Source organism: Nicotiana tabacum, chromosome 6 (genome assembly GCF_000715075.1).
Source record: "Nicotiana tabacum cultivar K326 chromosome 6, ASM71507v2, whole genome shotgun sequence".
NCBI classification, from domain to species: Eukaryota; Viridiplantae; Streptophyta; class Magnoliopsida; order Solanales; family Solanaceae; genus Nicotiana; species Nicotiana tabacum.
Window position 1 is genome coordinate 215905256 of NC_134085.1, and position 72089 is coordinate 215977344.

At 35.0% G+C, this 72089-nt stretch overlaps 6 protein-coding genes across 6 annotated transcripts; 4 read left to right on the plus strand and 2 right to left on the minus strand.

Annotated features, from left to right (window-relative positions):
• The first annotated feature begins 8862 nt into the window (after nucleotides 1–8862).
• On the plus strand, nucleotides 8863–13682 carry LOC107790302 (ATP synthase subunit gamma, mitochondrial-like). The gene is made up of 9 exons (XM_016612218.2): nucleotides 8863–9116; nucleotides 9889–9932; nucleotides 10050–10202; nucleotides 11023–11136; nucleotides 11217–11344; nucleotides 12097–12219; nucleotides 12307–12426; nucleotides 12585–12706; nucleotides 13158–13682. Exons 1-9 carry the CDS (start codon nucleotides 9016–9018, stop codon nucleotides 13225–13227), a joined length of 975 nt encoding a protein of 324 aa, XP_016467704.2. The 5' UTR covers nucleotides 8863–9015; the 3' UTR covers nucleotides 13228–13682.
• A 6243-nt stretch (nucleotides 13683–19925) lies between these two features.
• Nucleotides 19926–24627, plus strand: LOC107790303 (uncharacterized). Its single transcript, XM_016612220.2, has 3 exons — nucleotides 19926–21696; nucleotides 22142–22566; nucleotides 23803–24627. Exons 1-3 carry the CDS (start codon nucleotides 20859–20861, stop codon nucleotides 24484–24486), a joined length of 1947 nt encoding a protein of 648 aa, XP_016467706.1. The 5' UTR covers nucleotides 19926–20858; the 3' UTR covers nucleotides 24487–24627.
• Nucleotides 24628–29919: 5292 nt separating this feature from the next.
• LOC107790304 (presenilin-like protein At2g29900) lies at nucleotides 29920–31335 on the plus strand. The gene has a single exon (XM_016612221.2). It carries the CDS (start codon nucleotides 29988–29990, stop codon nucleotides 31293–31295), a length of 1308 nt encoding a protein of 435 aa, XP_016467707.1. The 5' UTR covers nucleotides 29920–29987; the 3' UTR covers nucleotides 31296–31335.
• A 13230-nt stretch (nucleotides 31336–44565) lies between these two features.
• On the minus strand, nucleotides 44566–47687 carry LOC107790305 (exocyst complex component EXO70E2-like). Its single transcript, XM_075256695.1, has one exon. The coding sequence runs from the start codon at nucleotides 46680–46682 to the stop codon at nucleotides 44760–44762; it is 1923 nt and encodes a 640-aa protein (XP_075112796.1). The 5' UTR covers nucleotides 46683–47687; the 3' UTR covers nucleotides 44566–44759.
• A 12952-nt stretch (nucleotides 47688–60639) lies between these two features.
• Nucleotides 60640–64121, plus strand: LOC107790306 (replication protein A 70 kDa DNA-binding subunit B-like). The gene is made up of 12 exons (XM_016612223.2): nucleotides 60640–60881; nucleotides 61241–61387; nucleotides 61472–61669; nucleotides 61757–61934; nucleotides 62040–62310; nucleotides 62405–62507; nucleotides 62593–62717; nucleotides 62806–62884; nucleotides 62964–63108; nucleotides 63272–63432; nucleotides 63519–63639; nucleotides 63751–64121. Exons 1-12 carry the CDS (start codon nucleotides 60754–60756, stop codon nucleotides 63946–63948), a joined length of 1854 nt encoding a protein of 617 aa, XP_016467709.1. The 5' UTR covers nucleotides 60640–60753; the 3' UTR covers nucleotides 63949–64121.
• Nucleotides 64122–64343: 222 nt separating this feature from the next.
• Nucleotides 64344–65871, minus strand: LOC107790307 (putative aspartic proteinase GIP2). Its single transcript, XM_016612224.2, has one exon. It carries the CDS (start codon nucleotides 65783–65785, stop codon nucleotides 64484–64486), a length of 1302 nt encoding a protein of 433 aa, XP_016467710.1. The 5' UTR covers nucleotides 65786–65871; the 3' UTR covers nucleotides 64344–64483.
• Between the last annotated feature and the right edge of the window lie 6218 nt (nucleotides 65872–72089).

Consider the following 72089-nt stretch of genomic DNA (forward strand, 5'->3'; position numbering starts at 1 on the left):
AAAGTTCAGAAGAAGATAAGTGGAGGATTGCCATGAATGATGAAATACAGTCCCTTCATCAGAATCATACATGGAGATTGGCCAATCTCCCGAAGGGAAAGAAAGCAATTGGGTGCAAATGAGTATTTGCAAAGAAAGAAGGATTTCCTAACCAATTAGATGTTCGCTACAAAGCAAGATTGGTGGCCAAAGGATATGCTCAAAAGGAGGGAATTGATTACAATGAAGTGTTTTCTCCAGTTGTAAAACATTCCTCCATTAGAATTATGTTGGCTTTGGTAGCACAATTGGATTTGGAACTAGTTCAAATGGATGTAAAAACTGCGTTTTTACATGGAAACTTGGAGGAGGAAATCTACATGACTCAGCCAGAAGGATTCAAAGTTGCTGGAAAAGAAAATATGGTGTGCAAACTTGAAAAATCGTTGTACGGATTGAAACAATCTTCTAGACAATGGTACAAGCGATTTGACGAGTTTATGTTGCGGCAAGGGTACAAGAGAAGCAAATACGATCATTGTGTGTATTTGCACAAGCTTAAAGATGGTTCCTTTGTATATCTTCTCCTATATGTTGATGATATGTTGATAGCTTCCAAGAATTTGGAAGAAATTGATAAGTTGAAGATTCAACTGAAGAAGGAGTTCGAGATGAAGGATTTGGGTGAGGCAAAGAAAATTCTTGGCATGGAGATAATTAGAGATAGACGTTCAAAGAAACTCTGTTTATCTCAAAAGGAATATTTGAAGAGAGTACTTCAACGTTTTGGCATAGATGACAAGACTAAGCCAGTTAGTACTCCACTTGCTTCCCATTTTAAGCTAAGTACTACTATGTCGCCAATGGATGAAGCTGAACGAGAGTATATGTCAAAGGTACCATACACAAATGTTGTTGGTAGCTTGATGTATGCAATGGTTTGCACAAGGCCTGACATTTCACAAGCTGTTGGAGTTATTAGCAGATATATGCACAATCCAGGGAAGGAGCATTGGCAAGCTGTGAAGTGGATTCTACGGTATATTCATAATACTGTAGATGTCGGGTTAGTTTTTGAGCAGGAAGACAATCAGTCTGTAGTTGGATATTGTGACTCAGATTTTGCGGGTGATATGGACAAACGAAGATCAACTACTGGTTATGTGTTTACTTTTGCAAAGGCACCAGTTAGTTGGAAGTCTACTTTGCAGTCAACAGTTGCTTTGTCTACAACAGAGGCAGAGTACATGGCTATTACAGATGCTGTGAAAGAGGCAATTTGGCTTCAAGGATTGCTAAAGGAGCTTGGTGTTGAACAAAAAGGTATCACAATTTTTTGTGATAGTCAAAGTGCTATTCAATTAGCGAAGAACCAAGTTTATCATGCAAGGACGAAGCACATTGATGTTCGGTATCATTTCGTACGAGAAGTCATAGAAAAAGGTGGAGTCACGGTGAAGAAAATTCATACTACAGAGAATCCTGCTGATATGCTGACAAAGGTGGTGACTGCGGTCAAGTTTCAACATTGTTTGGATTTGATCAACATTGTTGAACACTGAAGATTGAAGATGAAGACACAACCAAAATTTGTTATTGAGAGAGAATTGAAAATGTGGAATTTTGCCAAGGTGGAGATTTGTTGAAGTTTGGCAAAATGCCAAAGTCCCACATTGGTTGGGAGTTAAGTTTGGAGGGGATTTTTCCCCTATAAAAGAAGGCCTAATGTTTAGGATTGAGATACACCTCTCATTTGCCTTCTCATCTGTTTAAGGCATTTGTATCTTCTCTCTTTAGTATTATTTCACTTGTATTTTTGGTGTGAAATAAAATATTGGTTGTGTCCGAGGAGTAGGCAAAATTAGCTGAACCTCGTAAATTCTGGTGTTCCCTTTATTGTTGCTTTATTGTCTTATTTATTATTTGGTGGCTGTCATAATTTTTGGTATAGTAGTTGTGACTTATTCACACTATATACATTTGGCTTCCGCAACAAATGTCATCATTGCCATGACAACTACCATATGAGTTGAAGTCCTAGCTATCAACCCCCTGCCCATGAATAAGGTACTTAGCAGAAAACTATTTTTGTGAGTGCTTGCATAAATTAAAATGGAAGGAATAATACTATCACAAAAGTTCAGCTAGTAGTAGGCATCCTTCACCTTATGGGACCCTGGATGCCTCTATCTGAATCCAAAGATATAGATTCTCCACTGGCTTACCAGATATAAACATATCAAAGAGATATTTGAGAGAAGTTCCATTGGAACGACTATTAAGATTTCCTTCTAAATCAATTAAAATATAATATCAATTTCACATATCTCATACTTTTGTTTGCCCAATTTAGATATTCTATGACAAAAGTCTAATTAGTAATTAATATCACAATAAAGAAAGAGGATGTCACATCTCCATGGAATTATTGTTAAACCAAATAGAGTAAACAATTTTAGCCTTAGTTCATACCCCGAAGAACTACTCCATGGATTTTCCATGCAGCACTCCTGCATTGTTGTTTGACTCAAAAGATTTTTAACTCTTTTTAAACAAATCAATCACAGATGAAGAAGTAAATCGTAGTCGAAAATAATAAACTCTAGGATCACTATAGCGAAGAAGTAACAAAGAAATATTGGGAGAGAGAGATTGACAGAGAAATCGTAAAAGTAGAGAGAGAGAGTAATTTCATATATCTTCCCTAAAAAAAAAACCCTGGTACAAAGCTTAAACCCCTCTTATATATTGAGGTTTATCTAAATTAAGGGGACGATAAATTAAGATATATCTGCCCTAACGGATCTAATGTTGATGCAGCGGCGTCTTTCCTTCTTCCCCTGGGTCGTACCCTTGTGTCGACTTGTGGGCTTTTGGCCGCATAATACTTGCCATAGGCCGTGTCTACGTCAAATTTGGACCCATATAGTTAGTCCATCCGCTCGTCGAGGTCGCAATGAGATGTGTCCTTGGTGCGGACCTGATGCCTTCATTAGGAGGAATTTGACTCGTCGAGATAATACGACGTGATCAGCGAAAGGTGGTGGTCATGTTTGGCAGGAAGTCTAAAAGTACACGCCACGCTGGGCGATGTCAGCTTTCGCATGCGTTATCATTACGCGTATTTTCTAGGTAAGAAACTGACGGTTTGGCGCTTGATTTCCCGCACTGATTTGAAACCTGCTGCCTAGATTCTGGCGCTACCCCACCCTATAAATAGGTGAAGGGTTCAATTTCTTTAAAAAACTTTTGGCCATCCTTGAGAGTTCTCCAGTCTCCTTCTTCTATTTCCATATTTCCTGGTTTTCATTCCTGACCAATAAAATCCTTTGCCAATAAAATACAGTGGACAAACCAAATCAAGCATAATGCATACTTGTATTCTTGTATCTTTTTGGATTTAGATTTGATCAACTCAAGCACCATTTTACCAGTCACAGACCTTTTTCCTTTGGCAATAAGTTTCCACAACTCTTCACCATCAAGAAGATACTTTTGAAGCTTCGAATTCGTGTAAGAATGTCCACAGTTGAGTCTAGTCATTATGGCGAACTCACGAAGGCCGAAGCAAACTGGTAATCTTTTATAATCAAACCATAACTCCTGGGTCTTCTCAGACAATACTCTACGGAGTAGAAGGCCATGCACTATAGATGCTTGAAATAGTGGCCTCTCAGGCAAATCCAGAAAATGTCTGAAAGGACTACTCTTAAACTTGTTTTCGAGGCCTTCATCCTGCAACAACTTTCGGAACTCACCCATACCTGCTAATCTTAATGAGGATCTCACAGTGATCTTCTTGTTGAATGTCTCATTATCATCTAAAAATGTCTTGTACTTTAAGGGTGGAAGTTCGGATTGAAGCTTTACAATTTCAACCTCGCAATTGCCAGACTCATCCTCAGGCATCTCATCCTGTACCTTGCAATGTCGAACAGTCATGTTTAATGAAACATCCTAGGAAATATTTCAAACATCTAGACATAAACTTCAAACATCCAGAGAGATGTTTCAAACGTATTAAGTTTACCTCAATAGATTGAGAAGGTGCATTATCATTCTTTCTCTTTTTTCTTCTTTATGCCGCTGCCTCTTCTTCTTCTTCTTCTTCTCTTGAAGCTTCCTCTTCAGTATTTTGCTATTGATGCTTCATCATCAATATCTGTCTCCTCTTCTATTTCATCAATTGTTGTCTCCTCTTTTGATTCTTCTTCTTCAATATTTGTTTTTTCTTCTCTTACTTTCCTTTCTTCCTCTTCTTCTTCCTTTTCTATTTCCTGTTCTTTTTCCTTCTCAATTTCCTCTTCATTTTCGTTCTCTTTTTCTTCTTCTCCAGCATTCCCTCCTTCTACTACTTGAAGAAGTTTGGCTTCCATTTCAGCTACAATTGATTTTTGTAGCTCATCCTCTTGAGATGTCTTAATTCTTTTGCTAGATCTTTTGGAAGGAGATTTATCTCTTCCTCTTCCACCTGTCTTTGACACACGTCCCTCCCTACGTCACTTTGCCATTTTATCTGTGAAAAAAAAAAAGTAACGACCACCAATAAGATTAATAAATAATTTGTTCCTATACATAAATAAAAATAAAACTATAAATATTTAAGTATTCTTTGGTGAAACATCTCAGTGAGATGTTTGAAGCCTCATATAAGATGTTTCAAACATCTCATTAGGATCTTTTAAGATGTTTGAAACATCTTAATGAGATGTTTGAAACATCTCTAAAGGTGTTGCATTGAATGGTCATACAAGATTGAGCTTAAAAGGCAAAATCAATCTTATGCCATCTACAAATGCTAAGCAAGATAGTAATTTAAGTTTCTAGCTAGTTAGATAGAATTTGAAAACAAGCTAGCAATGTTCATATTATTGTTCACCAAACTTCTTTATTTATACATCTCTTTCAATAATTTTTTTAATCGCTAAAATAATCAACCACCTCATTGTGATTGTCAGGTATCTTTTGGTGAAATATCTCATGGATTGTTAAACATCCTTACAAATGTTTCAAACATCTTAATAAGATGTTTCAAACACTCAGCTCAAAATATCATTAACCAAACCCAGATAAACATTGCAATAAGTTCACAACACACAGGAACAATAATGACAACACGAATATTTAACAATATCTTAAGATGTTCAAACACTCAACTGGCATGTTTGAAACATCTGGACAAAAAAGCGTTCCACAAATCCAAAATAGAGCAATATAACTGTTTCAACATCACAATAACTAATTTTATGGGCACGTGGAACACCACATCAATGGATACAATTAAAAAAATATAAAAATACCAAATTTTCGCTAAAAAATATCAACTACACAACAACTCTAGAATTTATGCACAAAAACTACACAACAACAACAAGAAGATACAAAAACACCCAAAAAATCAATTTAGGGTTGAAATAACAAGTTTAGGGTTTATCAAGATGGTAGAAAAAAGAAAGAAAAAAAACTTAACTTGATAATGGAATCTCTACTTCAAAGCAAATCTAAATGGAATGAAGCCGATTTTTGAAGCCCTATAGTACTCTTGAATTTGGAGATTGAATTTGAGAGAAAAATTGAAGAAGTTTGGGGGAAATCGCATGAGTAGTAATGTTTGGTTTGGAAAAAGGAAGAGAGAGAAAAATTTGAAAAGTGAGATTAAAAAATGGGTTTTGTTATTTTGTAATATTTTAAATTTTACCCCAAACTTTTTTTATTTCTAATTTGACCCAAATCAACCCTAATCTTTATTAACTACTCAGCCTTTTTGTTAATGATAAAAGGTGTCCCAAATACTTCCACAATACTTCAAACGTCTTTTAGAACACATTTTCCCAAGTTTAATTCAACGCTCAACCATTGAACAGAAATAGTAATTATTGTTTATTTCTTTTCAGACAACCACCATAAAAGAAACTAAAATATCTCGAAGTTATTTATACCATTCATATAATTAATTATAAGAAGTCATCTTCTCACATTCATTTAGAATAAAAGACGATTCAAGTGAATCTTAGTAGCTAATTAATCTTGACTTCTTGATAGTCAGGTCGTTTTCATTAAGTTGTTAGAATATGGTGCTTAAAGAATAAATCAATAATTATCATTTAACTCATAGATTTAAAGGTAAGGTACATCAATTGACTACAACTCACTAATTTTAGTGGTTAGCCTGCTTCACCATGCTTTCAGTTGGATCATGAGAGTTCTCATTGGTGTTGGTAAAAGCTTGCCATTTTTCACCATGCTACGACTCTATAACAACACATCTTTTCCCTACATTATTCCCTTGCTCCTCAGTACCATACTGCTCTTTAAAATTGTTTAAAAAATGCCTCGAAATTACCAATATTTGGTGTAAGAGTCAACATCCTATTAACTCAATTGTTGTCATTTTCTTCCTTCCTCTCTAGCGAAATTAGCTTTGTAATAATATGGGGATCATGATCACATTTCTTTTATCCAAATTTTTTGTTAACACAAAGCTAGATAGCAATATTGCAATAGAATATACATAGAAGCAAATGGAATATATTATTTCAAAAAGCAATTCCTTAAAACGACGACATATGATATATATATATATATATATATATATATATATATATATATATATATATATATATATATATATATATATATATATATATCGTTGCCCAATATTGTATAGCAATAATAAACAATGTACCTTTTGGTTGTTGAATGATGCGTAAGTTATAGAACTCCTGTGTGAAAAAAAAAGGAAACAAAAAGTTGATTAAAGTTGCTTCAGGCATATTATCAAATACCTTAGGTACATCAGTATGTGCAGCATTGTAGTAGAGTATGCTCCTATCTAGAGAATTTTCATAAGAGGCATTTCAACAAATAAACAAATGCATGTCCAGAATTTTCAAAGAAACATGAAGAAAGACAAAAAAGAACAAATATATATCATGCATCAAAAATAACATAATGGTACACTTATAATTGAAAAGAAAAAGAACAAAAAGGCACAAATCTTATTAGTAATCTCTAAGAAAAAGAAATCAAAGTTTATAATGTTCATTGAGTTGTGTTGTACAACACCTTGAAAAATCCAGCTAACAATCATTGCAGTCAACCTGAATCTTGAAGAATCGAAGAGAGCAAAAGGGTAGAAATTGGGCTGAAGAAACACAGAGCAAATAGTGGGGCGAGAGAGAATCAGATTCAGTATAATCCATGTTTAGATGGTAACTTCAGTACGTGTGCTTTACGGAGAGGAAAAAGCAGTACATAGGGGCGTATGCAGGGTTTTTTTGCAAGCGATGTCGATGCTAAAGAGACTAAGAGAGACACAAATAACTGATTCTATAGGATATATATATATTTCGCTTTAGCTCACACAACCAAGCCTTAGCCTATTGGTTTAGCTAATTCTTTTCATGTATGGAGAGATCAGGAGTTCGACCCCGTAGGACGTCCATTTTTAGAAACAAAAGAGCTCTAAAATTCATTAAAAATTTAGAACCTATTGGGATCGAACCCTTGATCTCAAACATGATAGTCAGTCTTAACTGTTAGGCTACGAGTCAAGATTAACCTTTAGGCTACGGATAAAGAATTTTCAGGCGGTGTCATTTCTGTTTATATGCAGTAATTTGCGTATTAATTATACAAATGTGTTTAAAATTTTCCGACGAAGCGGTGTCGGATGACACCACTTAATATAAAGTGCATCCGCCCCTGACAGTACACGTGTTACAGAGTAGTGCAGTACATGTGTTTCTATGAGAAGGTAAAGGGATCAATTTACCCCTGTATAAAGTCATAATCTCAAAATTACCGTGTTCTTCCCAAGTTTACAGTATAATTTAAGTTGCTTTTCGTATAGCTCTTTGGTGCAGCGTTCGTCCACCCCAACTCTCGCTTATATATATTAGTAAATACTTGTTTTGCAAATCAATAATTTTTTCAATTAAAGTTCATGTCAAAAACAAACTTTAGTTTCTACAAATTTTTGTTTGGCTTCAACTTCAAAATTCAAATAACTTTTTTTTATCTTTTATTCAATTGAAGTTCGTGTCAATAAGTGCAACTTTGGATCCTACAAACTTTTTATTTGGCTTCAACTTCAAATAATTATTTCTTAAACTTCAATTCAAATGTAAAATAAAATTGACATATTACATTTGCAGTTTAATTTTTTTTTTGTGTGTGTATAAAAAAACTTAACGTATTTTAACTTGTTTATTTGGATTTAGGCATAGTTGAGTAATTGATGAAGTTTTTATCACATTAAGTAAACTTGTGATATTTGATTTATATATTTTTTTATTTTGTTCTTAAAACATACAATTCGTAGTTGGATAATATTCATGCTTCAAAAAGGTTTCGTTGCCAATTGTATTGATGAAGGCACTTGCAACGTCAACTCGACCGTATCTCCTTGTGCAAATTGCTTTAATAATATTTGCAGAGTATGTAAAAGGTCTTCAATGTTAGTTCTGATTTCTTATAGGAAATAATTATGTAATATTAAAATATGTATACGGAAAATGATACTATTCCTATTGATCGATAGTGAACACCCGCTGCTTAGAACAGAAAAGAAAGGTGTTGCATTATTGGAGAAAAAAAGTGTATTGATTTTTGAATTGGGTCCATTGTTTTAACACTTCAACTTTTATGTTTCCAGGGTCTTATAGTTATTAACGTTTGAAATTATATATTACATGTTAACTTTGATATGCCAAACAATTTTTCTTTTCTAATTACGTGATAACTCAAATATCGCCTCAGGAAGCAAAAGGGTTGATTAAGCTGAACCGGGCTTTGACCCATTTGGCCATAAAACCGTTAGCGTAACAGCGGAACATGTTACGACATCGTATCAAAGCAGCCTTAAAACATTGGTTTGGTGGAAAATGTGCACTCACCCAGCGGAGTCGGACCCATCACTATTGCTCAGCTGACATTTCAAGCGAAGACTGTAAACCCTAGAGCGTAAATTGTCGATCCCCGTGAGGATAAGCAGGAGAGGAGGAAGATTCCGATCAGATCGAATCGAATTAAAAAATGGCGATGGCTGCATTGAGGCGTGAGGGAAGGCGTTTCGCCACACCTCTCATTTCTCCCAACCCGACCAATGCTCTTCGTTCTTCTCTCATTCCTTTCCAGTTAGTTTTCTTCCTTCACTACTGTTTTTTTAAATCATTTTTATAAATATCTGTAGACGGTAGTGGGTCACATTTTTATTTTCTTATGCATATCTGTTATTGTACACTAGAGCACTTTTATTAACAATCCTGAAAAGTTAATGGTTCATGCTGGCAAATCTTGTATGAAGTTCACTGGATTTAGAATTGTAGGTGAGATGATCATTTATTTATTGTAATTGGATATCCCTTATTTTTTTAGATTTAAGAATATAGTAGTTATTTGGTCAGAAGGAAAGAGGTTACCTTTAACTTTGACTTTATAGAGAGTTGTAATTGACATGGTCTGAGATTGAATAGTTGATTTTGGAACTTGAAAAAGGTACAGAATGTTGAGAGATTTTTGGAACGGAAGTTGCAAAGAAAACAATTGTAGAAACTGATTAAGTTCTCATTCTCAAAAATAAAAATGAAAATTGGAGAAATGGATGAAGTTCAAATAATATCTAGTAATTGTAACTTTCTTTTCTTTTTGGCTGGATTATGCGAGGTTGCTGCAGTGACATGAATTATGTTTAAGTGTGCCTTTTTATATCAACAAGAGAGTGATGATCTCCCTTTCTGCTTCTATAACAAGCTCATGCGCAGCACCTTAGCTTAAAATGATATAAGTATTATTATCCACATTTTTTCTTTCAATCAAAATTATTCTCTTCTGTTTCAGGAAAAAAAAAACAAATTATCCTGTTTTGTTTCATAGCATTTCACTTTTATGACCTATATTTATTTGCAGGGAACCAGTCTCGTCAGGAGTTCGATGTATTTCAACTCAAGTTGGTAAGTTTTGGCCGTAATCCTTTGATGCACGCTAATTTCCTTTGCCTTTCCTATGTTCTCGTTAACTTCTCTACCAACTTTCTTGTTGGCTACATTAAGTTGCATTCCCTTGTGCAGTCAGAAACCGGATGAAGAGTGTTAAAAATATCCAGAAGATTACAAAGGCTATGAAGATGGTTGCTGCTTCAAAGCTGAGAGCTATTCAAACTAAAACTGAAAATTCACGTGGCCTATGGCAGCCATTTACTGCTCTTCTTGGTGACACTCCTAGTAAGTTCGTGATTAGATTGTCTGGATCTAACTACATTCTTGAATCAGTTAGCGGAGAAAGTGGTGAAAGGGTAGGGATGAATCACCTTATGGACTGTTCATGCATCCTTTCATCTGCTGCCTATTTCTAACTAGCTTATCTAGTCTGTTTTTGATTCTCGGATTAGTCTTTACTAATTCTAATGTGTACCTGCACCCAAGGGTGTGGCCCGGTGATCAATAAAGTGGGTGGAGAACCATGAGGTATCAGGTTCAAATCCCAGTAGAGGAAAAAAACACTAGGTGATTCAGTCCCATATGCCTAACCCTTGGTAGGCAGAGTTACCCGGTCCTTGTTGTGGTGGAAGGCAGCACATACCCAGTGAAATAGTCAGGGTGTGAGCAAGCTGGCCGGAACACCACTGTCATAATAAAATAAAAAGAAAAAAACCATTGAGGTGGAATTAGTCATAATTTGGTGCATTTTCAAGCGCAAGCTCAGTACCCTGGAGATTGTCTGGCAGATTTCACTGGACCAATGAGAATGTTTATCCCCAGATTATTTTGTGCTGAGATACTTCATGAATGTGGGAAAACGGATAATAGGAAATTGCCCCCCTCTCTCTGCCTGTTGATTTGCGGTCCAATATCAATGTTTTATGCATTTTGATGCAACAACTAAATCAACATTTTGTGAAAGGGTATTGGCGCAGCCTGAATGCGTTTTGTTGATGAGACTTTCCGAGATACTGCACCAATGTTTATAAATTTGATGCCATCAACTTTAAGCAGTCAACAAGAAATCTTCGGCTGATAACACATCTAACATTTGTTGCTTCAGGTGTTGATGTCAAGAAGAATGTTATAGTTACCATTTCCTCAGACAAAGGTCTTTGTGGTGGAATCAATTCTACATCTGTCAAGATAAGCAGGGCTATTCATAAGTTGAATTCTGGTAGAATGCAAAATTATTTTATATTGACTAAATTTGTTCTTCCGGAATTAGTTTAATATTTCTTTGTTTGCAACTACTAGGCCCTGAAAAGGAAAATAAGTATGTTGTCTTGGGGGAAAAGGCTAAGGCTCAGCTGTTGCGAGATTCGAAGAAGGACATCGAGTTGATCATGACTGAGTTGCAGAAAAATCCCCTTAACTACACACAGGTTATGATGTGTTACACCTTCCCTATTTACAACCTTGTGTGAAGCATGCCCACTTTTTGTTTTCTTACTTTTTGCCAACTATTTGTTGAAGTTGGTGCTGCTGTAGCTTACCCTGTGGTACATGGATTGTTCATTTAGCTTAGCGTACCCTTGTCGAACTGGTGTGACATGGGTGATGGTACTTTGTGTAGATTATTCAAAAACAGGCAAATTAGAAAGAGACTGTACCTGGCCGAATTATAATTTAAAATAGGACTGCATTTACCTTTATGGGATGCCTTCACAAACACTGCATGTACCTGCATCAGATACTTGCACACAACTTAATTAAATCCAGACCATTAGTCAAGTCCATGCAGTATAGGGCTCGTATTTTTTTTTGACCTGTACATGAATCTGTGATATAATCTTTTATGTTGCATTTTCTTTCCGAAAAAGTAGACAATTGAAAGCTATGTCTCACTCGCCTTTATTTTCATTTTTCAGAATGTCAACTTTGGCTGATTTAAATTCTTGTTGAGTTTTACATGTGTAAAGCAGACAAACTTACCTTTTTCTCAAAAAACATGTGTAAAGCAAACAATTTGATTGCAATGTTGCAACTTCAAATCTTTGTGAATTAAATGAAAATCTTATAGTGCCTGATAAGTATTGGAAGCAATACGTATGCACTGAAATAATATACCGACAGCTGTTTGGTATTGACTTCTGTACACTTTTCCTTCTACTGACATATGTAATTTCTCTTGCAGGTTTCTGTGATTGCAGATGACATCTTGAAGAATGTAGAATTTGATGCACTGAGGATTGTTTATAACAAGTTCCAGTCAGTTGTCGCATTCTTGCCAACAATGTCCACTGTACTATCTCCAGAGGTGCCTAAAATGGAAGATCTTGTTGTTCACTATGTTTCTTTTTATTTTATCTGTTTCTTGGAACAAGTCTTTTGTGGTTTAATGTAGGTTGTGGAGAGGGAGGCCGAAGCTGGTGGAAAGCTTGGAGAGTTGGATTCATATGAAGTTGAAGGTGCTGAGACAAAGGCTGAAGTTCTTCAGAACCTAGCTGAATTTCAGTTTTCATGCGTAAGTTTTCCGTTTTGGTGTTAGAGCCGTCTTATAAGCTTGCTATTTGCTCTCCACGGCTTCTAAATAGATGTGGTAATAAAATGATTCTTTCAAGGTGATGAATATGATACTGGTGTGTACTTAAAATTGGATAAATTGCAAAATGTCTTTTCCAGGTTATGTTCAATGCAGTTCTAGAGAACGCTTGTAGTGAGCAAGGAGCAAGAATGTCTGCCATGGATAGCTCCAGCAGAAATGCTGGTGACGTGCTTGATCGTCTCACTCTTACTTACAACAGGTCTTACTCTCCACCGTCTCTTTCACACATGCATTTGCACCGTCAAACTCTCAGACATGCTTACACTAGTCAAACAGAAAGACACAGTTTATCTCTCTCAAACTTGGCCTACACATTCCTTCAGACGCTCTATAGGAAGAAAAAAAAGTTAAATAAATAAAGCCCCTCAAAAGTACCCTAAGCTCTTAGCGCACATGATTATCTACACGTATGCAGTTATGAACCTACAAATAAATTGATATTTCCTTAATTGATGTCCAACATACTGCAGATTTGCTAACTAACTGGCTTTATATACACCACTAATAGTGACCAGTGGCTGCTGATACGTCATGATCTAACAGATGGCATTTGTATACTTTTGAGTATAACATATAATTTAGAAGGTTGATCGATTCTTTTTTGTCTGTCATTTTTTACTGGCCTTTTTCTATTTTTTTCTGTGAAACAGAACCCGTCAAGCATCTATCACCACAGAACTGATAGAGATCATATCAGGAGCATCAGCACTGGAGGGTTAATTGGACCAGCTACTGCTTGTCTGATGGAGTCAATAAAAAATCTATAGCCTTTTTTAGCACCACGGGGTGGATGATTATCAGTTTTGATTTATGAATAATCTCCCGGTTAACTTTTATTTCTGGGAAAAATCGGTTGCACTGTTGCAAAATAGTCAGAAATGTCATTTGATCTGTTTCCTTTTATTCTTTATTCCGGGTAGCCGAGCCTGAATTGCCATAACTTGGTCAAGAAAATTTTCTTGAAAAGCTCTTTGCCTTCATGCATGTTTTTGGCTTGTAAGTTGACACCTGACCCTTTCATCAAGTTTCTACTTTGTGAGCTATTCTGGTCTAGTGTAAGGACTTTGTGACTTTTTAAATGTAATCTGGTTCTATCAGCCTCAAAATGGGCTATGGAACATTTACAGCCATACAGTTAGATGATATAATAATATTGCTTCAAATGTTATGATGTACTTATAGTTTATGTTGTGCTCTTGCGAAGGTACCCAATTTCTTCAGAATGAAAGTGCATGATGATTGTAATTTCTAAGAAGCGTAAGTTCATGTCAGTAATTCAATATACCTATTTAGGATGGAGTACTCTCTTGTCAAACACTGCCCTTGGAACTTGTTCAATATATTTCATTTTATTTATGGAAACAAATTTTAAAAACTCGAGACAGGTTTTTATGTTCAAAATAGAACTTGTTGGAATTGCAATTTGCTCGTAGCTTATGTGACTATTAGACAAAGGAACAGCATTAAACTAGGCAAACTTCTCTGTTAGTACGTTTAAAGAGGATTCTTGTCAAATATTTAAGCCGGCCACACTAGCTTGCTCCCATAAAAAACTGTTTTATCTACTGAAAACTAATGGTACTATTTTATAATTTGTGAGTTACTATGTTTTAGCTTTGATAACAGTAAATAATATCTCTGTTGAAAGTGTACCAACTCTGCATTCCTTTAATCTATAGGCATAGAAAAACTAATCCACATATTTCTCGACAGCAAATGTCAAACTCAATCAATAGATTTGGAGCTCAACCATTGATATTTTATCTCTCAAGGAAATCATTCGGTCAATTCTTGCTTGTTCTTTTTCCTCTGGTACAATAACTCTTGGTATTGTTTTGATGCAAGATGGAATCATCTTCAGTGGCTATTGTCGTTAGCAAAAAGAAGTGAATGGTAACAGAGGCGGATCCATGATTTATTGTTTATGGGTTCCTGCAACGACTTTGAGTAGATTTTCAATAGTAACTGGGTTCACATTTAAATATTTGTATATATTTAATGAATTTTTAGAACACATTTACACTGTTTAGACAAAAGCTACTGGGTTCACGGGAACCCGTAGATGACATGCTAGATCCGCCCCTGAATGGTAATGGTCTCTTCTTGTCCTGATATTATGTTCGTTATAACCCACGAGAGGAATGCCTAAATCCCCACAACGTGACAACATGTTCGGAACTCCACCTTTACAGGGGCTTTCTTCTTCGTCAATACTATATTCCTTCACCGACGAGGGTTGTGGTGGAGTGGTAGGTAGGTATTCCTTCATCTTTAATCAGAGGTTTCAGATTCGAGTCCTTGGGTATGTAGTTGCCTTTGTTAGGGAGCGCTTTACCCCCAATGTGGGTACCGGACACCGGATAGAAACAAAAAAAAAGTATATTCCTTTGCAAATCTAATCTTTCTTTTTTACATTCACAAAGCTAATCCAAGTTATTATAATTAGATGTGATTCTCTTTTATTCTTACGGCAAGCTAGTTTTTTTCCTTTGCTAAAACTTTGAATGTTATTCCGTATGAATGAATTAATATTTACAACGTTATTATAGTGTTCCAATTGATTACATCACTAAATTAATTAGCGTTTTGCTGTGCTGAAGTGAATAATAGATGTATGCATTTCAATATTTCATACCAAAACCTGGATGACTATTAAATCTTCAAATTGATGTAGTTTAGTACTGAAATAATAGAATTGTTATATTTTCTTTTATTTTAATAAAAGAAATCTATTCCACAATCTTCATTTTCATGAAAGCAGTACTAGGTCCTACTATTATTTATAGGAAGTAAGTGTCTCAGCCTTAATTGGGTTTATGATAAATGAGGAGTTTAAATGTGAGGTAGGAAGAAAATTGAGGGTCGCTGATATTACTGTCTGGTTTTGGATTTATATCTGTACTGCTAATGAAGTTCCAATCCTTTTTAAGTAGCTATGTTTAGACCATCTCCAATCCAACGCTATTTTTGACGCCAAACGTTATTTTGGTGTAAGATTTGGTGTTTTGATGCTCCAACCCAACACCATTTTGGTGTGTGAATAGTGTTAAACCAAATTTGGTGTAACACTATTCATCAACACTATTACTATATATTCATCAATATTTTATTATTATCTTTACTTTTAATTTAACATATTATAAATTTTGAATTACTTATACTTTTTATGTAATACCTTTATAATATTAATTTTATATTTTAATTTTGGTGTATAATTTTTATTAATTAATTTTCGTATATTTTATTTTTATATAAAATTATAAGTTAATTTTATTATAAGTTATAATTGTATATATATAACCATCAAAAAAATAAAAAGTGCAAATCTGAAATATAATATGTTGTTAATAAATAACACAATGTTTTGCAAATCTGAAAGGATTTATTTTATGAAATAAAAAAATAAATTTAAATAAAATAAAATGATATAATATAGAAGGAGAGAAGAATATAAAAAGAATATTTTTTTTGGGTGTAAAAATAGTGTAATGGGTTGAAGTTAATTTGCACCATTTTAGTGTTTATACCATTTTGGTGTAAAAAAATAGTGCAAGAGTTGGAGATACCCTAAGTCTGTCTTTAAATGTCAATATCCCAAATTATCTCACGATTCAACTACAAAATTTTAAATCATTTGTATATATATATATATATATATATATATATAGAGAGAGAGAGAGAGAGAGAGAGAGAATTGGATGTTCAAAAACTGAATTATGCTGAACACGTAAGTTCATGATTATATCAGCCAGTCTTAGTGCCCTTTAAGAGAAATGTAGTTCTCATGATAACTGTTTGTGGATGTACTTTTATATCAAGGCTGTGGATCATATATTTTAAAATAGTTCAAGGACCTTATTTATTGAAAAAGTAACTTAAATAGCCTAGCCCCTGTATAATTTATGTAAACTTGCTAGAAAGAGTAAATTTCAGTGGCGGATTTACCTTTTGAGGTATGGAAGCTGAAGCACCTATTGACTTTGCCAAATTATGTTATGTATTCATATATAACACTTAAAAATTTAAAATAATTGATCATGAGTACCCATTATGATCATTTTTTTACGACGGTAAATTTACACTAAAATAAGTTAAGCATTCACGATCTGTAACCGAGATCCGTTACTGCTAAATTCGATTGGTTATTGTATAAAACTTCCTTAGGGGCCGTTTGATTGGGAAACAAGTTATTCCGTGATTAATTATTCCGGTATTAATTATCTTGAGATTAGTTATTCCACCTTCCTATGGGGATAAAAAATACTACAATCTCGGGATTAGTTATACCACGATTTTATCCCAACCAATACATGGAATAAACTCATCTCAAATTTAATTCCGGAATTAGTTATCCCTTGTCTCTCGTACCAAACGAGCCCTTATTATTTTGTGCAAGGTCCAATGCAAACCATGGCGACAATTAAGTTGAGATCTCTATTCCACCACCTTATCCCCTCTCCCTTTCATAAAACAAACTAGTATACTTACCCGCGCGATGCGCGGATCAGTTAAATAAAAAAAAGTGGAGAGAGATATTGGAGATGTATATTGCAGGCTAAATTTGCCGACCGTATTAAAAAGAATTAAACCAAAAAGAAAAAGATGAATTTAATTGAATTGTCTGTCTAAATTTTTTTGCTAGGGACCACCAATCCCCAAGATATGTTTCAACATTACTTTTTATTAAGGTCTATAACATATTCCAAATTTATTATTTAACATTCTTGCATTTAATATAGATCTTTTACGTCATCGACTTCATTGTGCAAAACATGAATTTAATGAACAATTCAGAATTGCATAAATTCAAATAACTTTATCACTAACTCTTTCAGAACACAGAAACTTTTTAACATCATTAGAATGTACGCAAATAATATGCAAGAGCTTTGAAAGTACACATAGGAAGTAATATCATCCAAATACATATGAAATATGACTCAGAGGTACACAATCTATTATTTTATAAGGCATACATGTATAAGATATTAAAAGTGAAAACTGATCCAAAAGAAAAAAGATATTTTGGATTTTCCTCGTAAAGGAACACTAATCATGACATAATAGAAAAAAAACACGATTAATGTAAGAAATCCTATCTATCTGAAACATAGTCACAAATGTATTTATGAATGAACACTAATAAAGACAATATTAATAAAAATATGATTGCTGTAAGAGAACTTATCTATGATAATAAGTTATTTCTAAAAATGAGATTGCATAAACGCACAATAAAATATTATACAATAAGTTAATTGCGAATAATTCAAAAACATTAACTAAATCAAGGAACCAAAGAAACAACTTCCATAATATTTGATACTATATACTAGGATTTCGATTTAACAATAAAAAAATATACAACTCGATATCCATCTATTGAATATCAATACCTAGCCATCTCACGTGACCGTACAATTACTTCAAATTATCAATGAGGAAGGATGGTTGAAGTATAAGTCAATTCAAATTTTTATCTTTATTATAGTCTATAGCAATTGTTAAAGTAAATTTGTACAAGACACTTGTATCACTTGTATCACTAATCAATACATCATTAACAAAACCATAATCGATATAAGAGAACTTATCTACGATAGTAAATTATTTTTAAAATGAGCTTGCATCAACACATCAAACTAAGTGAAATATAGTACAATAAATTTATCATGAATAATTCAAAAACATGTACTAAATTTAGGAAACAAATATAAAACTTTCATAATATTTGATACAATATACTGGAAGTTCCCTTAAAACTAACAAAGCATACAACTATACACCTAGTCATTTTACATGACTGTACAATTACTTCAACTGACAATGAGGAAGGATGGTTGAAGTATAAGTTAATTCAATTTTTCACCTTTGTTATAGTCGATAGCAATTGTTAACAAATTTGCATCAAACATTTGTATCATAGGAGGACAACAACAATAATGCTTATCATATCCATTAGTATTCCAAATAACAGCCATTACAAAGGCTCTGAACCATTTTTCTTTAGCCTATGACATTTCAACGTCTTAAATGTATGACATTTCAACTTAAATTATATTCAAAAAATACATAACTACTTAGTAGTAAGGTGAGTTGAGGAAAAAAAATCTGAATAAAATAGTACTGAGTTAGCATAACAAAATCTCAGGAAAAGCTCAAAAGGAACCGTTATTTGCACCATAGGTTTTTTCCCATTTCATGTTTGGTCAAATCACACGTAACTTATGATAACTTCACTAAAAATAACACAGAAAATGTAAGTTTTAACTTTAAAAAAGTTTAAAGGTCTTTTTCTTTCCAACCAAACATGAAATAAACTAATCTCAAATTTAATTCCGGAATTAATTATTCCTTATCTCTCGTACCAAACAAGCCCTTATTATTTTCTTCAGGGTCCAATGCAAACTAACAACAACAACAACGACCCAGTATAATCCCACAAGTGGGGTCTGGGGAGGATAATATGTACGCAGACCTTACCCCTACCCCGAAGGATAAAGAGGCTATTTCCAGGAGACCCTCGGCTCAAAAAGCAAGGTCCAATGCAAACCATGGCTACAATTAAGTTGAGATCTCCATTCCACCACCTTATCCCCTCTCCCTTTCATAAAACAAATAAATAAGCAGAAGTTAGCCGTTGGCTACTTTGAAAATCTCATCCACTGAAACCTAATATAAATATATTCCTATCACACGTTCCTCATGTCCATTCTTCAGATTTTTATTCATTTTATTAAGATTTACGTTTATTATATATACACTCTTCTTGCAGTTGAACTTGAAAGAATTGAAAATTAAATATTAAATGAAAAACAGACCTGGTCTTTCGTATTGACAATTACAAGAATGTGACACTACGTCTAATAATCCCATCTTTAAAGAGTTGAACAAGTTTCGTTTTAAAAAAAATGGACATTAGTTTGAAATTCTAAAATTGTCTTTTTTCGCTCCTTATAATTAAATTATGGGAAAAAATACGAAAAAGTTGAATTTGCATCATGGATAACTCAATGACAGGGCAAACTATGTAGATTATGTCTATATAGACATTGTTATTATTATTAAAATAACACGTCAGTTCTTTAAAAATGTAATTTATCTTTCAAACGATAAAAATATGAACGATAATACTATCAAAAGTCTAGATATGCTCGTAATAAATTCATATATTTTGCATGATAATAACGTGAAACAAAATGACATCATTGTATATTTGATCAAATACGATAAATCTCAAACTGAAGAATAATCAAATTCAAATAATTTATTACCCATTACTACTACATTATACAAACTTGCAACTTATATATCTTTCATTTTCAAAAAGAAAAGTCCAAAAAGGATGAAAATAGAAATTTAATTATCATCCCTCCTTTTGGCTATAAAATTAACATCATTTTAGTACAGGCTGGTTTTAAGGAAAAAATGTGTAAAACCATATAAAATTTCTCCAAATATTTCTTTACTGTAAAAAATCTCGCCTTTTTGTGTGGATAATGGGGGCAAAATGAGAACCCAAATCTACAACCAAATGACCCTTTTCACACCAACCTGTGAAAAAAGCTCACTCTTTTCTTTTTCTCTATCTTAAACAGACCCAGAATCCTTTTCAAGATTATTTTTTTCTTATTTATATTCATCACTCCCCCGGTAGCTGAGTTGGGTGAAGTTGTTTGGTGAAAATTGGTTCATTTTTATTGGTGGGATTTTGCACTTTACCTGCGCCTTTCAAACGAGTAGCCTTTAGATTCTTGCTATTTTTAATTGGATTTTTGGGGGAAAATTGATTATTTCTTTTTATTGATGCGTCGTGCGGTGCAGAAAGGATGTTTTTTCCTATGTTTTAAAGGGATTGAAGTTCCTGCTCTTGGTTATTGAACATGGCTTCTGATTGTTCTTAAGGTTTTACAGGTTTGACAAGTCGTGTTTGGTTCAGAAAATTGAGAATAATAGAATTATATCCGGGCATTGATTGTTTAATTGAAGAGTAATTTTTCCTCATTTGTTAATTTTTTAGCTCTTTATTTCCAGTTCCTATTAGGGTTCTTGACTATAGCTTCTCAAGAACAGAACTTTAATTTTTTTCTTTTGACAGAACCTAGATAAGTTTTTCTTTGTTCTGGATAATCAGGGGCAATCCGTACTTTTTTTTCCTATACCCTTTTGAATCATAGCAAAGGGATACTTCTGTTAATTGTGATTAATGCCCTCCAATTTGATTTGTCATTGGCACTTTTCTTGTTTTAGGATTTAAGAAGTTTTGCCTCTGCTACTTAGATGATTGCAACAGGGAGATTCTGGTTGTAGAACTAGGTTAGTATTATCTGCTGTGAGGAATTGCAGTGAACATGGATATTTGGGTTGTGGCTGCAGCTGCTGGTGCTGGTTATATTGCGCAGCATTGGAAGGATCTCTTAAAAAGCAGACATGATTTTTCAGAATCATCTCTTAAGTCTCCTAGTTTTATAAGAACTGACTCATTACCGCATATGCAGCAAGTCCTGGATAATAATTGTTCCTCCCCTGTTGAGACACCTAGAATGAAACTAGGCAAATGTCATGATCCAGAAGTGGCTTCCACCAGCAGTTTGGCTGATGAAAACCTAGAGATATCATGTGATTCTGATAATTGCAATTTAGCTTCTGGGTTTCTGAGTAATAAAGAGCTTCAAGGAGATCAGGGTGGAAGCATATGTGATAACATCAATGAACGGGGGTATGAGTCATTACTACCCCCGTCTACGACTGAATTGGCCTTTTCTTATGGTGGTAATGCAAGGAAAAAGGGCAGCCTTAGGAGTAGAAGAAAAATTGGGCATCTTATAAAGCCTTTAAATTCTCTAGAAAGTTGTCTCATGGCTCAATTATACAAGGAACATGGTGAAGTTGAGAACTATATTTTTAGTTCAAACTCTTCACCATGGACACCAACTGCAAGGCCATTTGTAGTTACCGATGGAAGCAGAATTATAAGCAGAGGTACGTCTAATTCCTTAAGTAACCCAAGAGGTGCTGGACATCATAAGCTGCAGGATAACTTTTCACAATTGAATACTGTATTTGGAGTCCCTCAACTACCTAGTGTTGGATCCATGGAGCTCCAGGGAAAAGCCAAGGTGAAGGATCATTCCGGAAGATTTAGTGATATCATTAAAATGAACAATGAGAGACACGGCAGTTTACAAGGTAAGTTTTTCCGTTGGACACTGTTTTTGTAACTGTTTTCGTGGTAAAATTTAATGAAATAGATAGATTAGATTTTAGACTTTGGAATAGCAACATTCTTTGAAAGAATTTAAAACCAGTAGAGCCAAGGGGATGTAGCTCCCAGGTATTTACCATCAAGATAATATGCTAATGCGCAGCTTTTTAAAATGATAGTTAACTTTAACATGATGAGACTCGTGAATGATTTAGCCGTTTACCTGCAACAGTCGATGGAATACAAAATAATTTGTAAGCGAGATGGTCGTTTTGTACCTTAATCAGTGTCATGTCTGTTTCTTTCGAAGCTCATAACTGCTCATGACTTTCCCTACTAATGGCACAATAAGTAATAAACTTCTGTTGTTTTAGTAAGTAACGCTAACAGCTCCTATTATCCCCCATTTTATGGTTGTCTTGAAATCAGGATCATCTCGTGGTGTGCTTCTTTTCTGTCTTGGAATATCTGTGGGCATAATATCTTCTTTCTGGAAAAATAGAAATGAAATGGATAAATTAAATGAGTTGCTGAGACAGTCAGAGAATTTGGTTCAAGATCTACATGAGGAACTTGAGATGAAAGATTCATTAACTGTGAAAGAGCTTGCCGCTGAAGATTGTGAGTCACAAGATACACATAATGATTCTTCAAACAATGGAGCTTTACATGAACCTTCCCCTAAAGGGAAGTTGAATAAGTCGTCAACAAATTACGATGAGGACTGTCAAAGCCAGAAGACAGAGGAAGAATCTATGAGTAAAATTGAAGCAGAGCTTGAAGCTGAACTGGAGAGGTTAGAATTAAGTATGAACTCGTCTAAGTTGGAGGGGAAACTCGCAGAACTAGATGAGGTAGGAATACTTTCTGATTCATTATCTCTATGTCCCTTTTTTTCCTTTTCGCGTAGCAAAAATACAACTTGCTTACTTTGATACTCCATTCTTGCAAATGCAATTATCTTATTAGAGAAGATAATTTAGGCATTATATGCATATAAGCATTTTGGTCCATGATCTACAACTGGTTAACTTTGATAGCTTATGAATTTATATTTTTTCAAGGAAGCCATAGCGCTTATGGTTTGTAATGGATAAGCTTGATTTTCTTATATGCTATGCAAGATAGATACTTCCATCAGTTCTTGCTATTAGAAATAATTATTCAGGAGGATCTCTCTAGTGCTTATTGATTCTGGTGGTTATGTTGCATATTGTTGCTGAGCTCTTTAGTCTCTAATACTGCTATTAGTAGGATGTGTACCTTACATTTATTAGTCATATGATCAGATCTAATATCTTTATTGAACTTTATGAAAATATATTTGTTGTTCTCTTAGACATTATATCCTTCTGCTTTCCTCAGGTTCGCCCATTTTTTTCCTCTCTTGCTAACCTCTTGATCTGGATAGTATAGATCGGCAACTTTTTCAGCTTATACTATGTCAGGAGGGCTCTTCTTTAGAAGATCGAGAAAATTTCACATCATGATGTTTGTGGCGAATGAGTTTTTGTGCTTCAATTTGCTTGCTCTGGCAGTTAGTATTGTGATCTAGTGTGCAATTTAGGCGTATCTTGTGTTTGCACTCTCTGTGTTGGAGATTTTCTTAATGTTTTCTTTTCCAGATTTTTTGTCGAACTTCTTGTCAGTCTTTAATCAGTCACTATGATCTCTTGCTTTTGTAAGTATCATCAATCTCAATCTTCATCAAGTTGCTCTTTTCTTTCGATCCTCTAACGAAGTTCAGTATTCATGTCTTTACTAGGAGAACCATTAGGTTAATGATTTGTAGGATCAGAGTATCATCCATATTTGGTTTCTAGAAGGAATCTATGTTATAGTTTGAAGAATTCATAGGATAGTTCTCAGGAGAGATTTAGAAGTTATTACTGGTGCAACTCTTTTACATCCACTAGTAAATGAAAATGAATCTCATTGCTATACGACTTCAACAACTAGAGCCAGGTTCCAATAGGTTGCTTCGGTGAAGAGAAAATGGAAGACAACCTACACCTGCTTAAGCTATATATGTATAGAGTCTGTTGTCTGCTATTTTGAAGAAGCTTTAACGAGTGTTCAATCTTTTGCAGCTTGATCCAGACTTTGTGCCAGATCTAGCTGAGGGGGAGTTAAGAGCTGAACTCTTTAGTAGACAAGCCAGAGGTCAACCTTATGCAGATCAGGACGGTAGTGCAACCTCGACCCCTCATCCTGTTGACTATGCTGTCTCGCCAAGAGAGCTGAGCTTACGGCTGCATGAAGTCCTTCAATCACAATTAGAAGAACGCCTCAAGGAGCTTGAGATGGCACTTCAGAACAGTGAGAGGAAAGTTCGGTATATGGAAGCAGAACTTGTAAGTTCTTGGAGGGATTCCTCAAACAGTGAAGGGGGTTCTTCTTCAACCCATGGTAGTCCTGTAACTAAAGTTGAACAACGTACAGCGGACCAGCCTGTGGTAATCAATTTATCCGGGGAAGCTTTAGATGCATATAACGAGGCTTTTGACGAGTTCACAAGGTTAAATGAGTCAGAGGAAGAGGATATTGCTGTTGCATCAGGGGTTAAGAACAGCAACCACCAAGAAAACTCGCACAAACGGGAACATAACTTTGACTTGATTGAGAATGGCAGGACGAATGATGAAAGTGAAGATGGTGATGATGAGATGGAAAAGTTGTTAATTAGGCATATTGTTGAGAAAGCCAGGAAAGGCTCTCCAGCAGTTTTAAATGTGCAGAGAGCTTTGTTCTCACTTGATGATAATGAACATTGATATATTCTCAATACAAAGTAAAGAGGAAAAAAAAAAAAGATTTTTGCAGTTAATTGACTACTTTTCATGCACCCACAACTTTCAAACTGCCAAATTTTAGCTTTTAGCTTATAAGTACCAGTTTATGAGTTTCAGCTTTTAGCTTATAAGCTACTCCCTCCGGTTCATAATCAATGACCTTTTGACATTTTTATTTTGATTCAAAATAAATGTCTTTTTACATAATTAAGAAGGAATTAATTTTGTTTTTCTAAAATTTGCCCTTATTTACATATTTTAATGTGTCAAGATAACAATATGCAAATTTTAATTAAGGGTAATTTAATTAAGAGTTCGTACTTCTTAAATGATGCGTCAAAAGCCAAAAAGTCACTTATTATAGACCGCAAAGAGTAATTTTTAAAAGCCAATCTAAACTCCCTCTTACTAATAACATACATGGGATTACCTTCTTTTCCTATTTTAGTTTCTCCCTAACAAGTTTCTTCTCTTACTTTTAGCCCGTTATTTCACAAATTATAAATTTACTCTTAATAATCCTTTTCCAAAAGCCCTTTAAATTGCTATTTATTGACTTTATGATTTTAGAATTTTATGTATAAAAACTTATAATAAAAAACTTTAAAAAGTGCAAATGCAGCCAATGTAGGTCATTATCTAATTAAACTTAAGCCCGACTTATAGCAAATGATTAAGAGATGAAGCGTCCTAAATCTCCTAGGACTAAAACACTTCAACTTTTTCCCTTTTCTTTTGGGGTGAGAGACTATATATTGTGCGTAGTTGCATTATGATCATTCATAATTAGGTTTCGCCTACTGTGAAGAATTGACAAAGCTTTTACACTAAAGAGGTTAGACTTCTCTCCCCTCTCTTCTCTTATAATTAGTACTTACTAATTACTATTATTTTGTTCATAAGCTGATCCCTTTTTTGGTTTTTGTTTTTCCTTTTCCTTTTTTTCCCTTCGTTTTCATGTACTATATAGCATGTTGCTTAGTTATGGAGTTCAAATTATTTTAGATCATTCCTTGCTGTTTTTTTTTCTTTCTTAAAATGCTTTTATAGTTGATGATGTTGTTTTTTGAGCCAATGATTTCTTGGAATAACCTCTCTATCTTTACCAGTGGCGAAGATACATGGTCATAAAGATGGTCAACTTACCACCCTTCATCGAAAAATTACACTGTGTACGTAGGTAAAATACTATGTTTTAGAGGTATATAACACATTGAACACCCTTTGTCGAAAAAAATTTCACTTCTTTTAAATTTGAACACCCTTGGAGAAATTCCTAGCTTCGCCACTGATCTTTACAAGGTAGGGGTAAGATCAGAGGCGGAACCACAATGTCAGCTATGAGTTCAGCTGAACCCAATAGCTTTGATTCAAGTCGTGTATTTGTCTTAAAATTTTTATTATATATATACAAATTATTAATTTAGAACCCAGTAAATTAGGATCCCGAACAGCGCTGGATCTAGAATTTTTAAAATATTTGTGCTCAACTATTTTTAATTTGGAAATTACCAATTAGTGTATGAATTATTAATTTTTCTATACAAGTAATAGTGTCTGTGTCCAAAAGAGTCGTTTGGTTCAATATTTAAGATTCTTAATATTGAGCTCATTATATTTCTAAAGTTATGGATTCATATCTACTATTTGTTGCAATTTTAGTAAATTTTTATACACAAATTTAGGCTCCGCGTCAAAAGCTATGGGTTTAATTGAATCCGTAGATACAATGCTACATTCGCCTTCGAAAGCAATTGGTGCTTAAGCACCCAGTGGTAGAGCCACATGCACCTAAGGGGTGTCAACCGGCACACCTTCGTCGGAAAATTACATTTTTTAGCTTGGTAATTTTTACAAAAATATGTATAGACACTATATAATGACACCCTTTGACTTTTTTGTGAGTTTATTTTTTAATATTTTGACTCTCGTTAATGAAAATCCTAGCTCCGTCAATGTAAGCACTCATAATAGACAATTTAGATCCGTCATTGATTCCGAACCCATAAGTTTTAAATTCTGACTCTGTCTCTAAGCAAGGTCTGTGTACACAGTGCACACTATCTTCCCCATATCTCAGTTATAGAATTACACTCGAATTATTGTTGTTTTCGTCTTAGTTATTAATTCATTTATTAGTTGTCATGATTAGGGTGGAGAGGGCTACTTTTGTTCCAAATAACACAATGGAAAAGAAGAACAAGAGTACTCTCGATATGATTTCTAGTTTTATCAAGCGTGGAAAGCAGCAACTTGCACCAAATACTAGGATGAATTCAAAAGGTGAAGATGATGAATGGATATTTATGCTGGAAAATCAAATTGATGAGAAAAGGGAGAAGGAAGAACAATTAGCAACGCTTTTAATTGTGGTTGGTATCGTGCTGCTTTATTTCAACTATTTTCCTGTGCTCCTTGTAATTGGGAACGACTTTGGCCCCTTTGTCTCCAGATTCGTTAGCTTATGCTGTGCATTGGCTATCATCGTTATAGGTTTAATAATGCTCGACCCTAAGGGATTGGAGAATCAAACCCTTAAACATTAGGTTTTTTCCCCTCGTTTAAACATTTATTTTTGACAATATTTGGTTGAGTTGAAGTAGGAGAAGAGTATTGATGTGGCAGTTTGTTGTTTTTGGAATATATTTTAATTTAGCCAAGTTCTTTATATATTAAGATAATAACTTTGATCACTTTTTTTTGCGCAAATAATTAGTACTCCTACTTAATTTGTTTGCTCAAACATAGAGTTTGGTGTAGTTTATTGTCTTCAATATTGTTGTGACTTGTGAGTCCAAAACTTAATATATTTGTATATATGCACTAATGTATGTGATCTTAGATGAATATTAATTTCAGTAAATACCATTACTTTTATATTTTGCTTTCACCGACCTTAAATCTTCTATAATTAATATAATGGTATCTTGATTGTTAAATCCTCGAATTTGAATTGTTAGGCATGGCTGTTCTCCAGAAAAAAGAAAAGTTAGAGCTAAGCAATATAATACATGTAATATGTAGGTCCAATTCTCTTCTATATAAAACAAACTAGTAGTAATTAAGATAAAAGAGAACTATATAATGTATTTAATATAAAGTTTAAAATATTAGAGAAATACTCTCTCAATTTAATGTGGTCAAATCCTGCCTATGATACAAGTCAACTTATAGTAAAATAGGAATCATTTGGTTGGCGGGATTGTTTGACCAAAAAGTATAAATCTTGGTTCAAATAATTAAATTTATGTGAATACGAGTTAATCTTAGCTAACAATAATATCCTTAGATGGAATTTTTAGAGAAGTAATGACTATCGTATTGATCTCATCGAACAGTGGTAATATCGTATAATAGATGTTCTAGTAATCAGGAACAATTATATAGCATTCAATAATAACGAACAACAATAAATGGCATTCAAGTAAATAAAAGGAATAATTTACCCAATAAATGATGGAATAAGTGAATCTTTTCCCTGACAATGAATAATAGACAGATTCTTGAATATTTGAGTTATTCTTGAATCCGATGGAAAAGTATCGACAAGAATCTTAGAGAAAAGGTGATGTTTGTATGCTAGCAAATGAGAGCTGAATCTTTTAGTGAGAATGTCTCCTTTACAATGAATCTCATATGTCCCATATCATTCTCTTTTTTTCTATTTATATAGGACATATTACTAGGAAACCCTAAGGGTCGTTTGGTATGAGGTATAAGAAGGTATAAGGGTGGTATAAAATTTAATATCGCTTTAATACTTTGTTTGGTTAGCAAACCAGGTATAAGTTATCCCGGTGTTAATTTTAACACTGAGATAACTTGTACCTTATAGAAGGTGGGGTATTTAGCATCGGTATAACTTATACCTTCTTCTTAGAAAATATGCAATTGTCATTCTTAATAGAACATACCAAACAACGAATAAATAACAATCCCAGCATAACTTATAACCGTATAAATCGTATTCTAACCAAACGACCCCTAATAGTACAAGTGCAGAGAATATCCCCTAGAATATTTTCTTTAATATTCTATCTTGAAAACATGCCATTATAGCTCTGCCAACGATATCGACATCGACCCTTATTGAAGCCTCGACTACGACTCTCATTGACTCTTCGACCATAGGCTTTACCGCTTCTCGGGTCATCTCGACGAATGACGATATGGGAACCCTTCCCTTGCTATATCTTGGTCTAAATGCTCTAAAGACAGATTTTAACCCATACAGGGATAAGAAATAACAATTCCGAGTAAAATACGAGATTGTTTTATTTTGCATTTGATTATGAGTATTAATTACTCTCAAGAACCATTTTATAATAAAATGATAAAATTAGTTATCCCATATTGGAATATTATTGTCCATCCCACCAACCAAATGACCCTTAAGGTCAGTGTGTATCTCGCTAAGAGGATGTTTGGATTGGCTTAAAAGCTGGTCAAACCAGCTTAAAAGCATTTTTGGGCTTATTTGAATGAGTGTTTGGATGGGCTATAAAAGTGCTTTTAAGCTACATACTTTTAAGCTAAAATACCAAAACAAGCCAAAAGCAATAAGTTGACAAACTCCAACTTATTGCTTTTTGGCTTATAAGCTCCTTATGTTTGATCAAGTGATTTACCTTACTATCCCTTCTACTTTTTTTAAACCCCAAAACTACCCTTCCCTTACTAATTAAAGTGTCAGTTCTCATCACTATTTTTCAGTTTATTGTTGCTGCTACGTTCACCAAAATTAGTAACTTTTTTGAAGTGCTAAAAGGGAAGCCAACAGTAGCTTTTTAAATAAATGTTTGATATACTCTGATATTTTGTAAATATTATTCTTTAGCTTTTTTTTGGGTTCCATAACAATTAATTTTTTTTTTGTGTGGTTGAATCCGTCCTTTGTTTAATTGCTGAAACTATATTCTAAATCAAATATTTCAATGAATTTACATGTTATCCCAGAATCTGAAGCTATGAATGGAAAAATTACTTTTTTTTGGTCAAATAATTAATTATTGTCTATTATTAAAGAAATAATATATATTTAGGTAATTAATTGAAATTGAAAGTGATTTAATTATAAATTATTTGTATGTGCGTTAATTTAGAATAAAAAATGTAGTAACATCTTCTTTATAGGTTAACAGTTTTGAGGATATTTCAGTCGTTTTTAACAGAAAAAAATGCTTACTAGCATTTGTTTACCAAGCACTCCAATAACTTTTTTTCAGCTTCAGCACTTTTTACAAACATATAACTGCTTATTTATAAAACAAGCTTCAACACTTAAAAAAGTGTTTCTTTTTTTAAGTCCATCCAAACGGACTCTAAGTTTGGGCCAGACTCATGTATTAGGCCAGCTTCCGCATTCGGGTCTACTCGGGTCGGGTTATTTTGACATCTATTAGGGATCCAAAGTCGAAATTGGAAATACCCAAATTTTCTCACAGACCATCAGAAAGCAATTTTTTGGGGGAGCTCCAATTCCAATGGAGCAAAATCCAAAGCCTAAAAGCGTTCTTGATTCTCTCGGGGAAGAAATTGTGAGAATCGTTATACCAGTCTCAATTTGCATGCTTATAGTGGTCATTCTTGTTTCAGTATTAAACACTGATTCAGATTCCTCAGGCCCTTCATTTACATCTGTAGCCACAATTGCTTACACTGAGAGCAGCTCAGACTCAACGTGGGACAAATTGAAAGGTGCCCTTTTGAATGCTTTGGTCTTTGTTGTGGTTGTTACTGCTGTTACATTCCTTTTGGTATTACTTTTCTACTTCAGATGCACCAAATTCTTGAAATACTACATGGGTTTCTCGTCTTGTCTTGTTTTGGGATTCATGGGTGGTGAAATATCTCTATTCTTGATATCAAAATTCAAAATTCCAATTGATTGCATTACTTTTGCATTGAGTTTGTTCAATTTCACTGTTGTTGGAGTTTTGGCTGTGTTTATGTCAAAGACAGCAATTATAGTTACTCAAGGATATTTGGTTGTTATTGGAGTGTTGGTTGCTTATTGGTTTACAATGTTGCCTGAATGGACTACTTGGGTGCTTTTGGTTGCAATGGCATTATATGACCTTGCTGCTGTTTTGTTGCCTGGTGGGCCCCTAAGGCTACTTGTTGAGCTTGCAATATCTAGGGATGAAGATATCCCTGCTTTGGTTTACGAGGCTAGGCCGGTTATTAATCATGATTCAGTTCCAAGGGGTGCTGTTGTGCAAAGGAGAGTGTGGAGAGAAAGACGGGACAATGATTTCGGCTCCAATGAAAATTTAGACTCTAGGTCTAACTTGAATGCAACTGTCAATTCTAGTTTGGAATCGAATTCTGGTCTTGAAAGGTTTACGTCAATCGGCAGTGATGAGAATGAGAGGAATGCAGTTGATGTGGAGGATGCTCCAGTTTTAAGAGCTGAGTCCGAGCTTGCTGCACCGCTGATTCAACATAGGATAAATGTCAGAATGAATTTACAGGAAGGGTCAAATGATGATTTTGCACTTGAAGGAATCGGGTTGGGATCCTCAGGTGCTATTAAGCTGGGGCTAGGAGACTTCATATTCTACAGTGTATTAGTAGCCAGGGCTGCCATGTACGATTTCATGACAGTTTATGCATGCTATCTTGCTATTATAGCTGGTCTTGGTATCACTCTGATGCTTCTTGCATTTTATCAGAAAGCTTTGCCTGCTCTTCCTGTGTCCGTTATGCTAGGTGTCTTGTTTTACTTATTAACTCGGCTATTGCTCGAGACATTTGTTGTACAATGTTCTATGAACCTGTTGATGTTTTAGGAACATGATTTCCTCATTGTTAATGGAACTACTTTCAAGCAATAATAATTCTTCACTCATATCTGTTATAACATCTTTTTTATTGTTTTGACCTGCATGTTCCAAGTTGGTCGAATTGCAAGAGTGGATACATTAGCTGTAGCATTTTATTTTTTTTGTGTGTCAAATAAAAGAAACAGCTAGTGGTTCATGATGCCTGAGGTGCAGAAGCCATACCCCACGGATACGAGAACGAGACATAGGAGCTAGGTTCTATCTACTAAGCAAATTAGACACTAGAAACCATTATATGCCAACATGTCGATACATTGCTTATGCTTTTTATAGTGGTGCATGCATATCATAGAAACGTCTTCTATATTTGGCACATGAGATAAGCTATCAGTATCTTGCTTTGCCAGTCTGCCAACATGCTTAGAAATACCAGTTACGTAAAGCAGGAAAGAAATTGATTTTAGAAAGCACAAGATGACTTCTGCCAATGCTCTGAGCATTGGCATGGTGAAAACTAAGGCAAGTAGTTGTCAGTCAAGGTAAATAGAGAAGGAGGGCTAGGAATGTGAAGTATGGCTGAAATGGGTCATGTTCATTCTGAACATAACCAATTGTCTAGGATTCAGTAAGACCGAACATCTCTACTAGTTTTAGAGTATTTTTTATTGGATCACTCAGAAGTGATTGATAGTCGTGAAAATCAATGAAAGTGATTGAACTTTACAAACACAAAGATGATACAAAATCAGAAGATTGTTCATCTTCTCGTCCCTTTTGCCTTTACTCTGTTACTTTTATGTTGTGAACTTCGTATCAAATTGCTGAGTGCCTTTGACAATTTTCAGGGGAAGTTCCTTCTTTCCATTCCATAGGAAATGAGCTTTGAATAGTCATACCATGACTTTGGGATATGAAATGGCACTTTTATTGTCAAATTTTCAGCAGAAAATATTGTTTGTTCTGTTATTAAAGTAAGTTTTGAATCTTGATTGTCTGTTTGAAACAACATGACTCATCAGTAATGTACCTGACCACTGTGTTTGGGGAAAGTAATTTGCTTCATTTGAAAGAATGTAAATAGAAAATTAGGAAAACTTGTGCTCTTTTTGAAAGCTATAGTCAATGGAGCTATAACGTTGGCTCGGAACTGTGACTAGTACATTAAGCGTTTAACACATCTTTATCCTTATTTTCCTTATTGGGAACAAGGTAATATGGAAACTCAACAATTATTTATAAACTTCTACTGCAAAATTCTCCCAGGAAGATAGTAGGAGTAATTTCATCTATGAAACAGAAACAAAGGAGAGTATATTAAGGGACATAAAGATAAATGCCAAGGAGAATCTGAAGTCTCTAAAGCTGGAGTTGGCATCTTGTATTGGCTCTGCCTCCATTTACATACTTTGTCAAATTGATTATGTCAATTAGCCTATTTCATTTCACTGTTTGTTCCTTAGACTTGTGATTGCTTGGCAGAGGAGTATCTGGATTTTATTGTTTTTTTACACTACGGAAAGTATGGTTACTGAGAGAAGTGTGTATTTTTTGTATAAAAGTCATCACAAACGCATTCGACAAGCTGCAGTTGCCGGTAAATGACTAAGTTCCATTGGGCCTGCAATTTCTTCTTGTTTGAAAAAGAATTATGATGCCATTGAGCATACTGAAGAGATTGTATGAGACTGAACATGAGTTTACCAAATCATTTGTTACGAGATCTGTTTACTCAACGATTACGAGGTTTTGTTTTTGTTACTGAAATACCTGTTAGAACATACGCAGCGGAAGCAAGCATACAAACCAAACATCAAATACATGTAAACTAGACAATGCAATAATAACGAGATTAGAAGCACTAACATCTTGAAGTAGTTGCACAAATCTTCCAAACAGTAAGAATCCAGAGCTGCAGTCTTCTGCTATTTGCCTAGTAAAACCTTGGACGATTTTTGCTTTTGGGTGGACAAGAACAATACAACTAAAGGTAAGTTATTAGATGAAACTAGTCTTCCTTTACTATACCCGAAATTAAGCCACAACAGGGGCTCAAAAACGTGTAGGATTCTGCAGGTAGAATCCTACTCTAACTCAAAAGGATAACTTTTCTCCCAAGCTACTTTTTACCCAAGTCTGTCCAGGTTTTTACTAGGTATAGCAGGGACCACAGAAATAATAAGAGGTTACCAATTATAGTATTAATTCGAAATTAGCATGAATTAATTCTTACTATAATTAATTGTAATTTATCTATCTATACTATACTAAAAGCACGAAGGCCCTTAGCGAAATATCGTTCGTCTTTTTTACCCTTTCAAAATAGATTTCGCACTAGACAAAATAGTAATTTAGTTCTTTTTCTAATAGTTAAGTGTTTGAAATCAACTAAAATATTGACTACTAAATATTTTCCTATTTTAACTTGTACGAGTCCTAATTTGCACATACATTATATCTTTAATTTATAAAAGCTTTATTTTTATTTCCTTATATTAATTAATACTTCTAAGTTTTATACAAGGAAATTAATTGATTTTTACGGAAGTCAAATCTCCTACTCCTAATAATTGTCTAACGAAGTAAAAACAAGTTATGTAAGGAAAATATATTTCTACGGGACTCATTAATTAATTAATTAATACTTTTTCTAAGTTTTATACGAGAAAATTAATTGGTTTTTACGAATGAATCCCATTATGCTACCTCATAATTATAATTACACAATATTAAAGAGGCACGTAAATATTATTAAATAATATATTTGAATTATAAAATAAAAATTTAAAATGTATAAGTCATTGAAAATAATAAATAATATATCTCGAATTTCATGAGTGACGATTGAAAAATTTATAATTATTCAAGTTCTTCACTTGTACGTTATTCAAGTAGGATTACATTTATAACCTGTGCCAATTAAAAGAAGGCAATAATTGAGTTTAGTTTATATAGATGTTAAGCCATCAAAATATACATGTCAAAAGGAAGGTCCTAGAATTTCCTCAATTTCTGCTATGTACTTTTGATCATTTTTTAGCAATCAAAAAAATAAAATAAAGAAGATTGCTATATAAAAAACTAAATGTTGCTGCAAGCAAATTCATGTGTATCAAATCAGTATCGCCTTATCGCAGTTTGCACTTACTATGCAACAAATCGTACCAAAAACCATTCATGAACACGCATATACTCTAATAATATTTCATAGACATTTAAAAGTTAGAAGGAACTATGTTATTTAAGAATTGGGACTTAATTCACCTTCTGCATAGTGATATATGTATAATTAAAAACAAAGAGTACAATAAAAAAATAAAAAAATAAAAGACACAAGAAATTTGCTCCAGAAAGGGATGAATGCAAGCAACTTGTGGGCATAAAAACTGTATCCAATTATGATATTTACACGCACAAGTTTTAATTTACTTAACACTAGAAACAAGTTCTTAATAGTCTAAACAACCTCATAATTTGGCACTTGGCGGAAATAATTTTTTTTCATTAAAATTTTTTACTGAAAAGTCCTCTGTCATCTCAGTTTGAAATAATAAAACACAAAATGTATCCTAATTGTATAGATTAACTTTTATCTTCCAATGAAGACTTGATATATTCGAATCTATTTATCTATCTATACGATATTAAAAGTATGGAGCTCCTATCAAAATATCATTCACCTTTTTTCCCTTTAAAAACAAATTTCATATTACACAAAATAGTCATATAATTAAAAAGTCCTAATATTTTGGACTCGAAAATTAATTAAGATCTTGATCGTAATAGGACTTTCAAATCAACCATAAATTTGTCGAGTATACATTTTTGTAAATCACCGCCGCTACAGAGATCATTATTTATAATGGATTTTAATTGATAGTTCCTCTATGAAAACTTAAATAGAAACAAATTGTGGTTACTTGTTCTTACATGTGATTTTGCAACAATTATCATTTGATAGCATACACTTTTTGCGAGAACAATATGCCATCAATGATAAACAGTAAGAATCTCTCTTTTGTGTATTTGTCGCATGAATCTATATCTTGATTGAGTCAGTGGTTTTATATGAAAGTCATTTAGAATAATTTTTTCACTTTTTTTTTTGAAATAGGTGTTTGACCATAAAATTTTCAATTTTCACTTGAAGATGAATTTTGAAAATTTTCGAAAATTTGAAAAACTCCAAAACAGTTTTAGGTTGATTAGAGTTCTCAAATTTTAGGGTTGTGTTTTAGTTTCTCCTTTCTTTTTTTCCTTTTTATTTAATGTTGTAATTATTTCCGTTATATACTTATATATCCATATATTTTTTTTTCTCAAAGTTATCGAACCTACAATAGCCCGTAGAATGGATTCGTTAAGATAATGTAGTTTGGTTGTTTAGTGACTTTTTGATGCCTCTATGAATTGGACGATCAAACTTTAAATTGAGTTAGACAAATTAAAAAAAATCTATTCCACATTACTCACATCCAAAATAGGTAGGCAAGCCTGTTTGGCCAAGTTTTTAGAAAGTCAAAGGTAAATATTTCTTTTTAAATATACTTATTTTAGAGAGTTAAGGTGTTTTCGAACAGTAGTAAAAGCTTAAAAAAAAGTACATTTTCCGATAAGCATGGCCAAAGTGCTTCTAAGCATGAATTTATCCCTAGAATTTAACTTTGTCAGTACATTTGTATTTTTAGATAAAATATTTTTTTCATTTAAATGATCGTTGTATCCATCTCTACATCAATTGCTATTACACATAATTTATTTTTATTCAATATTCCATATATTTTTTTATCAATAGCCGCAGAATACACGTGCAACGCATGTACACTAAAACTAGTACTATATTAAAAGCACGAAGGCCCTTAACAAAATATCGTTCCCCTTTTTTACCCTTTAAAAATAGGTTTTTATGGGATAAATTATCATTTAAGTTTCTTTCCTAATATTTAGGACTTTACATTCAATTATTTACCTTATTGAACTACGTAAAAAAATCCTAATATGTAGGAAGGAGTTTGTGGAGGTTGCTATATATATATATATATAATAAAATAAAATAGAGAGTTTTCAATTGTTTTCAATAATAAATACACGTTAAGATATAATTTTTTTACTCTAAAACACATGAAATAGTAGTACATTCTCGAAGCACAATTATATAACAACATGGAACACATCCAAATTCGTGATTTAAATGATTCCAAGTAATTGGGTATTAGCTTATCTGTTAAGCTGAGTAATTATAGGAAAGTTAAAGTCACAAATTCTTAGTTTACTTCAAAATTCTAAATAGTAGTTCATATATAATTTTAAAAAGTAACTTTATCATATTAACATTTTATTCCATACTAGTTTTAGGGTACGCGCTTTGCGCGTGTACCTATATTAATGGGTACATAAATTTTTTAAATTATATAAATAATGTGTTTGAGTTATAAAATAAAAATTAAAAAAAAAAATGTAAGTTCCAAAAAATGATGAATGTTAATCATATTTAGCTAGTTCAATAAAGGAAACATCATATTTTGAAAAAGTCATCAATGTCTTATAATGATGTTTGAGAATTTATGTTGGAATTTCGTACGAAAAATCAAAAAAAAATAGAAGTAAAATTTTGTCCCTTCTAGAGATATGAAAACGAAAAGATTGATCATGTAGCTCTTAAAAAAATATTGGCAAGTGAAAATGAGTCTAAAAATATTGTAGATAGTTGTCATTTATTGCTATAAATGGAAGAAAAAAGAAGTACTGACTCCTCACTAAGAGACATTCTAATTTCATCTTTATTACTTCAAATTTATATATCTTACCAATTATACTGTTAAAGTTATATTATAATAGATTTAACTCAATTTTTTTTATTTCTTTCATGGTGATGCTTTTCTTACGGAAACAAATTTATATATCCTAAGAGTTTTGTAATCTTAAAAAAATTATTTATGAATTTTAGAAAAGATTTGATTTGGATTTTTCGTTTATTAGTAAATCAAAGAATTAACTATTTAGTTTCAAATACTTGAGGAAATTATTTATTTCCTTTTTGATTTGAATTCTAAATATTAGTTTATTGAAAGTTTTATATGTTAATGTTTAACTGTAATATAATTTTATCCACTAAGAATTTTATTTATGAAAGAAAAAAATCTATTAATATTTCATTTTCGCATCTTTGTATTTGCATAATTAGTATTATAGAGGAGGTTGCTCTGATGGTAAGCAACCTCCACTTCCAACCAAGAGGTTGTGAGTTCGAGTCTCCCCAAGAGTAAGGTGAGAAGTTCTTGGAGGGAAGTATGCCGGGGGTCTATTTGGAAACAGCCTCTCTACCCAGGGTAGGGGTAAGGTCTGCGTATACACTACCCTCCCCAGACTCCACTAAGTGGGAATTATACTGGGTGTTGTTGTTGTTGTTTTAGAAAAGTAGTTCAAGTATGAAATAAAAATGTATTATAGTTTTTATATATAGTCTACAAGGATAACATGTAAGCAATTTTAGTTATGATATATTATTCAATTAAAAAATAAATTATACTCTTATAAGTAACTAAACTCTTAAATATTAAAGAACTAATAACATAGAGATAATTTTAGAGACTTCCTCTTATATTTGGCTTTGTAACACTAATTTACAATGTGATTTACGATGTTATATTTATCTCCTTTATTCTAACTTTTTTATAACAATACTTCTAATTTATTTATCATAACATTAAAAAGTTAGAGTTTGACTAAATTGTCCGATATACTCCTTAATTTAGTTAATTTTACAAAAATCTTTTATAGTTTTTTTTTTCTCTAAAATTATTTTAACTATCAATGCTTAAGTAAACAAAATAAAGCGAGTGGATTCCAAAAGTATATGCATATATAAAACTCTTAATCTTGATTTTCTTTCCTTTAACTTTCCACACAGATTAAGTTCTTTTAAATTAATGACAAAAAGAAATAATCTATACTATATTAAAAGCACGAAGGCCCTTAGCGAAATGTCGTTCGCCTTTTTTACCCTCTAAAAATAGAATTTACATTAGACAAAAAAGTCTTTTAGTTATTTTTCTAATATTTAGGACTTTTAAACTAACTATAATCTTTACTATTGAATCTATTTCCTTATTTAAATTATGTAAGAATCCTAAATATTTAAGAATTTGAAATCAATGAAACTTTTCCATATTAAACTTTTACTTATTCCAACTATAACCAACTATGCACTAACACGCTTTGGCCTAAGTATCCTCATACCAAATAGAAAATTTTCACTCTTTCTTCCGTTTCCATTTGAAATGCTTGGACTAAAATAAATTAAAAGATAAATTAAAATTAAAGAATTTATTTAATCTATCTATACTATATTAAAAGCACGAAGGCCCTTAGCGAAATGTCGTTTGCCTTTTTTATCCTTTTAAAATAGAGCTCACACTAGACAAAATAGTCATTTAATTATTATCTTAATATTTAGGACTTTAAAGGAAACTAAAATTTGATTATTAGATTTTTCCTTATTGAATTAAATAAGAAACCCCAATATTAAGGACTTTAAAATAGATATTATTTAAGAGAATTAATTAAGAGTATTACGTTTCTTTTCCTTGTATACTCACGTGATTTCCATAGAAATATGTTTACATTGATTCCTCTTATTAGGGAACCTATAATTCTAACATTACCTAATTAAATATTTGTTCTAATTATTAAATGTAGTTTTCAATATTACATAAAATCGATAAAGAGAATAATATTATGCTCGAGTAGGAGAATAGTTTGAAAATAATTTGTATCTTCTATACTATCAAAAAAGCATAAAATCTCAACAAATAATTAAGTCTTTGAATTAATAAAGCAACGGAAAAGTCAATTCAATTTTGTTTTAAAATTATTATGTAAGTAAACTTATTTGTCAAGTTGATAAAACTCTTAAGGTACACAAATTATTTTACACAATAAGAGCAATTGCCGTGAAAGAAATAAGAAAATAGAGAAAAATTTATTATAATATAGTATTAAAAGTTAAATTGCTAAAATGTTAAGTTGAAGCAATAAGGATATAACCCAAGACAAAAAAAAATCACAAAAATTACCCTTATCATTTTTCTTTCTTTTTATATTTATTTTAATAAATGTAGCTCCCTATATTTTTCATATCGTATTACATCATTTTTTATAATTCAATATTAGCTATTTCATACTTTATATTGTTATTTATCTATGGGTTTCTAGGAGCTATAGTTCTATCTCTACGCTCACAAATTTCTAAAAGACCCAAAGATTCAAATTCTTCAATTTATTTTATTATCTTTGAATAATTATTTTAAAGTATTTTTTTGTTATTTGTTTATAGTATTTGGTAATAAAGATAACAATAATTTTCATAAGATATATATTATCTCATAAATCATAATAAGATATATAAAGACTTATGTGGCGTAGCATTTCTTTGTTTAATGAGCTAGCTTAGTGAGATTAACATTCATTATATTTAGAAACTTACATTTTCTTTCTTTGATATTTTTGTTGGGATATATACTATTAACAATGAGTTTGGTTTAGATATAGTATTTATTATGAAATAATTGTTTATTCAGTTTTAATAAAGTTTTAAATAGATCATATAATAGTCTGTGTCATTTGCTTATATAGTAGATGATTTAGTGTATAGAGTTTAGCTTATACACGGAAGATTAAATCATCGGTTCTTATAAGTATAAAGTTTGAGTTCACAATCTAATGATGGAATTGGACAAACCATCAGGAATGATTGTAGCACAAGATTAAATATAATTAATCTTGATTACGGGAATGGTTTAATTCCAACTTCTTGTGCTAGTACATTTTGTATGTATTGAACGGACCAGGTAGAAATAAGTATTTTATACTGACTTAATAAAATAAACTCTCTAGCCATTAAATGTACTTATACTCTTAATCTTGATATAATTATTATTAACTGTGTATATTATTATTGTTTTGATTTATTAAAAGGCGAGATTCTTTCGTGGGTCAATATGCCTGATAAATTGGATAATAATAATATACATTGGCGAAGTAATAGTTAGTTGATGGAATCCATGTCTCGGTTTAGAGATTGATGATATACCTTTATGAAAGCTTATAAGTTTTCATGTGTAAACCCGGCCGGTGGATTTTGTATCCGACACATGAAATAAGTTAAGCGAAAGTCTAAAGGAAATAATCAATAAATTAAATCGTCAGTAATTTAATTTAATTGATTCGTATCTGAATCTTAACATGGGGAGTTAAATAAGATTTAATGGATGAATTTCGAAATTGAATAAGGAGTGCAATTACGAATTTTTAGTGGAATAATTCGTAATTAATTATGGTGGATATTAATTTCAAAAATTACAAATTAATTCCATAATTTAATTAAATTCTGTGGTCCCTACTGTGCCTAAATAATAGGAAATAAAAGAATCCTTTTTCTGGTGGAAAAGAAAACCTAACAGGTTTTGGAAAAGGGTCTTAACCCTTAAAATTTGTGCTATAAATATATAAGGTTTTCCACCTAGAGGGATGAGTACATGGTGGCTGAAATTTTCAGCCAAGTTTTCCTAGAAATTTCGCCCACACGAAATTGCTATTTTCGGGTATTATTTGGGTAACACAGTAGAAGACCGTGGAACGTTCGAGGATCACGATTGTGCGGGTGATGGAGATTCCATTAAGAAGTTATGGAACTGAAGGCTCACGTGGTAGAAGAGATATGTTCACGCTTCAAGAGGTAACCCGTGAAATCCCGTTTATGCTAGTTGTCTAAATTACATGTGATTTTGATACTGGGATTGCTTCCGCTGCATATAATAATCCATCAATTGGTATCAGAGCTCACTCACATCTAATTAGATAACTAAGTTTTTCATGAAACAAGAATATGGTGTTTATGTGCATTTTTTGAATTACATATATATGTGGTTTTCTGAAAAACTGCACTGCTGTTTTGTGAATTAACTGTGCATAATTTATGGATTATTCTTATAATCATGAGATATATGTTTTTTATTGATATTTGATTGAGATTATCTGAATTTTTTGGGGTAAACCCCAGAAAAACGCAAAACCTGTTTTTGACCGAATAGCCGGAATTTTCGGAGGTCAGCGAACTTGACAGACACCGATTGATCCCAGTCGCCATAAATAAGTTCAAAGGCACGTTTGCGACCGAGATATTCCTTTCTTTTGGTTATAGTACAACCATACTCCTGGTGGACGGTTGTAATACACTCTTTAATCTTGAACTTAATGGACACTTCCAAATATGGAATCAAGACAAGAGAAATCAAGTCCACATCCAAGTTGAAGTGATTCTCATTGTATGTGTCCATTTCACATATGTGCTCGCTAATAAATTTACCCACTTTCCACAAACCTGATTTCTTCTTGGTGGCACGCAACATCCAGTGACAACCCATAAAGTCTCTACGGTATACAACCTTGTATTCTCCGTAGTTAACTCACTTATCGTCATCTCATGACACTCTCTTATACTGTAGATTTTTACAACCCTAATTAAGCGAGCTTTATCAGGGAAATACATGTCCTTTGTCAGAACAGCTGGTCTAGACTCATCCCACATCGCTGATCGAAATTCATCATCATCCCTTGTGAGGGCATCCACGTTCGGCATGCTTGGAAAATTATAAAGGTAGGAAATATTTCGCTCATGAAATGGCACGTGGGACTCGTACACTCTTGGTCTAGCGGGAGGTGGAGGAACATGCTCCCTCGTCAGCTCAGGTTCAACATTCACTTCCTCCTCATCATCACCCTCATCATGGAAGGGTGTGTCATCCCCAGACTCATCCGCATTGTTGTCATAATCACTATCATCTTTCCTGACTCTGCGCATCTGCCAAATCACGAGTAAATACGTCGTCTATGGGCAACTGTGTGAGGTTAGGAGCTTCAAGAATCTCGTTTTCACTGCACAAAAATAACAAAATGATAATATACCCAACTAGATAAATACTTTAGATATAGCTATATCACTTTACTTACAAGTCGTACTGTCTTGACATTTCATGATGGATATTTGTTTGTTAGTGATGACTCCCGGATGGACCACCGTGGTCCAATACTCCAGAACTACACATATTCCAACTATGGGCGGGGTCATAACTTGTAAAATCCGTATCCGGATGGTACTCCCTATGAAAAATATGAGTGTTAATACAAATCCAATTAAAACATAAAATAAACATCGCTAAAGCACCCACAGAATTGAAGTTTACCAGTCGTCTTGTTGATTATATAAAGTCGAAAAATTATTTTGCGGCTGCTCATTCGCTGGTTGTGACAAGTTTAAATCAAGGCAAGCTCTTTCATCAGCAATCTGTCCGGCAAAAACTGCTCCAGAATAACCACCCGATGACTAGGGGTTATCCCTACTATGCACGCCCTCATTATTGAGAAAGTTTTCCACCTTGACGTACATTTCAATAATTTTATTACAATAAATTCCTTGTATTCATTCGGAATCCGCAAAAAATCTGTAAGAGTTTCATCATCTTCGATGTTAAACTCAGAATAATAAGCAAACCCCTGCGGAGTCACTAAATACGGAAATCTACCGGTTATTTTAAGGTTAACCGAACGCCACCTCTCATTCATTTTTTTTACGTAGCAATGACACCAATCTATCGTACTCCATAGTAAGCGGCAATTTAACATGACATTGTGGAGGTGAGCTATACCTCATAGAGTTATTCTCCAACACAACCTCACCCCCTTAATATAGTGCCCCCCCAATATAGTGAAACCCTTATTTTTGCCACTTTAGACATTGTAAAAAAATGATTGATAAGAAGAAGAGAGAAGTATGAACGTAAGTTTGAAGATTGAATGAATTTTCATAAAATTGAAAAGCCTTTAAATAAGGCAAGTCCGAATGTAAAACGCAGTACAATACTACGTTTTATGTATTGAATTATTGTTATGTCAGTTCATTATTGGTGGGCCAAAAACTAGAGTAAAACGCAGTATAATACTGCGAATAGCTTAAAAAAAAAAAAAATTAAAACGCAGTATGGTACTGCATTTTACTTTAACAGAGTAATTTCCGTTAACGTAATTCGCAGTATAGTACTGCGTTTTACTCATTTATGTAACTTTTTTTAAGCAGTATAAAAGTGGTTTTTGTCAAAAAAAAAACATCAAAAGTGTTTTGGACTCCTGTTCTGTTAGGCTTGTCTTCAGAATTTAATACCTAAAATTTATCTTCCATTTTCCAATCTTTATGGCTCGAAGTGACCACAATCATCAGCATTACTAGGTCGATTCCAGAAGAAATGACATCTAACAATTCATTCCGCTAGCAGCTACATCTTAGTTGAAAGGTCAGTGGTCTTTAAAACGTATTACTCCCTCCGTTAGATGAAGTAGTTTAACTCGATACAGAGTTTAAGAAAAAAAAAATACTTTTGAAATTTATAGTCTTAAAAGATTAAGGGTAAAAGGTTTGTGGGGCCATGATATTTGTATAACTATAAAAGCTTCTCATTAAGGGTAAATGGGTAAAATGAGGAGTTTAAAGTTGAATTATTTCCAAATTTAAAAATGTATCATTTGTTTTGGAACAAACTAAAAAGAAAAGTAGTTCATCTACTATGAAACAGAGGGAGTAGTATATTAAAGCAGATGAAAATATCACCTATGTGAGTTTTCCATAGTTGGTTTCAAGCTCGGATAAAAGTGAAGAACAGCGATAGGTTGACGATCAGTGTAAATTCATGGGCACATATCAATTTTAGCCCGTGTCTGAAACTATTTATATCTGATAGCTGCAAAACTATATATATTTTGTATATTTTTTATATATAACATAGAGAAATACATATATATTCGGATATTATTTTGAGAGCGGTTATATGGTAATTTTTCCTAAATTAGAGCGTCTTTCGGAAATAGCCTCTTTACTCCTCGGGGTAGGGGTAAGGTCTGTATAGACATTACCCTCCCCAGATCTCATTAGTGGGATTTTACTGGATCGTTGTTGTTGTAAATTCATCTGTTGAATTTGGGACAAATAGAACCAAATAGTGCGATCCAACTAGGATTGAGGGGTAGTTCACCGATGATACACTAATTCACACTGAATAATAATTAGTAGAATCTTTTTTCATGGTGGACTGTTAAACTAGATAAATATATTGGGACAGAAAGAGTAACAATGCTAATGTCATTCACAAAAACTGGTATGTTAATCTATCATCTACAAGAACACAATATACCAGTACCAAGGGAAGAACTTAATGAATTGGACCACCTATTTTTCTTGAAACCATCAAATTAAAATTTAAAATGCACGCACAAACTATTATACCATAAATTCAAAATACTACTTATATTGAACTCCAGAAGTATAGGCAGCTATACATTACTGTTGATAAATTACAACAAGATATGGAAATGGATGGCTGAATGCATGAAAAAAGAGCATACACTTCAACCATTATTCAACTTTCACCTCCTCCATTGATGATGATTCAGTGACTTTGTTGAGCCTTGAAAAAAATCCAGAAGAAAATTCTCCAACTCATCTTCAGTATACTTGATGTGCTTGTCACTTACAGATTTCTTCACCTGTCCAATAAATGGCCGGTAGGCATGAACAACCTTTAACGCGGTTGAAATTCTCAGTTCTTCTCTAAGCTCAATATCTGGGATAGTCCATCCTGTCTGATTCTTGTACACTTCCTCAAAAGCAATACTGAAATTTCTGCACCTCTCCTTGAGAACAGTCTTTCCCGACTTCTCATAACCGGTAATCAGAGATAAGATAGGACTCCATGTTATTCTCTCGTAGCTTTTTTCGTGCTGCACGTATTTTACAATACGTGTTTTTATCCATTCATCACCAAAACAAGTTCTAATTTTGGAGTTCTTGATTTTCTGAACCATGTAATGGATGTTGTTCATCAGAAATATGTGCTTTAAAGAACCATCTTTATATAAATTGGACCTTTTGTCAAGGTTGGATTCAAGCATGGATGCTACTGACTGCAAGTGAAGAGCCAATGGACATGAGAATTCAGAAGAAACGTCGAGCCTGGCCATAGAATCAACAACACCTTCCAAATTCTGTACCTCTCTGTCCTCGAGAAGGAACCTCAGGGTAGCACAATATTCTGAAAGAAGCATGAAATAATTGATAACGTACTTGGTAAGAGGATGAACACCTCCTCCGTAGAAGGGAGTTGTTGAAGTGTTTGAAGCAATGTGATTCCCCAACTCCAGAAAGATTGCTTTTGCAGAATCTCCAAGATTTTTCAGGAGTTCATGGTATTCTATGTTAATGAAATTACCATGAGTTTCACAAAACAAAGCATCCACGTCTTGACAAAGATCTCTTAGAAGCTCATACATATCAAGTAAACAAAAAAGGCGTTCAGGTCTAAGGGGGCCAATAGCTACAGCTTGGCCGAAATTCAAAAGACACAAAATTGCATCCTTTGAAGCTTCAATGAAACTGGTTGAGCTAACAGATCCAAACTCACCTAGAAGTTGATCAAAGAGGTTTTTCTCACTAGGGAGATAGAATTCAATGACGTTCTTCGTTGCCTGGCGCCACTTCTTGATTCTGCAATTCAAGCAAGCCCAATCCATTCTCAGCACATCTTCAATGCTGGTTTGTTGCATACAGAAAAGCCTTAAGTATTCATGTAATGCATCTTTCCAGAATCTGATAAATACCTGGCAGAATTCCTGATCGTAATGTGAAGCGAACATTACATTTGCAATAGACTTGATCTGAGGAACAACATATGGATGGACCAAAACCATTGTACATTCTTCTGATTCAGCTCCACTACTCTCCCTGCAAGAAGTTCCCACAACCGAATCATTTTCAGTTGAAACCATTGACTCCTCATCCACAACCAACTCTTCACACGAGTGGAATGACACATGATCATGCCCAAAACACAGCTTATTCTGTACAAGAATGTTGATAACTTCTTCCTGCAGTTTTGCCATTGCCATTTGCAACACACTGTGAGCTTGGTTAGCGAGTCTGTTTTGTTTTCCGTTATGGTTTGGCACCATGCTTTCCAAGCTCAGTGTTATAGTTCGAACTTCTTCTACAGCTTGCAGATACTCAAGAAGTTGTGAAGGACCAGCATCCCATATCTTCAAAGAATTCGACTGCAAAGTCAAGATCTTTACCTGAGCTGACTTGAGCCTACCTTCAATCTCTCTGAGACTTGTGGTCTCATCCTCATTTGCTCCAGTCATTGCAGCCAAGTGAATGTCAAGATCGGCTAGACTTCTTCTAACTTCAACGCTCAAGCTCGTACTGGCTTGTAACGCCTTCACAAGGTGATAAGCTGCAGCAATTATATGTTGTTCCCCATCAGGAACTGTGACCACTGATTTATTATCATCCATTTCCAGGCAAAAGTTAGAGCAGGTTGATTAGACTTAAAGGTCTAAAATTTTGATGATCTTTCTCCTGAATCTTGAAACCAACCTCAAGCTCTATTTTTTCTGATGAAATAAGTAATCAAGAAGCCTCTCCACCCCCTTTCTTTCTATATGTTTTCTGATTGGGTCAGAAATTCAGAAACCAAGACTAGTATCAAGAATATACCTCGTAGATTAACCTCAAGTACTCAACAGCCCAAGAACTTCTAATGAAATAGGACAAAATTGGATACTTCTCTTAAACCCTTTTATGGTCACTAACATTAAAAGACTACTAGGTATCAGGGGATGGACATGAAAATATATCAAATTCACTCAGAAACTAAGGCAAACATCCACAAATCACATGATTACAACAACATTTAGACAATCATCAAGACATCAACAGCCAAATACTGTTAAATAAAATGTTGAAACAGTAACATGACAAAACCAAAGTTTAAGTGCTAAACATAAAAATATGGGCAAAGGGATTAAACAGTCTTAGATGAAGAAGCAAGAAAGCATATGAAACCTCAAGCCAAGATTGTTCTTGTTTCTTGGAGCCCTCTCACCAAAGATATTTTGAGTCAGGACAAGAACAAAAAGTAGGGAGGATGAGATGACAAAATATCAAAAATAGAGTTTCTGAAAAGAAAATTACACATTTACGCGTTTTGTTGGAAGAGAACGGTCCAGAGAAAATAAGGACAAAAGGGCACATAGTGGAGTATTAAGGATTGAGATTTAGTGCTGATTTTCCAAGGAGAATGGGATTAAGAGAAAAGTACTAGACCAAGTACTTTCCACTAAAATACAGGAATACTTTAGTTGGTGGTCAAAAATGAAGAAGAAACTTCCTTGGGGTTTAAATAAAACCAGAATTTCTAATTACTACTAGTAACATTTATAATTCTTGGCTGTGCTCTGTCGCACATATGGTGCCTTTGACTATTGACTGGTGGAGTATTGAGAGACATGAAGCATAATCCACCCACCGAACCGCGACCAATTAACGTTGGCGTGTTAATGTTGTACCAACAAGACTGACGTAGGTGCCTACGTGTACATTTTGCTCTCGCTTTTGTCAGCACTTGCCACGTTGGATAAAAAAGTAATTCCTTCGTTCCAGTTTTAGGTGAACCTATTTTCTTTTTGGTTCGTTCCAAAAAGAATTATCTCTTTTTGAATTTGAAAATAATTTTAGCTTAAACTTCTCATTCTATCCTTAATTAATAAAAAGTCTTTATAACCACACAAATATTCTGGATCCTTTCTTGTATTTACGACCACAAATTTCGAAACTCCTTATTTTTTTTTAAACTCTATGTCCAGTAAAACAAATTCACGTAAATTGGAACGGGGAATAGTAGTATATAAAATTTAGAGCAAAAGCTATTGGCTTTTACTGAAAAAGAAAAAAGAAAATAACATGTTTGGACTCGTTTGTTTGATTATATTAGCGATTGTTTAGTTCACCGTATAAACAAAAATAACTCTAACTTAAAATTTTGTATATGTTATAATCCGATACCATTTTTGGTTGTGTTTGACCCAAAAAGTCTTAAACCTTTTTGTTAAACTAATTAAGTGAATAATGATAGGTAAATTCTAGTTAAATATAATAAGTTCTAGATACGAGATTATAATTTGGGAGAGACCGTTTATCAAATGTTATACCCGTATATTCATTCATTAAATGCACGCTTTAGGGAGTAAATGAAAAATGAATAATGAGCAATAAATATGAGAAATGGCAATAAATGTAAATAGGAAGAACAAGTCACCCAAATATCAAATGATGTGGAAGATTCTTCCTTCTAACAAAGAAATGTGGCAGTCACCAAGAATATGAGTAATGCTTTCTTGGATCATGTGAGTGTAAAAGAAGAAGAATCGACGAAATCAATCACTATGGAAAGGTAAACTTTGTATTTTTTCTCTATGGTCAACTTCTTACAATAGTTTTTCTTAGATTCAATCTCACGTGCCCTTTTTCTGCTCTCTCTCTCTCTCTCTCTCTCTCTCTCTCTTTCTATTTATATAGGATATTCTCTAAAAATCCTAAAAAGTACAACAAAGAGAATATCCAAGAGAATATTCCCGTCACTAGTTCCAAGATGACACTGCCTTTATTCATATCCTTCACTATTCGACCTCGACCTCGACCTCTACGGCTCGCTCTGCGACTGCTCGTTATTGGGCTTTGGTCGACCTTGTCCTATCTTCCCAACTCGGGACACAGTCTTTTCACCTTACGATCTTTCCACGCCCAACTTACTCAGCAAGATTTTGACCCATACAGTTAGTCCCTCCGCTTGTTGGGGTCGCCTTCTGGTCGACCCCAGTGAGCGGACTTTTTCAGTTGGCGATTTGTGAGGAAATTTTTGGCGTGGAGATCGAGTTGAGGTGCTCGTTGCCAAAGCCATGACGTGTTGTTTTGAGATTCGTGTGTCATGGGGTTGGTACAGGGTGATATCACAACGCATGCATTATCATTGTGCATCTTCCTGATGCGTTGCCTCGTTCTTCGAGTCCATGTTGTTTCGATTCTAGGGCCACTGGTGGTTACTCTCGATTCGAGCACCCCTGAGGTTTATAAATAAAAAGGGGGGATTTCTCAAAGAAACTTTTGCACTCTTTCTAGTTTCTTCAGCCCTGCATTTGCTTCCTTTTCTCCTTATTGTGTTCTTGCTTCCTGTAACTGCTGCCATTGCCACCCTTTCTTCTTTTTTTGTCTCTTTATATATGAATCATAGGAAAATGGCTACCGCAACCCCAACACTGAGATAGTTTCCGACCCTACTCTGTTATCGGTAGCCATGCCTTCCGGTGGCGGAGAATTAACGGTGGTAGAGGATGAAAGCTTTCCCACTATGGAGGAGATTATTCCTCGTAACCCTGCTTCCCGGTCTGACTTGTCTAAGGAACCCGCTCTTGAACCGGAGTTTGCGAAATTGGAGATGGAAACGAAGTACTTTGCCGCCCTTAGGGCCAAGTACGACATTCCAACCCACGTTGACCTTGTTTCGGCTGGTAACGACGTGATTCAAGTTCACGTGCCTAGGTATTGTGCGTTTTACGCCTACCCATTCCATATAGGCTATTATTTTCCTCTTCCTCTGTTGGTGGAGGAGTTCTTCCATTACTACCGTGTTTGCCCGACACAGATCTCTCTCCATCTTTACAACATTTTCTTATGTTGGCGAAGTTTGCGGAGCTGGCCAACTGCGAAGTCTCTATTCGTCATGTTCTGCATTTTTTCGGGTTGAGCTTCCATAAAGGCACGATGATTCACCTCTGCTACCGTGGAACCAAGGGTTGGTGGTGGGGATGGACGACAGGACGAACCGCCAGTTCTAGGCCTATTACTTTTTTATTAAGACCGAGCACGTGGTGGCGAACCCCAGCGACTTTCCTGAGCAATGGAATTTTGCTTGTAAGTATTGTTATTTGGAGTACGTTCTTTTCTTCTCTTCGTGATACGTGACTAGTAACATTATTTTTTTCTTTTGCAACTGAGAGACGTCCCTCATCTTTTATCGTTAATATCAGTGATTGGGTGGCCCGCGTTCTGCCTCACATCGTAGGTATCCGTGACTGGGCGTCATTTAACAAGAGATTCGGGCTCAAGCCCTCGACCAGTAAGTCGGGTTTTGCCTTTATAACTATTTCACTTTCGCTGTGGTGCATGTCTTTTTGTTGTTTACGATTTTCCTTTGATGCTAGGTCGAAAAACTTCTAAAAATGTGAAGGCTCCCGTCCCTGCGTTTTGTCAGGCGGTCGCTTCGATGAGGAGGCAGTTCGTGTTGGCCGAGTCTGTGCAAAATACTTCTTCCCAGACTCTGGTATTAAGGAAGCCCGGTCTTCGGATGGTCACCCCGTCAATGGAGATCCCAGCCTGCCCGGTGGTTCATTTAGTGGATGAATCTTCCACTGGGGAGGAGGAAGCGACACCATTGAAGAGGTAACGAGTGGAGGCCGTGGTTACACCCGAACGGGCCATGACCGTAGATATGGAGGCGACGTGCACTTCCTCTACGGAGACTGCACCCCCACCTGAGATTGTCGAGGAAGCTAGGTCGTTGGAGACAACGAGGGCATATGCGGAAATGGTAACACCAAGGGCGGCCGAGGTTGGCTCATCATCTATTGGTGTTAGAGGAAAAACGATCGTCATGAAGGATGACAGGTCTGGTTCTAATATCGACCTTGAGGAGGTGCGGACTTTTGAGGAGAGATTCACTTAAGTAGAGGTGAGGACCGAGGGGTCCACTCAAAATATTATTATCCTTGTAGATTTTAACTTGTTAGTCAACTCGGAGAGCGTGTTCCAGCTTTGGCCCCTTTGTATGCAGATCCTGAGAACAGGACCTTGCAGACGGTGAAGGATGAGGACTTGTCATTAGGCATTTCTAGGATGGCCCTGCGAGTAAGTTCTTTTTTATTTTCTTGATTTCTTTCTTTTACGTTATTTGTCTTTGTTGACCTTTCTTCGCCTATTTATCAGACCCTCATATTGGAGATTGAGAGTGCTCGTCGGCAGGAGAAGAAGACGAGAGTCTATAAGAAGATGGAGTCGAAGTACAGAGAGTACCGTACCAAACACAAAGCCTTGATCTGTATGCTTGGTGAGGACGCTATGTTTCTAACCCTTTATGACGATCTGAGGCAGAAGAATAAGGAGTAGAAAAAGAATGACGACGAGTTGAAGGATAAGGACGACGAGACCATGAGGATTATTGGCAGCTTTAGTGAGTTCGAGGAAATGTTGAGGGCCAAGAACGATGAGCTCGAGGTGAGTAAGGGCGTCATGGCCGAGTGCGTCGATCTCCAAGCTTAGGTGACGTCTTTACGGGCCGAGCTTGATCAGCGTGAAACTGTAGTTAACGGCTAACGGACAAGTTGGCTGCCAAAGGTACGAAATTGGAGCGAGTTGAGAGAGCTGGATCGGCTGTTGTGGCAGAGGCGGACACCTTTTGCATCTCTAGGTTAGAGCGTCTTAGTGAGGCAAAGACCTTTTGCTCTCAAAGAGGTGAGGCCCGAAGAGCAAATTGGCAGACTAGAAGGAGACGTTCAAGATTTGAACGAGCAGGTAACTATCCTTTAGGCCGAGAAAGCGCAGCAGGAGGCCCAACCGTCTACCTCTCATGCTTCCACTTACCCCGATGTCCCAAAAGACTTGTACGAGAAGTGGGTCCATGTTGGGGCTCATTTTGACATATTTAGAGGTTTGACAACGGTTGGGAAAGCCTCTAAGGTGGAGTTTAAGAATGCTCGTGTTAAGGCACGTGCAGCTCGTGCCTCTTACGGCTATGACCCTGGCACGCCCGGAATGGATGATAACAAGGAAGATGTGGACGAGATTGAGCCAGATGCTTGGTATGAAGACGAGTACTTGGATGACGAGGGTGGAGATGGTGCTGTTGGACCGAGCGGCGAAGGTGGCGATGTAGATGATGCAGTGTGATGATGCAATGCAGTTTTCTTGTACTTAATTTTTTATGCTCTTTTTCTTCTTCTTTTTTTTTCTGGGGGGGGGGGTCTTTTTGGCCCTTTATAAGATACTCTATTTTGGAATGGAATGACATGTTTTTTTGTTGTATGTTTTGCCTTTTTTGTTTTTCTCCTTTGTAAGAGTTCTTAACTTAGTTGACGTGACCGAGGCCATATGTTGATTAATTCGAGCGAGGTCGAACGCTGGTTGATTCGAACAAGGTCGAATGTTAATAAATTTCGAATGAAGTTAGATGTTAATGAATTCGAACAGAGTCGAATGTGAGTTGATTCGAGCGGAGTCGAATGTGAGTCGATTCGAATGAGGTCGAATGTTTGACCATTTAAGTTATTCGAATGAGGTCGAATGTAGATAAATTCGAGCTAGGTCGAATGTGAGTCGATTCGAACGAGGTCGAATGTCTGAATCTTTAAATGATTCGAACGAGGTCGAATGTAAATAAATTCGAGCGAGGTCAAATGTAAATAAATTCGAGCGAGGTCGAATGTGAGTCAATTCGAATGAGGTCGAATGCCTGACTCTTTAAATGATTCGAACGAGGTCTAATGTAAATAAATTCGAGCGAGGTCGAATGTTTGACTTGGCGTAATATATGAACTTGGTGGATATAAATTCATGCATGCATATTTCTCTTTGTTTATACATATCCATTGGAGAAGTTTACATACATTGGAGAAGTTTACATACGTTGAAGTTTGCATGTTTTTTCGAAGTCCCAGTCCATCTAGTCCCTTCACTGGTCGACCTGGAAAAGTAGTTGATAGGTCGAGCAATGAACTCATACTAAAAAACTCTGAGACGCTCTCTTCATCGCATCGGTAAAAACATCCACGAGAAAACCCAATCGGGATAAAACTCAGGTTAGGGAAAAAAGTACAATTCATGAGACGTCTATTCTTAGAAGTTGAAGTATTTGAGGTGGGCGATGTTCCAATTGTTTGGTAGTGGTTTTCCTTTCATTGTTTATAGTTGGAATGACCAATTGCTTGCCGCCGCCGTGATTTTATATGGGTCATCCCAATTGGTTCCCAATTTGCCTTCTCGTGATTTTTGCTTGTTTGTGTTTTGGATTTGAGTACATAATCCCCGACTTTGAGTGGGCTCATTTTTTTTTTTGTAGTACCGCTCTGCTTGTTGTTTTTGAGTTATCATTCTTATGTAGGCCATGTCTTTTAGCTCTTCGGCTTCATCGAGGTCTTGACTTCTGTTCTTGTCGTTGCTTTGCCCGCTTTTATTTGAATATCTCAAGTTGGGCTCCTCGACTGGTATCATTGCATCAGTTCCATATACTAGTGAGTATGGCATTTCCCCTGTGTTTGTCTTTGGCGAGGTGCATTATGCCCACAATACTTCTGGTAGTACTTCCGGCCACAGTCCATTGTTGTTTTTGAGTTTCTTTTTCATGATATTCAATATTGTTTTGTTGGAGGATTCTGCCTGACCATTTTGCCTGCGGGTGATATGGAATATAGAGTATTTTCTTGATGTGCCATTTTTCGAAGAACTCGACAGTCTTTTTTCCAGTGAACTAGGGCCCGTTGTCACAACTAATTTCTTTGGGGATGCCGAAGCGGCATATGATGTTTCTCCATATGAATGTGATTACTTCTTGTTCGCGTATAAGGTGTTCGCCCGCTTGGTGAATCATGGGGGCGTATCTTTCGCATTGCTCGCACCTTTTGACGAAATCGACGACTTCCTTCTTCATCGTAGGCCAGTAATAGCCCGCCCGTGTGAGGCATCTGACAAGAGCTAGGTTGCTTATGTGGGCTCCGCAGTGACCCTCGAGGACGCGTCGTGTTTGATTTAGCCCTAACCACTTTGCTAGGGGCCACCAAATGTTCTTTTGTACAAGTCGGTATTGATAATGCTACACATGGTCGCCTACATTTTAAGCTTCTTGGCTTCTTTTTTATTGGGTGGGAGCACTCTTTCCTGCAAGTATGATATAATACGATTGCGCCAGTCCTAAGTCAGGTTTATAGAGCGTTTCTCGATTTGGTATAGCGATGAATGGAGGAAAGTAACTATGTCCCCCTCTCTGGTTATGCTTTTGGTGGTCACTGCCAATTTGGCAAGGCCATCTTCTTCTATGTTCTGCGCTAAAGGCATTTGATCGAGCTGGCATTCATCAAACTCGGGTAACAGTTTGCAAATCTCGGTCTGATATTTCTGTAACTGTTTCTCCTTAATTTGGAAAGTCCTTGTGACTTGATTGACCACGAGTTGCGAGTCACATCGAAGGATGACTCGCTGTGCTCCGTATTTGAGTGCTAGTTTCAATCATGTAAGCACAACCTCATACTCGGCCTTGTTGTTAGTCATATCAGGGCATCGTATGGATTGGTGAACCACTTCGCCTAATAGGACCTCGAGCAAGAGTCCCAATCCAGATGTGTTAGAAGCACCATCGGTGTACAGGACCCACAGGTCGCGTACTTCGGTAGAAGTAATGGCGGCTTCCTTCTCGACTTCGGACATTATCTTCGCACTGAAGTCGGCGACGAAGTCAGTAAGAAATTGTGATTTTATCATTGTTCGCGACTGATAGTTTATATCGTGCTCGCTCAGCTCTATGGCCCACTTGGCCAATCTACCCGATAATTCGGGTTTGTGCAAGATACTCTTTAAAGGAAAAATCGTGACCACCGAGATAGGGTGGCACTGGAAATAAGGTCTAAGCTTTCGCGAAGCTATGACTAGGTTCAGAGCTAACTTCTTGAGGTGGGGGCACCTCGTTTCAGCATCGACCAAAGTTTTGCTAATGTAATAGATTAGAGATTGCATACCTTTATTTTCTCGTACGAGGACTGCAGTTACTGCGACATCGTACATGACCAAGTAGACAAGAAGGCGTTCTCTAGGTTCTGCTTTAGCGAGCAATGATGGCGAAGACTGGTAGAACTTTAGTTCTTTCAAGGCGCTGATGCATTCGGCATTCCATTGGAGTGTTGTCCTTTTTGAGTACGCCAAAAAATTTGTGGCACCTATCGGAGGACACGAAGACTCGTGTTGTGTGTTTCTCTCCTCGGATGGTGAATACTCCATAGGGGGTGGGAAATTTGATGAATTGGTACAAATTAGAGGGGGCGACTTTCATGGCCATCCATGGTCAGCCTATGATGGCGTTGTATGTTGTATCCTAGTCCGTGATATGGAACATGCTCTAAAAAGTGTCGCCGCCAGCCAGGACGAGCAGTGTGATTTCTCTAGATATTCGCTCAACTGCATTGTTAAAACCCGTTAGTGTGATGCAACGTGGCACTATCTTGTCCTCGAGCTTCATTTGGGTGAGAACTCGAGGATGGATGATGTACGCGCCTCTTCCATCATCGAGCATGATATGTTATAGATCGGTATAAAAAACACGTAAAGTAATGACAAGGGCATCACAGTGAGGGAAAACCACACTGTGGGTATCTGACTTATCGAAGGTGATACCTTATTCGAGTTCGTCATATCATTTGTGGGTGATCGACCGCTTGAGCTTGTGAGTGGTGGTGAATTTCATGTTGTTGATAGAGGTGTCATCGCGTGTCGTCGCCTCCCCCGTTGATCATTTGAATGGTCCGAACTGGGGAAGGTGGTTTGGGCAGCCCCTAATGTTGTTCTCGCCCTCGTGCAAAGTTGGCCCTTCCTCGATCGCTCATCAACTCTTTTAGGTGCCCTTGGTGAAGCATGTTCACGACCTCTTGTCTAAGGGTGATGCAATCCTCGGTCTTGTAACCTCACTCCTAGTGCAATTCGCAGAGGGCGTTTGATTTTCTAGTGCTCGGGTCAGACTACATTTTCAGCAAAAATTTTACCTTTGGGTCGAGCTTCTCTAATGCGTAGACTATTTCTTATAGGGAAACACAAAAATTGTGAGATGATAATAAGGGGGCATACCTCTTTCATTTCGGTGGGTTCCCGTTCGCGGTCTGGATGGACCTTTGTCGTGACGTAGAGGTGGCATGAGGGTGCCTCTGATGTAAGGCTGATGTCTTTCTCGCTTAGGTCGTGACCCTGCTAGATCTCTTCTGTTGTGTTTCTTTGGTCTTTCCTAAACTCCATTTGGACAGAGGTTAGGCGTTGAATAGGCCCATTGAGATCATCCTCGTCGGCTCTTACCTCAACACAATAGGCATTGTGCATCTCATCCCAAGTGGTTGGAGGGTATTTCATGAGTCGACTCAGTAATTTTTTGGTCACCCTCGATCCACTTTTGCTCAGCCCATTCTGAAAAGCGGCCACTGCCATCCCTTCAGATACATTCGGAAGGGTCATTCTTACACGGTTGAATCGGGCAAGGAAGCCCCTGAGTCCCTCGCTAAGAGATTGCTTGATGGCGAATATGTCGTTCACCCTTGCCTCCGCTTTCTTTGCCCCGGCATGGGTGGTGACGAACTTGTCAGCCATTTCTTCGAATGTTTCTATGAAGCGCGCATGTAATTGCGAGTACCAAGTTAGGGCCCCGTCGGCTAGGGTCTCTCGAAACTTCTTCAACAATATGGATGATAGTTGTTCTTTTGCAAGGTCGTTGCCTTTCACTGCAGTGACATAGTGGGTCACATGATCCTCCGGATCCGTCATGCCATCATATATTTTAAAATATGATGGCATTTTGAAAGTTTTTGCTATAGCATGTGGCGCGGCCTCGTCGCTATATGGTTGTTCCACGAACCGGTTGGCGTACTATTTTGGTATGAGTTTTGGGGCGCCCGGTATCTTATCTACCCTTTCTAGATGCTCCCTCATTTGGTCGCGGAGTGCCTTGTTCTCGTTCTCCATCTCTTCTATTTTTCTAAAAATAGCAGTGATGGCGTTGTTACCTGCAAAATTAACATAGTGAATAATACCTATCGTGGGAGGTTGGGTGTGCTGCTCATTGTTTGTTGTAGCGATGTCGACTCGCACACTCCCTCTGCTCGCCCTCTGAGCGGGTTTATCTAGTATGTTGTTCAGTGTATTCATTAGCCATGCTTTTAGTAGCTTTTTTACCGCTGGTGGTGCTTCTTCCGTAGTGAACATAGAGGCTCCATTTCCATAAAAAGCGGTAATGCTGCCACGAGGAGGGGGTGAATCGCTTCGCCTGTGTGAGGCACTTGGTGTCACGTTCTCCTCGTCCTCTTCGTGAGCTTCGCCGATAGTGTTTATGAGATTGGCGGTGAGATCGGCTATTGCCTTTATTTTTTCTTCTCAATTGCCTGCCAAGTCAGATCTGTACAAACAACGAGATATATGATTGTGCAGAGTTTTGCGTGTTTTTTTTTAGATCTAGAAAAAACTAAAACTTTTAACTAGAAAATCTCTATAGACGGCGCCAAATTATTTGACCAAAAAGTCTTAAACCTTTTTGTTAAACTAATTAAGTGAATGTGATAGGTAAATTCTAGTTAAATATAATAAGTTCTAGATCCGAGATTAGAATTTGGGTGAGACCGTTTATCAAATGGTTATACCTGTATATTCAGTCATTAAATGCACACCTTAGGGAGTAAATGAAGAATGAATAATGAGCAATAAATATGAGAAATGACAATAAATGTAAATATGAAGGACAAGTCACCAAAATATCAAATGATGTGGAAGATTCTTCATTTTGACAATGAAATGTGACAGTCACCAAGAATATGAGTAATGCTTTCTTGGATCATGTGAGTGTAAAAGAAGAATAATCGATGAAATCAATCACTATGGAAAGGTAAACTTTGTATTTTCTCTCAATGGTCAACTTCTTACAATAATTTTTCTTAGATTCGATCTCACGTGTCCTCTTTCTTCTCTCTTTCTCTTTCTATTTATATAGGATATTCTCTAAAAATCCTAAAAAGTACAACAAAGGGATTATCCAGGAGAATATTTCCGTCACTAGTTCCAAGACAACACTAGCCGTTATTCCTATCATTCGCTATTCGACCTCGACCTCTACGGCTCGCTTTGCGATTGCTCGTTATTGGGCTCTGGTCGACCTAGTCCTATTTGCCCAACTCAGGACATAGTCTTTTCACCTTACGATCTTTCCACACTCAACTTCCTCAGTAAGATTTTGACTCATACAGGTTGGTCATGCAACAAAAGTAGCGTTTAATTGGCCAATTAACTTTTTGCATTGGAAATATCCGCATATGTTATACAAAAAAAATTAAATTATTTTGTATATAATAAAACATGAAATAAAGACATATATTAACAATATATGTAAAAAAGTTACTTCCTTAGGTGTTGATCCCACGCTACATCTTACAGACGCATTAAGGTTTTTTTTAGACGGGTGGTGTGTGAGTCTAGAGGTATTGATAAGAGTCAAATTAGAAATACTGATTTGGTCAGCCGGTGAGTGGTGGCATTCCATTCAAAGGCACGCATTGTTTGGATGACAAAAGTTTGAGTGGAGGCACCCAAAGTATATAAATGGAAAAAGTTGTTCAAATTCAAATAGTACAAACGTATACTCCCTCCGTTTCAATTTATGTGAACCTATTTCCTTTTTAGTCCGTGCAAAAAAGAATGACCCCTTTTCTTATTTGGAAACAATTTACCTTTACACAATGATTTATAACCACACAAAATATATGTGCCTCATTTTGCACCACAAGATTAAAATTCTTCTCTTTTTTCTTAAATTTCGTGCCCAGTCAAATGAGTTCACATAAATTGAAACGGAGGGAGTATTTGATAGTGTTTATACATATCTACTATATTTGCTTATGATGTCATGCGTGTATGACTACTCCATTATCTATGCTGTCGTATTTAGGTTGCTTGATCCCAAAAAATCATATTTATAGCCCGTTTGGCTAAGCTTTTAAAATCAGCTTATTTTGAGACTTTTAAAAAAAGTGTTCTTGGTGAGAAGTAGTTGTGTTTGACTAATTAATTAGAAAAATACTTTTGAGCAGTAATTAGTGTTTGACGAAGCTTTTAAAAACTGTTTCTAAGTGTATTTTTCTCAAAAGTGCTTATCAGAAAAATGCTTTTGGAGAGAAGCTATTTTTTTCTGCTGATCAAAAGTACTTTTTTTCCTTCCAAAAGCTTGGCCAAACACTTCAATTTTTGGCCAAAAAGTGCCTTTGGCCAAAAAAGCACTTGTAGCCAAAAATTGAGGTGTTTGGCCAAGCTTTTGGAAGGAAAAAAGTGCTTTTGAGAAGTAGAAGTAGTTTTGGAGAAGCAGAAAAAAGTAGCTTCTCTCCAAAAGCACTTTTATGAGAAATACTTTTGAGAAAAATACACTTAGAAGCAATTTTCAAAAGTTTGGCCAAACACTAATTACTGGTCAAAAGTGCTTTTCTAATTAATTAGCCAAACACAAACTATTTCTCACCAAAACACTTTTTTTAAAAGTACTTTTGAGAAAAACACTTCTCAAAATAAGCTGATTTTAGAAGCTTGGCCAAACGGGCTATTAGTCTCCTGGTAATATTTTAATTACTTTAATGTTTATTGTGCCTATTGGTTAATGTTTAGAAGCTGATTTTAATGATTTTAATGTTTAACATGCATTTCCGATTTATTGGTCAAATTATTTTAGTCAATGTTAGTAATCCATCTCAACATGTAAGATAATAGAAACCCATTGTATAGGGAATTAACTTCGCCTATATATCAAATTGACATAATTAATTTTATAGACTAATGTACATGTAGAGAATGTGGCGGAGGCAGGATCTCCACGAAGGTGATTCAAATTTTTTTTTTTGTAGCTAATGAGAATTGAACTCATGACCTTATGTAGATTTTGAACCCCCTTGACCACTAAACTACACTTTTGGATTGTGTTAAGGGAGTTCAAAACTTAATATATAAAGGTAAAAAATAGATTTTGCCTTATATATACAGTGTAATTTTTCGGCGAAGGGAATTCGGGTGAACCCCTTGCGCCCCCTAAATCCGCCCCTGTGTAGAGACTAATCCTACGATTTAACTAGAAGCAAAGGACAAGTGTACAATTTTTAGTTTAGCGGTTAGACTAATTCTACATTGAAATGTTTGTTTCAAAAAATACGTGGAATAAATGGGAGATGAAATATTTGAACGCATATTTTAGAAATGGAAGATGAAATATTCAAGTTATAATTAAAAAAAATAAAGCAATTTTCTTTAGGGACAGCACCATAAAAATAAGCCTTAAAAAAACATCATAAAAATAAATAACTTGAAATTTATATTTCGTTCCTCAGTTTCTTTCCAATCCAAACAAAGGTTTATCTCTAGAATTTCCCACACTTCCACTTTCATTTCCTTTCAAAAAGAAAAAGAAAAAGAAAAAGAAAAAGAAAAAGAAAAAGAAAATAGAACCTCAAATATATGGCGCCAAATTTAACTTATGACTCCGCTTTTCCCTCGGAAATTAAAGTTAAACATTTCCCGCCAGCAAACTCAAAAAACTAATTTCACCAAAATCCAAAATCAATCCCCCCGCCAGAAACCCTCAGTTACAAAACCCCCTCCCTCCTTCATCTTCTTCTTCATTTCTCAACAATTCTCTCTTCTACAGTCTTTCTTTTATCCCTTCATTTTCTTCGCCTTTCACTGTTTGTTTAAAAGGGAGTGAAACAAATGGCTAAAATGGTGAGCCCAGATGCCGTTTCGACTATTTTAGCTAACCCATCACCTGATTCTTCTTCAGATCTTCCTGAAATTATCGTTCAGGTTGTGGATCTCAAGCCCACCGGCAACAGATACATGTGAGTTCTTTTTTTATTTTTATTTTTTATTTCTTATAGTATTTGTTTTCATTTTTGTCCTTGCTTGATTTTTCAGAAACCCACATTTCATTCAGATTTATTTGTTTATTTAAAATAACGATAATGGTATTTTCCATTGTTACCTAGATCTGGTTGTCAAGGGTAATTTTGATTGAATGTCATTTGTTATTATTCAGATTTAAGTTTTGTTTCTTTTTCTGATGTAGATTGTTCCTTATGTTTACTTATGTTTTTTCATTTCTAACTATGAGGTTTATGTGTTTATTTTTTTTTGTTGTATTGACTTAATTCAGAAAATGACACCTAATTACAAAACTGAATAAACATTTAACCTGCAGGTTTTCAGCCAGTGATGGAAAAATGAAAATCAAGGGTATTTTGCAATCCAGTCTGTCATCTGAAGTTATATCTGGATCCATACAGAATCTGGGTCTTATTCGGATTCTTGATTACACTCTCAATGACATTCCAACCAAGAATGAGAAGTGAGTATTTTATGATTGTTAATTAGTGTTTTTTTTTTTGGGATGTTTTGTATTTGACCTAATGAGTTACCTAATTTTGTTTAGGTACTTGATTGTAACAAAATGCGAGGCAGTATCGCCTGCACTTGAAGCAGAATATAAGGCTGAAGTGAAGACCCAAGAAAATGTACAGGAGAATTTCAAGAACGATGTAAAAATGGAAGAAACTGGGATTGTTTTGAAACCCAAACAGGAATTTCAAACTAAATCTGCTGCTCAAATTGTACATGAACAACATGGAAAGTGAGTATTTTATCCTTTTTTATACCCAAATTGTATACAATGATATTGATAATTTGATAACGTTGTATGTGTGGGTTAATCTTTCAGCATGGCACCAGCTGCACGAATGGCGATGACAAGAAGAATTCAGCCGCTTGTTTCCTTGAATCCTTACCAAGGAAACTGGACCATTAAAGTTCGAGTAACTAGCAAGGGAAATATGCGGACTTACAAAAATGCTAGAGGAGAAGGTTGCGTGTTCAATGTTGAATTAACAGATGAGGATGTAAGCAGAATCTCAGTTACTATCTAATAATTTGGCACACGTTCTCTTTAATGAAGTTTATTAAATCCATTGTATGACTAACAAAATTTTACCTTTTTAATTCAGGGTACACAAATACAAGCTACAATGTTTAATGAAGCTGCAAGAAAGTTTTTTGACAAATTTGAATTGGGGAAAGTCTATTATATATCAAAGGGAACACTTAGGGTTGCTAACAAGCAGTTCAAGACTGTACAAAATGATTATGAGATGACTTTGAATGAAAATTCTCAAGTTGAGGAGGCTAGCAATGAAGAAGCTTTTATCCCAGACACAAAATTTAACTTTGTCCCTATTGATGAATTGGGACCATATGTCAATGGCAGAGAGCTTGTTGGTAAGAAATTGCAATCCCAAATATTTAATTTTTTCTGCTTCATGTATTTTTACCCTATTCCCATGTAGTAATGTTTAAAATCAATGAATTGTAGATGTAATTGGAGTGGTTCAGAGTGTATCTCCTACAATGAGCATAAGGAGGAAGAGTAACAATGAGACAGTTCCAAAGCGTGACATAACTATTGCAGATGCGACGTATGTTTAAATGCTGTACGCTTCTCTTGGAGTTTTTCTCTTTCTCTAGTATGTTGAATCTAACAGTTCTTGCTTGCTTTATCAGGAAGAAGACTGTTGTGGTGTCTCTTTGGAATGATCTAGCTACCAACGTTGGACAAGAACTACTAGACATGTCTGATAAATCCCCAGTAGTTGCAATCAAATCCCTTAAAGTTGGAGACTTTCAGGGTAATTGCGACTTTTCAATACAAAATTTATCATGATATACTTGATCTCTTCATGTCTCAATCTCATAGTTATTCATATTGTGTTTCAGGAGTGTCTTTATCTGCGTTAAGCAAAAGTAATATTGTTGTGAATCCAGATTTACCTGAAGCCAAAAAATTGAGATCTTGGTATGAATTCATTTACTGGGCTATTGATATTTTATTTTAAGTGTCAGTTGACTAAATGCACATGTTCATCTCTGTTCAGGTATGACTCTGAAGGTAAAGAAACTTCATTGGCATCTATTGGTTCTGGTATGAGTCCCTCAACCAAGAATGGAGCACGATCTATGTACTCTGATAGAGTCTCTTTGCTCCACATAACTAGTAACCCATCCCTTGGTGAGGAGAAGGTAAAAATTGTAAACCCTCTTAGAAGATAAAGAACTTGATTTTTAGAGAGAATTTGATGCTATGGTGTTAAAAGTCTGAAGCTTAATATACAAGGAAAATAGAACTTGCTATACTAGTCTATATGACACACTGTACTGAACTGGATGTCTTTTTTGTTGGCAGCCTGTGTTCTTCAGCATAAAGGCATATATAAGTTTCATTAAGCCTGATCAGACCATGTGGTATCGGGCATGTAAGATGTGTAACAAGAAAGTTACTGATGCTTTTGGGTCTGGTTATTGGTGTGAAGGATGCCAAAAGAATGATGCAGAGTGTAGTTTGAGGTTTGGACATTGAATATTTATTCATCTTAAACCTCCCATTACCTGTAATGCCTACTGAAGTTCTTACCTTCATGTGTTTATCACAGATATATAATGGCATTGAAAGTTTCTGATGCTAGTGGTGAAGCTTGGCTCTCTGCATTCAATGAGCAAGCAGAGAAAATACTTGGATGCTCTGCTGATGAACTTGACAAGCTTAAATCTGAGGTAAAAAACAGTCCGTACTTCTTTCCAAAGCCTTTGTTGTGCTTGATTTTGTCTGATTGCGATGAAAGCAACAGTTTGTGGCTAACTTGACTGAATTATCCTATTTCTCAGGAGGGAGAAACTGCTTATCAAATGAAATTGAAGGAAGCTACATGGGTTCCTCACCTTTTCCGGGTCAGTGTTGCACCACAAGAGTATAACAGTGAGAAAAGGCAAAGGATAACAGTCAGGGCTGTTGCTCCAGTTGATTATGCTGCAGAATCCAAATACTTGTTGGAAGAAATGTCAAAGATGAATATTTCCATATAATGAAGCTAGCCAAATCAAGAATGTTAGATTATTTTTGTTATATTTTAAGGCTGATGAATGCTCAGTAGGATTGGTTAGTAAACCAGTTGTAAATATGTCTCATCATTGTTGCTTTATAGCAAGTGATCACTTTTGAACTTTGATAAATGCACATTTGGCAGTTTTGCAGTTTATCATATTTTGTTGTGTATTCACCATTTAGTGATGGTGCAGCATTTCATTTAATCAAGGGGAGCCCATGTAATGGAGCGTTCGAAAAATTTAAGATTTTTATCATACATGGGCAATTTATTGATTTAGTGAGTATTCTAGAAGCTTTGTCAGATCTAGTATTCACTAGGTTGAAAGGGATTAAGTGAAGGTTAATATGCAGTTCAGAAGTTAAGATTCAACCATAAGCTGCAATGACTGTTAGCATAATTTCATACACACTAGTTCAATGAATTGAACATATAAGTTTTTGTCTGTATTATTTTCTTTTATCTTTAATACAATAATTTTGGATACGACAACAGATACTGCTAAAAAAAGCTTTTTAAGCCTTTGATGTGAAATTGAAATTGGCACATGTAATTTGGCGAAACAAAAGGGATGAGCTGAAACCAAGTGTTGATCTTGGAAGGTCAAACTGTAGAAGATTGTCCTCAAGTTGATATCCTCCTATTACTATTGAAGTCGTAGGTTTAATCCCACCATTCACAAATCCTAAACATATCACATCTGGGCTAACTTCCACCATTGAATTTGAACCAAAAATCCTCCAATAGACTTGTTTACTCTGCAACACAAGATCAATGGCAGGAACAGCCCTTGTGCTACCGATATTTTTTGAGCTGAAACAAGTCTCGAAAGGTGCCACAGCAGCCACTCTGGTCACATTAGATAGTTCTTGAACGAAAGCTTTAGTCACAGCATCATAGATGGAAGATTCCAAGATTGTGTAAGGACTCCCTGTGCTGATTTTGGTTCCACCATTTCCTCTCTTGTCAATTGAGAGCAATTTTTTGTTAATTGGCACTGGTTTTCCATTCACTCTAATAGATTTCACTCCAATGAAGTACTCTGAGGAAGATTCATTTAGGAATGGAACTGATCCAGTACCAAAAGGGTTGGTGATCAATGGCGTAAAGATGAGATTTTTAGAGATATCAATATTTGGAAGCATCATATAAGGCCCATCACCAAAAATTATGACACCAGATGATTTGGTGGATGAACTCAAACAAATAGCAAATTTTCTTGGAAAGCTGAAGATTTCAGCTAATTGGGAAGGAAGCGCAATACGATTTCTTCCCAATCCGACAGTCCCTTTCACTCCACTAGCTAGACCATCAGTCAAGAATGTAGGAACACAGGTGAAAATGAAGCTTGGAATCTTAACAAACTTACCTGGATTTGATCTATCAGTGTATTGTATCGATAAAACGTCTTCAGTAATTTCACCACCATCATATAAAGTCTTGATGAATGGATTTTCAGGGGTATTATAACATGCATTATTGCTGCAACCAATTCTGGGAGTGGTGTTGCAGTCTCCACAAGTGTTAACTTTGGCGAGGGTACATTGAGCTGAGCCACAACGAGCTGGTCGATAAGTGGAACTCACGTAACCATCTTCACAGTCTACCCATAAAGTTTGTCCACCAAGATGAATTGTCAACTTGATGGGCACAAGAGGAGTTCTTTGACCAATTTGGGTAATGTATTGGAGAGTAGTAGAGTCTTTGGTCACAGGAAGGAGTAGAGCTTTAGGCTGAAAAGAAGTTTGGCCTATGGAAGAAGAAATGGAGAGGAGAAGTGAACAAATGAGCATCAAATAGTAGCTAGTCAAAGCCATAATACAAGATTAAGATGTGATACAAGTTTGAAATGATGAAGATTAATGTGATGATTTATAGAAGCATATTTTTCAAGTCAACTCTACATCTTATTTAAGTTAATGATCTCTAGAAATAGATATGACAGATATATATGTCGATGAGGACGAAAGCGGGGCACACTCAGCGAATTGGGATACAGCTACGTAAGTTGACATTTGACTTTTGAATACTCCACTCTTTCTGAAATTTTTTCCGTCCTTGCTCTTTGACAAGTAAGTTAACCAATTGTCGATCTTAAAATAACCTGCTTATAGTTATCTTTCTGAATATAGAAATGAGATATTTTAAGGCACACGGAGGACAATTGAGGCTTGCTCTGGTGATAGAGCACCTCCACCATCAACCAGTAAGTTAAAGGGTTCGAGCATACTGGAGGGTAAGTGAAGGTAAGTGAGAACACTATTGATCCTCCTAATTGGGCAGGTCGGGTAAGCGGAAAAAAGAGCACACCGAGGCGAAAACATCTGTAATTCCAAAGAGTACCATTCGATTAACTCAAGCAAATTACCTATTCTCTTGGGAACCAAACGACTGAGCAAATTGGAAAGGTGCTCCTTCATAGTTCTTATGTCCCTATAGCACCTTTTGCAAGACATCGGGTTAGAACTAAAGCACACAGCTGAATGATAATTTGGAATCCAGACAATTTGGTGCCCACTCTAGGAAAAACAAGTCCTCAACTGTTTTTCCAATGTAAGTATTAAGGAAGAGGTTTTCAGGGGTGTTATAACAAGCATGATTTTGTACATTGCCAAACTAGCGTAGTTCTGTTCAGGGTCCGCCTAGCAAGAAATCAATTGGAAAACACGAGCAAACACACTTAAAAGGTAGTGTGTACGCATACCAGTGAACCAAAAATATGTACGAAAGACGAGAAATTGTAATCGTTAACTATTATTCTAAAGTGATACGACAGGAGTATCCATTTATATTACCTAGGTTCACATTGATTGATAGCACTGCATCTATAAATTACATACTAGTATTAGAAATAGGACCACGAATCAGGAAGCAAGTGAAATAACAAAGTACCTAAAATTCTGGAAAAGAGTATTTAGAAGTTTTCAGTAAGGGGGCATCAAACAGATGAGGTAGTTAATCTTTCGTAACATTCGTACTTCATACAGAAAGGGGGGAGGGGGAGTAGAGATTCGGTCTTAGTGAGAATGGACTCTGAAGCCCAGAATGAATATCAGACTTCCTCTTCAGATAGCCATGAGATCACCATACTGGCGCATCAAAATGATGGAACCAGCAAAGAGAGCTGAAGCTCGAAGCAGTTTCTGCAAAAAGGATATGCAAAAAATTAAAAGATAGATAGGACAGAGACAAAAATCCTATGATATTTAAGCAAGCTATATAAAAAAGCAATGTGAGAAATGCTGATAAAATCATACACAATTCAGAACCTGAAAAGCAGCTTATTCTGCAAAATTAACTACTTCGACCCACCCCCATCAAAAGGGGGAAAGAAGAAAAGGAAAAACAAGCAGTTAAAACAAAGTTCTGGCTGAGAAATACACGGGTTTCCTAAACAAGGCAAAACTTGATTAAATGAAGAGAAGAAAAACAGAAGTTAACCCCACGTCATATGCTAGGTGGATCTTAAAAGTTAGTAGTTATATCATTACATAGCATATCAGCATCACAAAAGGAAGAGTGTGTGTATGGCGTACTAATAAGTAATAACAGATAAAACAAGAATCAATCAAATGGAGTCTAGGCTAGCACTCCAAGTCACCAACATCCCTTATTTACCATAAAGAGCACAAACAACATAGCAAAACAAAATAAAGCATTCATTAGCAGATCATTTAAACAATTAGAAGACCTGATATCAGGTAAGTTAGTCCGGAGAGTCAGAATGGGCAAGTTGCAACTTCATCCTTGCTAGTAGCAACGAGAAGGGACCATTTTTCAGGAAAATATGCACTGAGTAGGCTTAAATTTTGCTCCCAAAAAGATCAAACCCAATCAAAAAATGTATTTGCATGTTCAAAAAATAAGAATCAACTTCCAACCAACACCACATTTTAGTTATTAAAGAAGTTCAATTTGCACAAGGTGGGTAGGGCAGATCTTCTATCTCTCGGCTAACCTTCAGTCTATTCAGACTCTGGACAAGGTGAGACATCTCATACTCTCAGTTTGAAATTTGTAGTTCTATTTTTATACGGCGTACTTTCAGTGAGATATATATTATGAAACAATTTCATAAGAACACCAATGAAGATCATATTTCATCAGTAGGTTTAAGTGCATTCCGATTTCCTCCTAATTTGTCCCAAAATCTCTTAAAATCCAGATATAACAGATTTAACCTGTGTTGTCAAAGGCGCGCTTAAGCCGTGAAGTGAGGCTCAAAATATATTGAGCGCTTCACCTCGCTTGGTGTGCGCTTTAGCATCTCATCAAGGTTCCAAGGAATACTTTTCCTTACCAATAAGTGTAATCCTGAAAAGGCGACATTAAACAATTGATACTTCACTTTCTCGTAATTTTTTCCCAATTTCTTTGTCTATATATTTGTTATTCATGCTATAATTATTAGTGTTGGATTACATATACACATTTTTACTTTTTCTCTAGTTGCGCCTTTTTTCATTAAAGCCCACGCTTTATTTTCGCTTTGCGCTTAAAGCCCAAACAGACCTTAACGCTTTTTTGCGCTTTTCGCCTTTGATAATACTGGATTTAACTTTTCACGAGTAGATCCAATCAAAAACACTTCCCTTGATCTATTAGTTTGATAAGTCAAATCACCGATAAATTCCAAAACTAAAAGAAGACAAAACAAGCACCAAGGAATATTCCTATGCTTAATGATATATATGGGGGATCATGTATTCAAGGAGTAAGAGAAAATCAGGAAGAGGAAATACCATGTTGAGATTTCCATTGAAGACCATCTAGAGTGAAGAGATATCTTTTAGGGGTTAGAGTTTTAATCTTAGGGTTTGATTTTAGAGGCCAATTTGATATATGGGTAGACAATTGGACTCACTAGCAAGAGGATCTTTCTATAATTTTTGATCCAACATAATTTGATTTTTAATATATTATCAGAATAATTCATGTTTTCTGAAGGCAATATTTATGAAAGTATACTAGAGCGATCGTACAGCGTACTGATATGATATTGTAAAAATATCAAAAAAATAAATATAAGGAGAAGATGCAAAATATTGAGAGTAGAAATGACACTTCTTTTATTCTTTAAAGTGTGTCATTCAAAAGGTGAAGAACACCTTTTATATGATGCAAAAAAACCATCCAAGAATTACAAATATTAATGAAACATTATAGGATCGGCCCCAGACGGATTTCTCGGTCATCAAAATAAAATAAAATTAATGAAACATTACTTTGATGCATATATATCTATTGAGTCCATTGAATGGACATCTACAATTACGTGGATTCATAATACGCATCCTTGGATGTTCTTTAATAAATATGTGCCGCGTTAAAATAGTACTAGGAAAACACCCTGTGGGAAGAAAGTCATGTAAAGGAAAAAGAACACACATATCTAGTAATAGACATTCAAGAGTGAGTTACGAATCCACTTATTTGTGAATGTTCATTCAATGGACTTTCTAATTATACATTCACAAAATTCACGTTTCATTTAATATTTTAACTCTTGGATTTTTTTTGCATTGTATAAATGGTGTTCTTCACTATTTAAAAGACAAACTTGAAAGAGAATAAGAAAAGTCTCAACTTTCAATATTCTTGCAAACATCTTTTTACCAAATACTCTTTTCCTCTAATAATAATGTTTTGTTTCGCTAGTTGAAGAAGAGAAATGACGCAAACGACTTGCGTTGTCTGATTGAACAAATGCTGGTGGCTGACAACAGGTCCCTATTACTAATGTGCTAACAAAGTCATATAAGGAAATTAATGGATACAATGTTAACCTACTAAAGGAATATAATAGATTAGTAAAACCCATATTTTTTTTTTTGATGAAGTAAGGTGTTGTATTGCTGGCATCAAGAAGATGCAATTAGTACAAAAGAAGAGATGTTAGCTCCAGTACATCATGTGCTATTCTAATCATAGGGAGCTAACCAAAAAAATGGCCATCGGGCTAGGCTCATTGAGCCAATAAAGTCTAGAAAGGGAATAACATTATTTACAAGGGAGATATTACTACAACTAAGAAGATACACCAGACATCTAGATTAGCAAAACCCATATATAAATGAATATGTGTGTACATCCGTTAATGAGTCTTAATTTATTCTCCATATGCATTAAGAAAATTGATGATTTGAACAATAAGGACAGTCAAAAGTATGTTGACAAAGCGACAACGAATAAGAGTGAAAGCTATGCAACTTGATCAATTAGATTCTTTAACCAAATACTCAAGAGGATGATCTTATGTGCTTTGTGAAACATGATCTTATGGTCGATTTGATGGTTTACAAGAATTAACAAGTTATTTGAAGAATTCTCTGTTTATTTAATTTTTAATGCAGCTGAATGTTTATTGAGCTTATTAATTCTAATAACATGTTTCACAAAACATCAGCAAATCAACCAAATTGTCAATCATAGCTTTCATCCTAATGATTTCTAATCTTATCTCGAATCTCTTAAAATCGAAATATAACAGATTTAACTTTTCAGATTTAACTCAGTCGTAAAAGGTGTCATTGATCATTCTAATCGAAATGTAAAACACTTCTCTTCATTCATCAATTTGATAAGCCGAATATCCTATAAAATTCACAGCAATGGAAGAAGACAAATCAAAGACCGAAGCATATTCCTCGCTGGTAACTGATATGTATATATGAGTAACGTGTATTAAAAAAATATGACAAAGAAAATATGAAAAAGGAGATACCATGTTGAGATTCCACTTTTCTTCGTCATGAACCTGAGAGTGCCAGAAAGCTTTGATCTTGTCCACTGATATCACAGAGTCCGCCATTGAAGCTCGTCTAGAGTGGGAGAGCGAGAGTAGCAGATATACTTTTAGGGGTTAGGGTTTTAACTCTAGGGTTCGGGTTTTAAGAGGCCAATTTGTGATTTGGGGCAGGCAAGCGGGTTCAACCAGCAAGGGTATATTAAGAATTTCGCGCAATTTAGGTTTTTCTACTTTTTCCTTATATTTTTTAACTAGTATTAGTACCCGCACGCGGATGCGCGGACAATAATCATGTCAAATATTTAACTTATTTGTATTGTATGTAAATAATTTTAAAATTTACACTTTCTCAGTAAATATAGATAATTATTGGATATTAACTACATGGAAAAAATTAATCATTTCTTCTATTTTTCTTTTTTGATATCATTCTTGTCGGTGCCATTGGATCCTAAAAGTAGTCAGGAAGCAAAATAATAACTCATATTTATGGCAATACAATCAAATGTTGAGACAATGAAAGATTCTTTCGATAAGACTTAACTCTTTTACTACTACTTGAACTCTTATTTGGTGTATGATATCTCTTAAAAAATATTTCTTTCTTAAAATTTCAGTTTCTAAAACTTTATTTGTCAATAAAAATTATTTTTGTAATAATGTAATTGAAAATATTATTCTTAATTTAAAACTCATTTTAGTTGGCTATCTAAAAATATAAAAAAAATTCTTTCGCTAGTGATTTTTTTTTACGCCATTTTGATATTTGACATTAACCATGTTAAATATCTGAGTTATTTGAATTATATGTAAATAACCTTAACATTTAAACCTTTTAAATAATTATAGATAATCGTTAGATATTAATTAAGAAACACTACATGAAAAAAGACTAACATTTTTTCAATTCTCGTAGTGATAATTTTATTTTTGCAATATTCTCATAGGTGTCACTGGAACCTAAAATAAGCCACAAAGCGAAATGATAATCAATATTTATGGCAAAGCACAAAGGTTGACATGATATAAATAATTCTTTGATTATGATGTGATTCTTATACTACGACTTGAACTCTTATTTGGTATGATATTATCTTTCAAAAAATATTTTTGTTTTGAAATTTCAATTTCTAAAACTTTATATATATTATAATAATGATTATTTTATAATCATGCAAGTGAATATATTATTCGTAATTTAAAATTCACTTTAATCGGCTATCTGAAAATTTAAATGATTCTTTGAACGGATTTATTTCAGTATGACTCCACTTTAAGTTTATCAATATCTCTAGCCCCGGAATTTGAATTTTTAATACTCTATATATACAAAAAATTTGTTCTTCGAATCATTAAATGTTAAATTAGTTGAT

Bases quoted from the DNA above. Each gene is read 5' to 3' on its own strand.
- LOC107790302 (XM_016612218.2), top strand. From the start codon at position 9,016: ATGGCGATGGCTGCATTGAGGCGTGAGGGAAGGCGTTTCGCCACACCT. The intron at 10,203-11,022 runs GTAAGTTCGTGA...TTGTTGCTTCAG, and splicing joins TCTTCTTGGTGACACTCCTA to GTGTTGATGTCAAGAAGAAT. The intron at 12,707-13,157 runs GTCTTACTCTCC...TCTGTGAAACAG, and splicing joins CTCACTCTTACTTACAACAG to AACCCGTCAAGCATCTATCA.
- LOC107790306 (XM_016612223.2), top strand. From the start codon at position 60,754: ATGGCTAAAATGGTGAGCCCAGATGCCGTTTCGACTATTTTAGCTAAC. The intron at 61,388-61,471 runs GTGAGTATTTTA...AATTTTGTTTAG, and splicing joins ATTCCAACCAAGAATGAGAA to GTACTTGATTGTAACAAAAT. The intron at 62,508-62,592 runs GTATGTTTAAAT...TTGCTTTATCAG, and splicing joins ATAACTATTGCAGATGCGAC to GAAGAAGACTGTTGTGGTGT.
- LOC107790307 (XM_016612224.2), bottom strand. From the start codon at position 65,785: ATGGCTTTGACTAGCTACTATTTGATGCTCATTTGTTCACTTCTCCTC.
- LOC107790305 (XM_075256695.1), bottom strand. From the start codon at position 46,682: ATGGATGATAATAAATCAGTGGTCACAGTTCCTGATGGGGAACAACAT.
- LOC107790304 (XM_016612221.2), top strand. From the start codon at position 29,988: ATGGAGCAAAATCCAAAGCCTAAAAGCGTTCTTGATTCTCTCGGGGAA.
- LOC107790303 (XM_016612220.2), top strand. From the start codon at position 20,859: ATGGATATTTGGGTTGTGGCTGCAGCTGCTGGTGCTGGTTATATTGCG. The intron at 21,697-22,141 runs GTAAGTTTTTCC...TCTTGAAATCAG, and splicing joins GAGACACGGCAGTTTACAAG to GATCATCTCGTGGTGTGCTT. The intron at 22,567-23,802 runs GTAGGAATACTT...AATCTTTTGCAG, and splicing joins AACTCGCAGAACTAGATGAG to CTTGATCCAGACTTTGTGCC.